The following is a 72,089-nucleotide window of genomic DNA, read 5'->3' on the forward strand; positions in this document are numbered from 1 at the left end:
ACTGCTTGATCACCAAAAACTAGAAAATAACCGTTAAGGAGCATTTGACCTACACTTAACAGATTTTCCTCTAGACCCGGTACAAGCATTACATCCTTGATGTATCTTTTTCCTTTTTTTGTATTTACAACCAAGATACCCTTTTCTTCAGATTTTACAATATTCCCATTTCCCATCTTTACACTACCAAGATAGGATGTGTCTAAGTCTATCAACAGTGACCGGTTCGCGGTCATGTGGTTACTACAACCACTGTCAATATACCAAAGACTACCATCACTATCTTTTCCTCCATGACAAGCAAAGAAAATATTACCTTCGCCGTCCTCTTCTTGGTTTGCAAAGACTTGCCTGCAGTTTTGGTTTTGATTTCCTTGAGTCCTGCACTGCTCTTTGGTATGCCCAAATCTGGAGCAGTTGGTGCACTTGGGCTTCCCCTCGAACCAGCACTTCCCTTGATGAGACTTGCCGCAAGTTCTACATGTGGATTTGCTACCTTGTTGTGAGTTGCCACTTTGTTGTTGTTGTTGAGGCTTTGGAGAAAAATTGGGCTTGCCTCCTTTCTTCTTCTTCTTTTGCTTCTGGCTCTGTTGTTGATTTGAGCTCATGTTGAAGCTTTGGAAGGCTTTCTCCATGGTAGAAGCTTCATTCCTCTTCTTAAGCTTTTGGTCAAACGCCTTGATGGATGCGATTGCCTCTTGTAATGAAAGCTTCTCCATATCTTTTATTTCTTCTATCACACTTACAATGGGGTCATATCTACTAGAGAGAGAAATAAGAATTTTTTGAACTACTCTTTGATTTGTTACATCTTCACCATATGTTTTTAATTGATTTATAACATTGGTGAATCTAGTAAGAAAATCATCGAGTCTTTCTTCTACTCTCATAGAGATTTACTCAAACTCTTTTCTAATAGTTTGAAGCGTAACCGCCCGTACCTTTTCACTTCCATGGTACTCTTCTTGGAGAATGTCCCACGCCGCCTTTGCTGTCTCCTCGTTGGAGATCCTAGGGAAGATGGAGTCGGAGACGGCATTTTGGATCAACCCGAGGGCTTTGGCATCCCTCATGTAGTTAAGCTTTAATGTCTTCTGCTCCGCCGGGGTGAGAGAGTCTTCGTCTTCTGGCACCTCGAAACCTTTCTCCACCAGCTTCCAAAGGTCATGCGCTCTGAATATCATCCTCATCTTGATCCGCCAAAAGTCGTAGTTCTCCCCGGAGAAGATCGGTGTTCGTATCTCGCCGGAGGTAGGTTTTGGGTCGGACTCAATGACTATTGGGTCAGCCACATGAATCCGAGATGAAGTTGGAGAATCGACAGTTGTATTGGTCATTTTGAGGAGGCTATTTGGAAGAGTTTTGGTAGTGGGTGTTGGTGTTTTTGTAGAGGTAGGGTTTCTTAACACTCAGTTGTCATAACGAAGCTCTGATACCATGTTGTAATTCTGAACTTTTTTTCATATATCAAATTCTCCCACTCATGGGTTTATATAGACTTATACATGACCCTTCATATTCCATATATTAACTCTACACATTTACTTGTATAGAATACAATGAGCCATCTCTTAGAATACCACCCCACTTATTATACTTTGACTCTTAGGATTCCCTTCCACCTAGGATATCACACTATGGCTCTTAGGTTGTTTAACATGCTAAACATTGATTAGTTCAACAGTAAATCTCTATGTTTGTGATTGATTTGTGTCGTTCTTTTGTGAATTGCACTTGTTAGTTGTTCTCCTCTCATTGCTCGCCGACTCGTTTGGTTTGTGTGCACGCGTCCGCCGACGCGCAATAGTTTGTTCGAGTTCTGAGTTGTATGCGATTATTTCTTGTTATATCTTGCCGCTTACTTGCATAATGGCTTGAAGATGATGAGGATGTGTGGGATGTGACCCAAACTATCTATTTGGGCTTCCATACTTACATGATTATTATCCGGCTAACGAGATAATTGAAGACCCTTAAACAGATTTTACAGGACTATTAACAAGGTCAGTGACAATAACTACTACAGCTAATTCACCCTGTTTGTGCGCGGGCCTATGTGTGCCATCTTGGTAATCATCGCTTGAAGCCCCAACTTCTCTTTGAATTCTTAAATTTAGTTACTCTAACCATTAGACCAAAACTTTAAAATTATGATGAGGATCAAGGATTATAGTTTTATATTAATTCTAATATGCCCCCGCTGGTCGAACGCCCTTTTTTATGGGTCGAAACCTGGACTCACGTAGCGGTGTTAATTTTTAGAAAATCCATATTTAATTTGTGGCTGGGGGGGGTTGAACTTGAGTTGCTCTGATACCATCTTAAATTTAGTTCCTCTAACCATTACACCTAAACTTCGAAGTTGTGATAAGGATCAAGGATTATAGTTTTATATTAATTCTAACATGAATAAACCTTCAAGCCTCAGAGAATCCAGTATTTTGATCAACCATCGGCTCTGATACCAATTCTTGTAAATTCTTATTGATTAATGCATTATGATGAACAAAAGTAGATAAGCAAACAATCATACCAAATAGTAACCGCCATAGAACACGAGATTTTACGTAGTTGCATAATCGGCCTACATAACAGACAACAGAAGATGCAGAGAGATATTCGCTCGCTCTTATTGGCTTCGATGCAAATCATAAACAGATCGCTCCAACAGAACAGGCCGATTAACGTTTTGAGGTCAGCATTCAATCATCTTGCAAGAGTCACAGTCGGAAAACTTAGGATAGGAACAATGAACTATGCTATATGGCCCCGTTTGGCAAAGGGTTAAGGAAAATGGGTTAAAGAGAAGGATTAATGTACTTAGCCCATTTGATAATCCGAAGGACTAAATTATTAACCCGTTAAATAAGTTTTATTTTAGTCCTTATGATCAGTTTTAGTGTTTGGGAATAACAATGATTTTGACTATTTTCTTTATAATTAGAAGGGTTAACTCTTATTCCATCTAAATAGGAGTATTAGTAAACCCCTCATTTTGAGGGGTTAACTCATTTTAACCCCTCTAGAGGGATTAACTTAACCCTTCTATATTTTTTATGTTTGGTAAATTATGGAAGGTTAACTCACTTTAACCCTTATATAGATTTGTTGTGTTTGACAGGTTAAGAAGGGGTTAAGTCTCATTAACCCCTCACTTAACCCTTTGCCAAACGGTACCTATAGGTCTTATCCAATTCAATTCTTAGCTAATAGCAACGGTCCGGTGCTTTCTTTAATTTCTGTACATTATTTAATTTGTGTGTTAGTCCACTTAGCTCCTAAAGGAGCACAACTGTGAAGCAAAATACCACCAATGAACATATGTATTTCACGAAATAATTAACATGTATATATTGAACGTGTACATATCTGCGTTTGCTGTTCAGAATGGCAGCTGGAATCACATCAAATTAATAGAGAGCCCAAAAGAGTTTTCATTTCATTTCATTTTTTCCCTTTTTTTTTTTTACCTTTCTTTGTTTGAGTTAAAGATCACAAAGAAAGACTGTACACATTAATCAAACCTTAACAGCACAATTAATTCTGAGAAATACTTCCCATAGCCTTTGCCTTCTCCCTCAGCACAAACTTCTGCACTTTACCTGTAGAAGTCCTGGGCAACTCCTCAAACACAACAGTTTTTGGCGCCATATAATGTGGCAAACGATCACGGCAGTACTTCACAATATCTTCACCATTTACAGAAAACCCCTCCTTCAAACTGACAAATGCGCATGGTGTCTCCCCCCAGTATTTGTCTGGCCTCCCAACCACCGCCACCTCAAGCACCGCCGGATGCTCAGATATCACTGTCTCCACCTCTATCGTGCTTATATTCTCCCCGCCGGAGATTATAATATCCTTAGACCGATCTTTCAATTGCACATATCCATCACTATGTCGAACCCCTAGGTCACCGGAATGAAACCATCCACCAGCCAAAGCTTCCTTAGTAGCCTCCTCATCATTATAATACCCGCTCATAACGGTATTTCCTCTAAACATAATCTCTCCGATAGTTTTACCGTCAAACGGCACACTCTTCATCGTAATTGGATCCTTCACATCCATCTCTATCACAGTATGTTGCAGCCCTTGTCGCGCTTTTACCTTCGCCTTCTCCTCTGGAGATAAAGAATCCCATTCAGGCTTCCATGTACATAATGTGGCAGGCCCGTAGGTCTCGGTGAGTCCATATATGTGCGTGACACTAAACCCTAGCTCCTCCATCTTGAACAAAACAGTAGGTGATGGTGCCGAACCTCCGGTCATCACTGCCACTTTATGGGGAAGTGACTTCCGATCATCGGGTTTGGAATTCACTATCGAGTTCAGAACTGTAGGTGCAGCTCCCATGTGCGTGACCTTGTGGAGAGCAATGTTCTCGAAGATTGCCCTTGCCGTGACCTGTCGAATGCAGACGTTGGTCCCGCCCTGAGCGGCAATGCCCCAGGCAAGGCACCAACCGTTGCAGTGGAACATCGGCACCGTCCATAAATATACAGGCATTGTGGTTATACCTTGCATCAAGACTGTCGCAATTGCATTAAGATATGCTCCTCGGTGAGTGTAGATGACACCTTTAGGTTTTGAAGTTGTACCTACAACAACAACAGAGTGCATGAATCATGTTCTTTCATTCAGTTCTAGTACTTATGGACCGTCTCCTCAGTTGAGTTAACTATTATCAAAGTTGTACCTGAGGTATAGTTTATCGATATTGGTTCACATTCATCAGAAGGCCATTTGATGTCGAATGTCGGGTCTGCAGTCGAGATTAGGGTTTCGTAGTCCATGGAAGATGATGGAGTTGGTGATTGAGGGTCTGGGATTGTTACCAAAAGAGGAGACTTTGTGTTGGATCCGGAGAGAAGTTTGAGAGCTCCTTGGGCTAATTCAAGTAGTTGGCCGTCAACAAAGAGGAGTTTTGCTCCGGAGTGCTTTAGGAGCACTGATATCATTGCAGAGTCATGTCGGATATTGAGAGGGCAGAGGATTGCTCCGGCCATTGGAACGGAAAAGTGGAGCTCGTACGCTGCTGGAATGTTTGGAGCAAGGACAGCAACCTGTTTCAAGAAAATCAGACAGTTTTCTATTAGGAAATCGAAGTTGATCAGGACATGACTGTACTAAGAAGAAGAAGCATAAACACCCAAAAAATATCGAATATATTGTGAAACTGAAGCTCTGTCAAGGATATAACGTAAGGATATTTGTATAGGAGTCCATACATATGACAAGTTTGGTTGAACATAATACATTTTCATGGTCGATTGTCATGCTTAGATGCTTACTTGTTTAAATAAGGTAATACTGTAGATCAGAAGGTGGGAAGTGATTATCCCTGTATGTTTTTAGTTTTGAACGAACGCGTTATATACTTATATTTCTTTAACAAGGCTCCAGATAGGTAATTGTCTGATAAAATGGGAGTGAAAAAAAAATGTTCTTCTGTACTGATTGAGGACGTACTAAAGTCTCAGAGATTAACAGCTTTTTAGAGGCTGATACCGGTGGCACTATTTTAGTGCTGCACAGCTAACACTATATTCATTTTGCATGTGTATAATTTTCTCAAGAATAGCGGTGGACTCGCTATCGAGATGCACTCAGCTAGGTTGACGAACAACATAAGAATCATATATCTGGAACCGCTGAAACTTATCAGCAGATGAGAGTACTAACCACTGGGAGATAATTGTTGCGCCCGGCGGAAGCGGACTCAAGATTCACAACAAGTCGGTAAGCAATGCACAGAGAATAACAACTAGTTCAATCCACAATAGAACGAACAAAATCTATGCAAACACAGAGAATTACGTGGTTCGGCAAATTGTCTACGTCCAGGGGGAGAGGATGGGGATATTTCTGTTGCGCGCAGCGGAAATTTCGGCAGCACAACAAGAGAGTCAGATCGCAATAAGAATTCCCGTCTCACCAAGGAGACAAGAATCTGAAGCGGATATCTCAACAAAGTGAGATATCGGCTCTTCCTCTCATCAGTTCTAGGACTGACCTGTCGAGTGATCCTAAAAGCTATTACAAATCACACAAAAGCAGTACAATCAACTTTTACGTGGTTCGGCAAATTGCCTACGTCCACGGGGCAAGGAGGGGGGAGATCTACTAATAGAGGGAGAGATTACAACTAGGGATTACAATCACTCACAAACTAAACCCTCAAACAAACTCTCAAATCCCTCACAATAACTCTCTACAAAAGGTCACAAACTAAACCCTCAAACAAACTCTCAAATCCCTCACAATAACTCTCTACAAAAGGATGCACAAAAGAACTCCTCTGTCACAAACAGCGACTGGGTTTTTCTCAAAAAAAACTTGCTTTGTTTTTCTCCGCAGCCGCCAACCAATCAAGCACCAGCCTCCTTCGCCCGCGCTCTGTTCTTGCACCCCGCAGCCGCAACCTTGCTCAAAAGAAATCTTCACGAAACCCTAGGCACATTTATAGATCTCTAAAAAACGAAATCGGGTGGGCCGCGAACACGAACGAAACGAAAAACCGCATCCTTCCTTTTTTTTTCTTTGTCCGCTGGACTATCACGTGTTCACAATTCTCCACCTCGGTGAAGTTTTCCCAAAACTGAGCCGACACCAAAGCATCCAAATGTCCCATTTGTTGTGACCAGTACGAACTCAATCCACAACAAGTCGAGAACCCGAACGAGAGTCCAAACAATCTCACCCCCATCAAAATCAACTAATCCAATCCGGCTGTATCGTAAAGACTGCCTACGTATCCTCTTGCCCAAGGAATCAAGCCGAACGTAGTTCACTCAAATGGCCGCCAACGGCCTCAACAATCACGAATATGCAATAAGTTTTGACAATGATCAAACCTGTTGCCCGGAACCACATTAGTGAGCATATCCGCCGGATTATCCTTCGTGTGGACTTTCACAATTTCCACATCGCCATCTTCAAGAACATCCCAAACGAAGTGATAACGAACGTCAATGTGCTTTGTCCGCGCATGAAAAACCTGATTCTTCGCCAAATAGATAGCACTCATGCTATCACAATGAATAGTGACAGATCTCTGCGATATACCAAGTTCCTCCAAGAGTCCTCGAAGCCAAATAGCCTCCTTCACAGCCTCCGTAACTACCATATACTCTGCCTCCGTCGTAGACAAAGCCATCGTCGACTGTAAGGTGCATCTCCAACACACCGACGCACGGGTCAAAGTAAACACATACCCCGTAGTAGACCGGCGCTTATCCAAATCCCCGGCATAATCCGAATCAACATAGTCAATGCATAACTACCCACCTGTAGTGTCCCGCTCATAAACTAAACCAACATTGAGCGTACCTCAAATGTACCTCAAAATCTATTTCACAGCGTCCCAATGACCCACTCCTGGATCGTGCATGTATCTCGATATCATGCTTACCGCCTGTGACAAATCTGGCCTCGTACATATCATCACGTACATCAAGCTCCCAACCGCACTCGCATATGGAGTCTTCAACATCAACTCTTTATCTTCAACTGACTTCGGTGAAAGACCAGCTGAAAGCTTCAAATGGGCTCCCAATGGTACACTAACTGGATTCGTATCCATGCTAATATGGAATCGCTGTAGAACCTTCTTCAAATAAGCCACCTGTGTCAAACAAATTCTGCCCTTCTTCTTGTCTCTGCCGATCTCCATCCCTAGAATGCGCTTCGCCTCACCCAAGTCTTTCATCTCAAACTCATTTGATAGCTGAACTTTCAATTCATCTATAGCCGACCTGGAAATAGAGGCAACCAACATGTCATCGACATAGAGCAACAAATAAATATACGCACCTCCTTTCAACTTGCGAAAATATACGCAAGGATCAAACTGGCTCCGAGTGTACGAATGACCAAGCATAAAACCATCGAATCGCCTATACCACTGTCGAGGAGACTGCTTCAAACCGTATAGCGATTTCTTCAGTTTGCAAACCAACTTATCTTTCCCTGCAGCTCGGAATCCCAATGGCTGAGTCATATATATTTCTTCATCAAGATCACCATGAAGAAATGCCGTCTTCACATCCAACTGATCTAACTCTAAACCATACTGTGCCACCAAAGCTAGCAAAATCCGAATCGAAGAATGCTTCACCACCGGAGAGAAAACCTCATTATAGTCAATACCTTCCTCCTGTGCATAGCCCTTCGCAACCAACCTAGCCTTGAACCTCACTGGAGTGCCCTCAATGCCCTCCTTCTTTGTGTATACCCACTTGCAACCAATTGCCTTCCGCCCCTTTGGAAGCTCAACAAGCTCCCATGTATCGTTCTTATGAAGAGATTCCATCTCCTCCTGCATAGCCACCTGCCACGAATCAGCCTCCGAACTCTGTTCGGCCTCTCTGAATGTAGTAGGCACCAACTCATCGATACTCTCCACCGGAAGTGCATACGCAACTGTGTCGCCATACCGTGCTGGCATCAGTATGTTTCTCCTCTGTCTCCGAACCGCAATAGAATCCTGATCCTGAGCCGTCGGTTCCTGATCCTGCACATTTGTACTCGTATCCTCCGTGTCACCGTCGTGCTCGCCTGGCGTCACCTCAGTCGGCACCTGCATGGATACTGTACCATCTGAACAATGTGAAGCTGCATCGATCTCCACCACCTGCGATATCTCCTCCGTCGGGTCGCTCTCCACCTGATGAGAGCTGGGAAACTTCAAGATAGAAGCTTCATCAAACGTGACGTCCCTACTCAGCATAATCTTCTTATCAACTGGATCCCAAAGCTTGTATCCCTTGACACCACGCTTGAATCCTATAAATATGGCCTTCCTAGCTCGAGGTTCCAATTTATCAGTTCTAACATGATAATATGCAGGGCACCCGAATACCTTGAGCTGATCATAGTTATGTGCTGGCTTTCCCGACCACATCTTCATAGGGGTTTTCCCCTCAATCGCAGATGAAGGCAGCCTACTAATGAGGTGGCTCGCATATGTAAGTGCCTCAACCCAAAAGATCTTCTCCAAACCACTCTGCGACAATAAGCATCGGATCTTCTCCAGTAAAGACCGATTTAATCTCTCTGCCACCCCATTCTGCTGCGGTGTATGACTAACTGTGAAGTGTCTCTCTATGCCCTCGTCTCGACATAGCTGCTGAAAGGGGTCAGAAGTATACTCATCACCGTTGTCGGATCGCAACGTCTTGATCTTTCTCCCAGTCTGCAATTCCAATCTCTTCTTCCACTCCACAAATAAATCTAGGACTTCACTCTTCTTCGTCATGGTGTACACCCAACAACGCCTAGAATAGTCATCTACAAAAATGACGAACCAATGTCGACCACCAAGTGATGCAGTCTTGGTGGGACCCCAAACGTCTGTGTGCACGTAGTCCAGGATGCCCTTCGTCTGATGAATGACAGTCACGAACTTCACCTTCGTCTTCTTGCCAAGAACACAATGCTCACAGAACTCAATCTTCCCACTCTTGGCTCCCTTCAATAGCCCCTGCTTGCACAATGCCTGCAGTGACTTTTTACCTGTGTGCCCCAACCTATAGTGCCAAAGTCTGCTCATGTCCGCTTCTGAAATAGCCGAAGCAACCTGGCCAATCTCGGTGCTTCCCTTCAGATAATACAAATTCCGATTGCGGACTCCCCTCATCACCACCAATGATCCCTTAGTAACCTTCGCTACAGCGTTTTCGAAAGTCACCTTGAATCCCTTCGCCTCCAAAGCTCCAACTGAGATAAGATTTTTCTTCAGTTGAGGAACAAATCTCACCTCCTTCAACTCACGGACTACTCCATCGTGCATCCTAATCCGCACGGTACCCATCCCACAAACGCCACAGGATTGATCATTTCCCATGACAACAACGCCCCCGTCGACCTTCTCAAAAGATGCAAATCAGTCTCGCCTAGGGGTCACATGAAAAGTAACGTCGGAATCAAGCATCCAATCTGATGCATCCACATGGTTCACCTCTGGAGTAATCAGTAGAGAAAAACACGAATCATCGGAATCATCGCCTTTCGTAATATTCACCTCATTGGCCTTCGGGCCCTTTTTCTTGCCATTCTCTTTCTCCTTGAGCTTCGGACAGTCTCTCTTCCACTAGCGCGGGAAGTCTCCTTATCCTTCCTCCTCAAATCGTAGTTCGTCAAAGCGTTAGTCACTTCACTATAGCTGATAGAAGATCTCCCGTTCAACAAAGTGAGCACGAAGGTATCATACTCCTCATCCGGTAAGGAGCCCAACAAAATAATCGCCTTGTACTCATCCGATATCTTCTCATCAACATTCGCCAAGTCCGACAACAACTTAGTATAGTTGTTCACATGAGCCGCTAGCGAGGTGCCTCTGGACATCTGAAATCTGAAAAGTCTTCGCAGCAAGTGCAACCGGTTCTCAACACTCTTCGTAAGGTACTTATTGTTGAGAATTTCCCACATCTTCATTGCAGACGTTACGCCAATCACATCATATTTCAGCTCCTGTTCCAAACAGGACCTGATCACCCCACAAGCGTTTCTATTCATCTTCTCCCATATCGCCTCATCATATTTAGGTGGCCTCTCGTGGACCATGATGGTCTCTTCCAAATTCTGAGCATTGAGCGCATCATGTACGTCGCTCATCCACAAACCAAAGTTGATTTTACCGTCATATTTCACCACACTAATCTTAGTGTTCTGAAAACCAACTTGTATTACTCACCATCGATTTACTGCTTTCACCTTGTTCTCCCATTGCAAACTAACTCCAAATTATAGAGAAAGAACAAATTTGATAGAAATTAGGAACCACCCAACTGAACCCTAGATCGGATTCCAAATAGATTTCCTAACCACACGAGGAAAGCGAAATCTCCAACGGCAACTCCTAATGCTATCTCCACCGAAGCCGAGAACTCCAAGAACTAAGCTTCACACAAGAATCTTCCTCCACCAAAAAACCCTAGATCTGAAATATGGGCTCTGATACCACTTGTTGCGCACAGCGGAAATTTCGGCAGCACTTCGGCAGCACAACAAGAGAGTCAGATTGCAATAAGAATTCTCGTCTCATCAAGAAGAAAAGAATCTGAAGCGGATATCTCAACAAAGTGAGATATTGGCTCTTCCTCTCATCAGTTCTAGGACTGACCTGTCGAGGGATCCTAAAAGCTATTACAAATCATACAAAAGCAGTACAACCAATTTTTACGTGGTTCGACAAATTGCCTACGTCCACGGGGCAAGGAGGGGGGAGATCTACTAATAGAAGGAGAGATTACAACTAGGGTTTACAATCACTCACAAACTAAACCCTCAAACAAAGTCTCAAATCCCTCATAATAACTCTCTACAAAAGGATGCACAAAAGAACTCCTTTGTCACAAACAGCGACTGGGTTTTTCTCAAAAAAAACTTGCTTTGTTTTTCTCCGCAGCCGCCAACCAATCAAGCACCAGCCTCCTTCGCCCGCGCTCTGTTCTTGCACCCCCGCAGCCGCAACCTTGCTCAAAAGAAATCTTCACGAAACCCTAGGCACATTTATAGATCTCTAAAAAACGAAATCGGGTGGGCCGCGAACACGAACGAAACGAAAAACCGCATCCTTCCTTTTTTTCTTTGTCCGCTGGACTATCACGTGTTCACAATTTCACTATATAGAGGAGAAATTAATAGGTTACAACTCTCAAACAATCACAATAACCCTAACTAACAAGATCTCACTCCCTTTCAATAATCTCCCTCTCAAAGTGTTCAAACAACTCTCTTTTCTCTGATAAAAAAACCCTAACAAGACGTGTTTCTATTTATAAACAACCCAAATTCAAAACTGGCTAGGAAACAGTTTTCCGTTTCTAGCCCGTTATCGATCGACTGATGACTTCCCATCAGTCGACCGGTAGGTATTAATCGGTCGACTGATAGGGGTGTATCGGTCGACTGATAGGGTTGTAATAGTCGATTGTCCAGTGCAGGGTTTTTTCGTTCCTGCAGTGTGCACGTTATCGGTCGACTGATCACACCCATCAGACGACCGACCAGAGTGTTTCCTGTAGCTGGTTTTTATGTGATTTTCAAACAATTCTCCAACAACTCTCCACCTCGGCGAAGTGTTCCCAAAACTGAGCCGACACCAACAAGAGCACAAATGCGTCGTCTCTTAAAATATAGCTGCACCAATATGGTTACCTACGTACCCCCTCTCCCAAGGTATCAAACCACTCATAGTTCCTCCAAATGGCCTCGACAGGCCTCAACAAGCACAAACCCGCAACAAGTTTTTACAATGATCGAATTTTCTCCTAGGGACCACATTCGTGAGCATATCTGCTGGATTATCTTTTGTGTGGATCTTCACAAGCTCCACATCCCCATCTTCAAGAACATCTCAGATGAAGTGATAGCGAACATCGATGTGCTTCGTCCTCGTATGAAAAACTTGATTCTTCGTCAAATAAATAGCACTCATGCTATCACAATGAATGGTGACAAATTGCTACAAAACAACAAGATCCTCTAAAAGTCCTAGAAGCCAAATTGCCTCCTTAACAACCTCTGTAATCGTCATATACTCTGCCTCTGTCGTCGACAAAGCAACTGTAGAATTCAATGTGTATCTTTAACACACCAACGCATGGGTCAAAGTGAATACATACCCCATCGTCGACCGACGCTTGTCCAAATCTCCAGCATAGTCTGAATCAATGTATCCAATGTACAATTGCCCACTACTAGTGTCCCGCTCAAACATCATACCAATGTTGAGAGTATCTCGAATGTACCTCAAAATCCACCTTACGACATCCTAATGATCCAAACCTGGGTCATGCATGTATCATGAAACCATGCTAACTGCCTGTGATAGATCCGGCCTCATACATACCATTGCGTATATTAAACTTCTCACTACGCTCGCATAAGGAGTCTTCGACATCAACTCTCTATTTTTAACTGACTTTGGTGAGAGATCGGCTGAAAGCTTCAAATGGACTTCCAAAGGTATACTGACTGGCTTCGTCCCCATACTAACATTAAATCTTTATAACACCTTCTTCAAATAAGCTACCTGTGTTAAACAAAATCTACCCATATCTTTGTCTCTGTCGATCTCCATCCCCAAAATGTGTTTTGGTTCACCCAAATCATTCATCTTAAATTCGCTAGAAAGCTGTATCTTCAATTTATCTATCGCAGATTTGGAAATAGAAGCAACTAACATGTCATCAACATAAAACAATAAATATATGTACACACCTTCATAAAGCTTGCGATAGTACACACAAGGATCAAACTGGCTCCTAATATACGACTTGTCGAGCATAAACCCATCGAATCACATATACCATTGTTTCGGAGATTGTTTCAACCCGTATAGCGACTTCTTAAATCTACACACTAATTTTTCTTTCCCTGCAGCTCGAAACCCTAATGGTTGAGTTATATAAATTGTTTCATCAAGATCACCATGAAGAAATATTGTTTTCACATCCAATTGATCCAATTCCAATCCATATTATGCTACCAAAGCTAGTAAGATCCGAATCGAAGATTGTTCTACCACCAGAGAGAAAACCTCATTATAGTCAATACCTTCTTCCTGTGCATATCCCTTCGCTACCAACCTAGATTTAAATCTCATGGGAGTGCCTTGAATGTCCTCCTTCTTGGTATACACCCATTTGCAACCGATTTTCTTCCGCCCTTTTGGAAGCTCGACAAGCTCCCATATGTCATTCTTCTGAAGAGACTCCATCTCTTCCTGCATAGCACATTGCCACATATCAGCCTCTAAACTCTGTTCAGACTCTCTGAAAGTAGTAGGAATCATCTCGTCGATACTCTCCACCAGAAGTGCATAAGCAACCACAGTATCTCTATATCGTGTTGATAATTGTATGTCTCTCATCGGTCTTTGAACTATAATAGAATCTTGAACCTGAGCCATCGGTCCCTGATCCTACTTTGTTGTACCTGTATCCTCCAAATCATCACTATGCTCACCTGGCGTCACCTCAGTCGGTACTCTAATAGATACGGTCCCATCTAGACACTGTGGAGCTACATCAATCTCCATCATTTGCGATGTCTCTACTGTCGGGGTTCTCTTTTCCTTAATGAGAGCTGGGAGGCTTCAAGAGGGAAGCCTCATCAAAAGTGACGTCTCTGCTTAGCACAATCTTCTTATCAACTAGATCTCAAAACTTGTAACTTTTCACATCACGCTTGAAACCCACAAACATGGCCTTCCTAGCTCGAGATTCCAATTTATCAGTTTTGACATGATAAAATGCAGGGCACCTAAAAATCTTGAGCTGATCATAGTCATGTGGTGGTTCTTCTGACCATATCTATATAGGGGTCTTCCCCTCTATCGCAGATGAAGGCAACCTATTAATGAGGTGACTCGCATATGTAAGTGCCTCAGCCTAAAAGATATTCTCTAAACCACTATACGATAAAAAAAACATCGAATCTTCTCCAGTAAAGACCGATTCAACCTCTCTGCCACCCTATTTTGCTATGGCGTATGACTAACTGTGAAGTGTCTCACTATGCCCTCGTCTTGACATAGCTGCTGAAAGAGGTTTGATGTGTACTCACCACCGTTATCGGATCTTAACATCTTGATCTTTCTCCCTATCTGGAGTTCTAATCTTTTCTTCCACTCTATAAATATCTTTACGACTTCACTTTTCTATTTCATGGTGTACACCCAACAACACCTAGAATAGTCATCCACAAAAGTGACAAACTAATATCGACTACCAAGTAATGCTATCTTGGTGGGATCCTATACATCCATGTGCACGAAGCCTAAGATGCTGGTTGTCCCGAACTTCACTTTAGTCTTCCTGTCAAGAATACAATACTCACAGAATTCAATTTTTTTACTCTTGACTTCTTTCAATAATCCCTGCTTGCATAATATCTGCAGTGATTTTCCTCTGCGTGCCCAAGTCTGAAGTGCCAAAGTCTGCTAGCATCCACCTCTAAAACTGCTGAAGCTACCTGGCCAATCTCAGTATTTTCCTTCAGATAATAAATATTTCTATTGCGGATACCTTTCATCACTACCAATGATCCTTTAGTAACTTTAGCTATAGCGTTCTCAAAAGTCACATTGAATTCCTTTCCCTCCAAAGCTCCGACAGAAATAAGATTATTCTTCAGTTAAGGAACAAAGCTTACTTCATTCAAGTCTCTCACAACTCCATCGTGCATCCGAATCCTGACGGTACCAATTCCACAAATAACACAAGACTGATTGTTTCCCATGATCACCACACCTCCATCGAGTTTCTCAAAAGATGCAAACCAATCTCTCCGGGGAGTCACATGATAAGTAGCACCAGAATTCTGAAAGTCCCCTAATGCCACTAGGAAGGAACCCTAGAGGGGTGAATAGGGTTTATGCTAATCTAATCTGATTTATGCTAAATTAAAACTTACTAACAAATATATCCTAGCAAGAATTATATATTACAAATATATGTGCAAGGATATACAAGTAACACAAGGGTAAACAATCTAAACTAGATAGTGGGCAATATAAACAACAAGCAACATACAAAGGCGATATAAAATATGAACATAAAAATAAGTGTGCCAATGCAATTACAAACAAACGATATATTTACGGAGTTTGGTCCCAATGACCTACGTCTCCGCTCCTCACCTCAAGGATATCTCCATTATCACACCGTATTTTCTATGCTTACCCGAAAAACGTTTACACCTCACAATGTCGGTTTTTAACGCTCACCGATCAACGTTCACAATCACGAAAAACGTTTACACCTCACAATGTCGGTTTTTAACGCTCACCGATCAACGTTCACAATCACTCACAATGTAACTACACTAACTACAATGTCGGTTTTTAACGCTCACCGATCAACGTTCACAATCACTCACAATGTAACTACACTAACTACCACATCAAGTGTTGGTCTCTAGCCCGTGTCTCCCTCACGTGTTAGGAATTACAACCTCTCTAGGTATTATCACCTACCCCTACTCCTCTTGGGACGACCCCGTCTCTCACCACACACTCCTCTTGGTGTACTAGTGTATTATAAAGTGAACCTCACAATTATAGCTCAATACAACAATCGGTTTTCTAGTTCACCGAAAACTTTACAACTTACACACTTGCAATTACACTTCACACCATCTAAGTGTTGGCCTAGCTCATATCACCTTCCTCAAGTGTTCAAAATTACCAATTCTCACTAGGCTTTACTGTCGACCCTACTCCTCTTGGAACCGACCTCGTCTCTCACCCACTTCTCTCGGTGTCCAAGTGTAATATAATGTGCAACTCACAATGAAGCTCACAAATATAAATTTGTTCTCTACAATAGATGAGAACACAATGTAAGCTCAGACTCAATGTCACACAAACCCTACAAACCAAATTATACAATGTATAAAAATACAATAAGCTCAATGGTTGTGTGTGTAAACAATGAGTAAATAAAATTAACTAACTCAATATAAACACTAGCTTAATGAATTAAAATCAAACAATATAAATGTAAAGCTAGATTGAGTTTAGAAAACTTCTCTATGGATAACAAGAGAGAGGGAGAAGAGTGAATGCTCAAACACCAAAGGATGATCTCCTCTTTGCTCTTGTGAATAACAAGAGAGAGGGAGAAGAGTGAATGCTCAAACACCAAAGGATGATCTCCTCTTTGCTCTTGTGAAAGTTTCTTTACAAACTTGTAAACATAATAAACAAACTTTGAAACCTTTAAACTAAACTTGTAAACACTTTTTAAAAAACTTTTCTCTTGTTCAATTGAACTGAGGATATGTGGGGGTATTTATAGGAAACCCTAAAGCCAAGAGAAAACCACAAAACCCAGCAAAAAGACTAAAACAGAAAAGCTGAAAAAAACTAGTCGTTGGGCCGTCAGTCGACTGATACTGTTCATCAGTCGACTAATGAGCTGACCGTTACAGGCCAGCAACACATCATCAGTCAACTGATGAACTCGTCAGTCGATCAATGACCTCATTAGTCGACTAAAATAAAACAAAAACTTTTTGATGATTCCAGGCACTTTCTTCAGTCGACTGAACACATTCATCAGTCGACTAATAACACTGTATCAGCCTGATTAAAACAGAAAATCTAATTTTTGAAGTGTCTTTAAAAATAGCAAATAAATTCCAAAAAATATAAAACTTTAGGAAATATTTATAAACATGTTAATGAACATGTTACAATTTTTTTTTTTTTGAAATTACACTTCATATTTGTGAAAACTCATTATTTTTTCAAAAGTACTAGTCCAAAACATAAAAATACAAAACACATGTTTTTGATATTTTAGCTAAACCATGTTTTGAAACTTTATAAACTGATTTTATAGAGTTAATAAAATATGTATAAACTGATATTAAAGTCTATAAAATAATAAAATAATATTTTATCAAAAACACCTATAGTTTGATAAAATTAACAAATATGTGTGTGTGAATAATATGAGCTTAAAGTATCTACACACAAGTATAAACTTAAAACTAAATTACCCAAGCTTGTGATCTTCAATGAAGCTCTTCTTGATAAACTTGTATATGAAGCTTGAACTTGGATCTTCAACTTGAATTGTATTGCTTCATACCATAATTCCGCAAACCTCTATTGGATATGATCCTGAATGCTCGATTGCATCCATCCTCTAACATATTATTTACCTAGAATAAATACAAAATACAAATACTAGATAAATAACATTAGATATAAATTGTTTGTAAATCATCATCAAAACAAAAGGACCTAACAAATTCAACATCCAATCTGATACTTCCACATGGTTAATCTCTGGAGTAATCATAAGAGAAAAGCATAAATCATCGAAATCATCACCAATTCTAGCAACATTCACCTCACTGGCCTTCGGGCCCTTCTTCTTGCTATTCTCCTTCTCTCTCAGCTTCGGACAATCTTTCTTCCAATGTCCTTATTCTCTACAAAAAGCACACTAATTTTTCACAATTTGATAGTGGCCTCTTGACTTTGCCCTACCTCGATTACCACCTCTAGAATAGGGACTCTTTCCTCTTGTCGATAAGGCTTCTCCTGAAGTACTAGCTCTGGAAGATTCTTTATCATTTCTCCTCAAATCAAAATTTATCAATGCATTAGTCACTTCACTATAGATGATGGAAGATCTACCATTCAACAATATAAGCACAAAGGTGTCAAAATCCTCATCAGGTAATGAGCCTAATAAAATGATCGCATTATACTCATCTGATATCTTCTCATCAACATTGGCCAATTCTGACAACAACTTTCTATACTTGTTCACATGATCTGTAAGTGAGGTACCCCTGGACATCTGGAATCTAAATAATCTTTGCAACAAGTATAACCGATTCTCAACACTCTTCGTAAGATATTTGTTGTTAAGAATCTCCCACATCTTCATCGCAGACATCACGCCAATAACATCATACTTTAATTCATGTTCTAAACAAGATCTAATCACCCCACAAGCATTTCGATTTATCTTATCCTATATCGCCTTATCATATTTAGGTGGCCTCTCATGAGTCATTATCGTCTCTTTCAAGTGCCTCTCATGAGTCATTATCGTCTCTTTCAAGTTTTGAGCATTCAAAGCATCCTACACATCACTAATCCACAATCCAAAGTTGAATTTATCGTCATACTTCACAACATTATCTTCGTATTCTGAAGTGCAACCTGGACTGTACTCGATGTAGCCTTGCTACTTTCGCCACTTTCTCCTGCCATTGCTTACTGAATTGAACCCTAGATTAGATTCCAAAACGATTTCCCAACCACACGAGGAAGGTGAGATCTCCAATGGCAACTCCGCAATGCTATCTCTACTGAAACCTAGATCTTCAAAATCCAAACTTCCAACACCGAATTTTCCTCCACCCAAATCAAACCCTAGATCTGAAACCCTAGGCTCCGATACCGATTGTTGCGCCCGATGGAAGCGGACTCAAAATTCACAATGAGATGGTAAGTAATGTACGGAGAATCACAACTAGTGCAATCCATAATAGAACGACCAAAATCAACGCAAACACAGAGAATTATGTGGTTCGGTAAATTGCCTACGTCCACGGGGAGAGGATGGGGAGATTTCACTATACGGAGGAGAAATACAATGGGTTACAACTCTCAAACAATCACAATAACCCTAACCAACAAGATCTCACTCCCTCTCAATAATCTCCCTCTCAAAATGCTCAAACAACTCACTTTTCTCTGATAAAATACCCTAGCAAGACATGCTTCTATTTATAAACAACTCAAATCCAAAACAGGCTAGGAAACAAATATCCGCTCCTGGCCTGCTATCGGTCGACTGATGACTTCCCATCAGTTGACCGGTAGGTCTTCATCGATCCACTGATAGAGGTGTATCAGTCGACTATCCAATGTAGGGTTTTTCCATTCCTGCAGTGTGTACGTTATCGGTCGACTGATCACACCCATCAGTTGACCAACCAGAGTGTTTCCTGTAACTGTTTTTTCATGCGATTTTCAACAATTCTCCAACAATAAAATGACAGGGAAAGAAACATGAAAGTATTGCAGCCGTGTATACAGCCTGGAAGGCAAATTAAATAATTGGTCTCACAAATCAGCCGGCTGAAAACCAATTGGCTCCATAATCATGATATGTGCATAAATGATAGCTACAAGAGTTGAAGTCAAGTGAAAGGGACGAGAATTGGAGTCAAATACTGACCATGTTTTTGGGGATGAAAACCAAATGGCTGCACAATTATGAGCATCAAATGACAGGTACGAGTGCAAGAAAGAAAATATCAGTCCATCGAGGAACCAAATATTAGCTGTGGGTACATATTGTTTTCTCCCTAGCTCAATACTTTCTATTAAACGTCATACATTTAAACAGAAAAGACAATATTGAGAGAGAGTGAACTTACAACATCGCCATGAGAAACAGCCAACCTGTTGAGGGCAGAAGCAAGGCGGAGGCATCGCTGATGGGTCTCCATCCATGTATATATGTGAGACCCATAGATTACCGAAGGGCGATTGGAATAGACGAGTGCAGAACGCTCAAGTAAGCTGAGGGGAGTGAGAGGAATGTAGTTTGCAGGGTTACGGATGGTATGTCCTCGATCTCTCTGAGTTTCAGTGCACCAAATGAAGGGATACATTATTAGAATCAGAGAGATTTCAAGGGAGCGAAGAGATTCTAGCAAATATGAAGGCTACAAGAAGCATTCAGTAGATATACGCAAAAAAAAAAAAAAAAAAATGACCAAAAGTAAAAAAAAAATTATGAAAACTGCGAGCTGAAGAAGACATTGTTACAATACCATTTCTATTGATAGCCTAACAAACGCATAGCAAAGAATGGGACAAAGTTTATCCTAAAAGTATCTCAGTGCTAAAAATAGAGACTTTATCCACCATGATCTTAAATTGTCCACCCAATTCAAAATCTTTAACCATACGCTTAGTCATGTCCTTACTTGAACTAGCCATTGAAGATCCTCATTGTGCCTAATAGTTTTTCCTTGCCTAGTTTTTTTTTTCACGGGTAATTGTACACCGCAAAATTTTAATACTGATATAGCCTACAATTATCATAATTTACAAGATACAGAAGCTACTTGTGTTTAGAGGTTTATTTTAGTCATATGTTTATGGTATCCACCATCAATATTCTGGTAAATTGCATTTATTCCTGCTTTCTGGGCAATCACAATCATTCTAAGTGCCATAGCTTTCCAAAGATTATCTTCCAAATCTCAAACTAGAGGAAGAATAGAGGATAAAATTATTTCATAAGTTTATATAGAAATTATCAAGGAATCCCTGTCCACATCACTAATTCTATGCACTAGTTAAAGAAGACACACAAGTCACAGTCTAGGCCCAGATAAATAGCATAAGTGTTTCAATGCCTGATAATTAAAAAGTGAGGATAGACATGCCACAGACACGGGTCGAACATTGGCCTTTTCATCCATCCTTAGCCTTTTAAGCCAACGCCCCAATCCCCAACAGCTATGCCGCTTGCAAGGGGGGTTACGAAGGGACAATTTATCTACTCTAAAGTGTATCACAATTTTCAAGATGCACAAAAACATTTGTGTGTTTCGAAGCTCAGTTTCCTCATATTCATGCCCGTACAAATTGCACAGAATCCTAACCTATGATCAGAAAGAATCACAATCATTCTATAAGCAGAGAACCATACAGTTCTCAAAGTAAAGGAAGAGGACCAAAATCTTTCATAACTTTGAACATTGATCAATAATTCTCTACAAACAGAGCGCAAACCAATCAGAATTAAAAGAGTATATAACTTGAAAACATAAGCAAAAAAAATTAGAAAATAACCAGAAATTGCTCTTTATCTTGAGAAAATGAACGAGACAGAGAATTGAACGGTCCAAGGGAAAGCAAAGGAGCTGGGATCCGTGGGCTAAGCTTATTGGTTCTCAGCAAGCTGTTGAGGAAGAGGAGTGATGGTTTGTGGAAGAGCATTCTCAACGGTGATGACTTTTGTGAAACAAGTTAAGCTAGTAAAATGACAACAAGTCTCTGTGCGCTTAAGGGAGTTGTTGGTCTTTCGATGGACCCCGTCGTAGGAGCTGTTAGCTAAAGAAGAAAAAAAACAAGGGGAAATTCAATTTCCTTACAAGTAATCCCACCCCCCACCCCCACCAAGACTTCTTAACGCTCCCAAAACCCCCAAAAACAAAGCCATAATTCCCTGAGCCCAAAAACACCAAACACAAGATTTTAATATGCTTTGGTTTTTCATCCTATAAATATCAATATGTCAAAAATATTTTAATATGCTTTGGACTATATAAACATTATAAACATCTTTTATTAAGTCTATAAAAACATTATACAAGTTTTCAAAACTTGATTTTAGCAAAATGTCAAAATTAACATGTTTAAATACACATGTATTTTAGTGTTTTTGAATATTTCTGAGATTTCACAAATGGTAAGTACAAATTAAAAAAGTCCTTTTCCAACATGTTCATATTTATGTATATAAACTTTTCCCAAAGTTTTATATTTTTTATAATTTATTTGCTATTTTTAAGAGAGGTTTGAAATTTGTTTTTACTATTCATAACAAACTATAAACCTTATATTAGTCGACTGATGGTCCTTATTAGTCGACTGATGAAAACACTTAGAATTGTTAAAACTATCTGTTCTAACGACTGATAAACTATTAGTCGACTGATTACTCATAGTTGACTGATGAGGTCTTCAGTCGACCGATGAGCTGCCAGTTGCCTGTAACAATCAGCTCATCAGTCGACTGATGAACAATATCAGTTGACTGATGCCTGTAACGGCTAGTTTTTCTAGCTTTCTATTTTTTTTGTCTTTTTGCTGGTTTTTCTTGGTTTTTGGGCTTTGGTTTTTCATCCTATAAATACCCTTACTGTTTCACTTCTAAAATTATCTAAGTGGGTTTTAACAAGAGTTTCAAAGGGTTTAAAACATCGTTTAAGTTTCTTTTCAAGTTCGGGTTTGTTTACAAAGAGGAGGCTTACATTGTCGATTGAGGAATTCATCATTAATCACTCCCATCCTCTCTTTGTGTTTATAGAGAGGTTTTCCTAACTCATTTATCTAGCATTTTATTCTTGATTTTCATATCTATATCATTGCTAGTTTATTATTTGAGTCAGATTTTATTGAACTTATTTTATCACACATATCCCTATTTGAGCTTTTAGTATTTTATACATTATATATTGGGTTGTGCGATTGTGGTATTGTGAGAATGAGCTTACATTGTATTCTCATCCATTATAGAGAACAAATCATTTGTATTTGAGCCTTAATTGTGAATTACACATTGTAATATACTTATAAACCGAGAGGAGTGATTGGGGAGAGACGGGGTTGATTCCAAGAAGAGTGGCATAGGTTGTAAAGCCTAGAGAGAGGTTATAAATCCGAGCACTTGAGAAAGAGGACACGGACTAGGCCAAACACTTAAAGGATGTAGAGTGTGTTTATTTTGTGTGTGTTGTAAACGTTTATTGATAAGCATTGAAAACCGACTGTGAACGTTTTGGGTGAATGTCGAAAACCCGTCGTGATAATGGATTCTCCCCGAGAGTGGGATCGGAGGCGTAGGTCGGAAGGACCAAACTCTATGATCATATTATTGTGTTTGGATTGCTCATTGTGTCTACTATTTGTTTATATCGTTTCTTGTTTACTTTCACTTTGCATATATATCCTTGATTTAATTCAATAGAATATCTATCTTGCTAGGGTATATTTGTTAATAAGTTTTAATTGACATTAATATCAAATTAAATTAGTATTTACTCTATTCACCCCCCTCTAGGGTGCTAACAACATCCCTCTCTACTCATTCAAATGGTTGCACATCATCATGCACTCATCAACCCATGTGAATGTGGTCCCCAATTTGAATGAGTGGAGGGGATGTGCCACCTCACTACCAAGCACAAAATTTGTGCTTACCAAGCATACCCATATATATATATATATATATATATTAATATATATATATATATATATATATATATATATATATATATATATATATATATATATATATATATATATATATATATATATATATATATATAGTTGACATATTGATAACATTTAGAGGTTTATTTGTAAGATTGTGTTTGTAGGGGCCTATATAAGGCCCAAGAGGTATCATAATAAATCTAGGGTTTTCTCCATTCATCTTTTATGGCTATCAGAGCTCTAGCCATCAAAAACCTTTAGTCGTCGCCCCACCACTACCCCCCCCCTCCTCCTCTTGCCCCGCCGCCAACACCCTGTGCTCCCCTTCACTACAAACCCTTAGATACACCACAACACCCACCTCCCGCTTCCGCTGCAAACAGCACCCCGAACACCACCCGACTATTCAGCCACTCGAGCTATCTAGCCATCCGAACATCACCCGAACATCCACACACCTGAACTCCACCAGCGATCCAACCACCATGAACACCAGCAGCACCCGAACACCCATCCAGTAGCCCCATGAACACCTGAACACCACGAACACCCATCCAGCAGCCCCACGATCTGTCCTTTAGTCCATCCAAACCATAACCCTACCGCTACGAATAGAGAACCCCACCAAACTCTCCATTGCCCAAGTTCGTGTCAGATGAGATGACTGTGTAGTTTGTTGGATTCCCTTGACATATAAATCATAGAACTGATGAGAGGATGTGTAGTTTGTTCGATTCCCTCGATATGTCAGTCCTAGAACTGATGAGAGGAAAAGTGTATATCTCACGGTGTTGAGATATATCACTTTTGATTCTTGTTTCCTTTGAGAAACAAGAATTTGGTTGAGATCTTATTCTTGTTGTGCAGCAGAAGTGCTGCTGAAATTTTCACTGCGCACAACAAGGGTTCGAAGAGAAGGAAAACAGGTTTGATCCAGAACCTGATCGATGGAGGAGATCATTAAGAAGTTGAACCCCACGGAGGTCTCAACTTTGATACAGTTGATGAAGTTATCGGCTGGTGAGAGCACAACACAGCCACAGGCGAAGTTAGAACTTCCACCCATCGATCTGAAGCTTGATGGACCGATGACTTACCTGAGCTGGTCATGGCGAGTGAGATACACCCTTGCAGGGAGGAACCTAGAGGGGTACTTAACAGGAGAGAAGATAGAGCCGGCTGAGGGGTCGGCAGGAAGAGATGAGTGGAAGTCCACTCATATGTTGGTGTACATCTGGCTCCTCAACTCATTGGTCCAATCGATCGCCGCCATAGTGGATGGCATTGAGAAGGTGAAGGATGTCTAGGAGAAGTTGAGAAGGACCTATGATGGGGTGGGGAATAACCTGAGGGTGTTCCAGATCAAAGGGGAAATCAACGCCACAGTTCAGGGAGAAAGGACTGTATAGGAGTATGCCACAGCTGGAGCGCCTGTGGTTAGATTATGATCACTTCTCACCTCGGGCCAGCGACAATGACCCGGAGTGTAAGGAGCGAGAGGCCTTTCTACAGGAGAGGACTATGGTGTTTCTCAAGGGGCTGGCATCAGAGTTTGCTCAGAGGATTGCATTACTGCTAGCTCAGTCGAAGATTCCCACACTTGAGGAGGCAGTCTCGGCCATGATCCAGGAGGAGACTCGTATTAGGCTGCAGGCGGGGGCAAGTGGACTTCCTGTGGTGAAGTCAGCACTGACGGCCTCTAACAACACTGGATCCAAGCGGGAGACTCGGCAGTGCTATAACTATGGTGAAGTGGGTCATCTAAGACATGCTTGTACCAAGACACCCAAGGAAGAAGAATCGGGTAGACGTGGACAGTTCATAGGTCGTGGCCGTGGCCGTGGGGGTCGACAAGGTGGAAGAGAAGCTGACAACCGGGCGAATCTGATGGTAGCAGAGGGAGAAGAAGCAGCTGAGGTGATCTTTACTGAGGAGGATCATGTGCTCTTGGAGATACTCAGGAGAAAGCAGAAAGTAGCAGGAGATGGAGACATGAGGAGTGGGACTGAGGAGGCATCCACTTCGTTCTTCGCCAGAGGCGACATTGCTACTTATGCTCATCCGACCAAAGGTACTGATGACATACATGCTCTTGCTTCTGTCTCCCGATAGATCATCAAAATGGATAGTCAACTCCGGTGCATCTTGACATGTGACAGGTAATGCTAGTGAGTTCTCATCATATACTCACCTAGCATCGGCTGATAGTATCCAATTAGCTGATGGTACATCTCAGCCAGTGATTGGTAAGGGTACAGTCAATTGTACATGTTTCATAACTTTGTCCAATGTTTTGCATACTCCTTCCTTTCCAGTCAATCTTTTATCCATTAATGCTATCATACTCCAACTAAAATGCATTGTTTCTTTTGACATTCCCAAGGTGATCTTCCAGGAAAAGAGGACAGGATAGAGACTTGGGACTAGCACATGGAGTGGTGGACTGTGGTACTTGGATCATGAAGGGCTAGATTCAGCATTGGTATCAATCGTAGAGAGAGCAGGAGTAGGATCTGAGATGAGTGCTAAGAGTGTGTTAATGCTTCATCACCAGCGTTTAGGACACTCATCCTTTAGTGTTTTAAGTAGGTTGTATCCATTTTTATTTGAGAAAGCAAATAAACAGAAACTTGTGTGCGATACATGTGAGTTTGGTAAGCTTACTAGAAGCTCTTATGTTAGTTCTGGTCATAGGAGTTCTCATGCATTTGACCTGATACATTCAGATGTTTGGGGGCCTTGTTCCACAAGTTCTATGAATGGATACAGGTATTTTGTTACCTTCATTGATTTCTTCTCTCGTGTTACTTGGTTATACTTGATGAAAAATAAAAATGAAGTGTTTGGTTGCTTCTAAAACTTTCATATGTATGTTCAGACTCAATACGGAGCAGTGGTGAAGGTTTTGAGGTCTGATAATGGGACAGAGTATACCAACAGAGCGCTTGAAGAATACTTGTCAGCTTAGGAAATACAGTACTAGACTACATGTCTATACACACTAGCTCAGAATAGGATAGCGGAAAGGAAGAACAGACATCTTTTAGAGGTTACTAGAAGCATGATGATCTCTATGACTGTCCTAAAAACATTATGGGGGCAAGCAGTGTTGACCGCAACAGCGCTGATCAACAGAATGCCCTCGAGAGTGCTGGATTAGAAGTCTTCGTGTGAGACATTGAAGGGAGATAATGGTGGGATTCTTCCACTGAAAGTGTTTGTCTGTGTGTGCTTTGTGAAGGACAACAGGTCATCCGTCGGGAAGCTTGTTCCTAGAGTGGTGAAGTGCATCTTTGTGGGATATTCTGCTACTCAGAAGGGATATGTTTGCTGGAGCCCGGTGGAGAAAAGGCTATTTGTGAGCATGGATGTGCACTTTCAAGAACTCGAGCCATATTATATCTGGAAGGTATCTTCATCCGTTGGTAACTCGCCCAATACTAGAAGTATGAGGTGAGAGGGGGAGAATGGTGAGAGGCCGGTGAACAATGTGGAGAAATCAATTTTTGTATCGATTCCTTGGGAGGGAGAATTGGTTGAGGAGGAGCAGGATAATGAATAAGAAGAGGAGAATGAGACAAAAGGTGTTAGGCCCACGGCTCTGGGAGAGCTACTTACCTATAGTAGGAAGGGGAAGCAAATTACGGGAATAATACCTACAGTGCCACTCGTGCGAAGTCTCATGCCAACGCCTGTCCTGACTCCTGATACACCTACACCACCACCAGATTCCTCCTAAGATGATATCATTCCTCTACTTACTCCTCCTACACCAATGTCAGTACGGAGGACTACTCGCAACAACACGAGAAATCCTCCCAATAGATATGGTTGAGAACTTGCTCAGTTTGTATCATATTCTAACATCCACCATACACATGAAACATTCATTGTATCATTGGACTCTGTTACTGTACCTAATAACTGGAAGGTTGCTAAGAAGGACCCAAAGTGGAAAGTGGCTATGCATGAGGAGCTAGGGGCTCTTGAGAAAAACCGTACTTGGGAGTTAGTAAAACTACCAGAAGGGAAGAGAGCAGTTGGATGCAAGTGGGTCTTCACTGTAAAGCAGAATCCAGATGGCCAGGTTGAGCACTACAAGGCTCGTCTGGTGGCAAAAGAGTACAACCTGACATATGACATCGACTAGGATGAGACCTTTGCACCGGTGGCGAAGATGAACACTGTTAGGACCTTAATCTCTCTGGCAGTAAATGGTGGATAGAAGCTACACTAACTAGATGCGAAGAATGCATTTCTTCATAGAGATCTAGTAGAAGAGGTATACATGGAGATACCATCAGGATTCGACACAGATCAGACAGTGGGCAAGATCTGCAGATTGAAGAAGTCTCTCTATGGGCTAAAGCAGTCTCCTCGTGCTTGGTTCGACAGATTTAGGAGGGCTATGATAGGTATGGGGTACCAGCAGATTAACACCGATTATATCATGTTCTTTAGACGGAGTGGAGGCCACATTACCATGCTTGCGGTATATGTGGATGATATGATTATTATAGGGGATGATGAAAAGGAGATTGCCCAACTCAAAGTAAGACTAGGAAAAGAATTCGAGGTAAAAGATCTTGGTTTGCTTCGACACTTTCTTGGAATAGAGATAGCTCGAGAAGCGGAAAGGATTGTCCTCTCCCAAAAGAAGTATGCACTGGATCTTCTCAATGAGACAGGGATGTTAGGATGCAAATCTGCAATTACACCGATCGATCAGAAGTTCAAGCTGGGTGCTGAGGCTAGAGAACCAGTTTATCGTGACAGATACCAGAGGATAGTGGGCAGGTTGATCTATTTGAGTCATACACGTCCCGATATCTCTTTTGCAGTGAGCGTGGTGAGCCGCTACATACATGATCCGAGGAAGGGTCATATGCAGTGTACCAAATTCTAAGGTATTTGAAGAGTGCTCCCGGAAAAGGGTTGATATTCAGGAAGAATGAACATGTGAGCATTGAGGGTTACTGTGACTCTGATTGGGCTAGCTGTGATGATGACAGGAGGTCCACCGCAGGATACTGCATCTTTATAGGAGGCAACTTGGTCTCGTAGAAGAGCAAAAAACAGTCAGTGGTGGTAAGATCAACAGCTAAAGCAGAGTATAGAGATATGGCCTTAGGAGTTGCAAAATTGTTGTGGTTGAAGAATATGCTGGTCGATTTGATGATGGATCAAGGAGCCAAGATGAAGCTGTGGTGCGATAACAAGTCAGCCATCAGTATCGCCAACAACCCAGTGCAGCATGATAGAACCAAACACATCGAGATCGATAGGTTCTTCATCAAAGAGAAGTTGGACAGTGGACTACTAGAGTTAAATCATGTTCCAACTAAGCACCAGGCAGCAGACTATCTGACTAAGAGACTTATCTCAGTAGATATGATTAGAGGATGTGACAAGATGTACTTAGTAGATATATTTCGCCCATCTTGAGGAGGAGTGTTGACATATTGATAACATTTAGAGGTTTATTTGTAAGTTGTGTTTGTAGGGGTCTATATAAGCCCAAGAGGTATCATAATAAATCTAGGGTTTTCTCCATCATCATTTATTATATAGTATATATATATATATAAATAATATATATATATATATAATATATATTATATACTATAGCAAAACTTCGATATCAAATTAACGTGCGATCAGCAAAAAGTTATCACTAACTTTTTAGCCCACTCATATTACATTAGGGATCCTTCGCATGGATATGATAAAGATTTTTTAATATAGTAAATGAGTGGTAGCGAAGTTTGAGTGACATCAATTTTAAGTAATGAGTCTTAATATAATAGCTATATATATTATATATAATATATATAATATATATATTTTATATATATATACTATATTAATATATATAATATTATATATATATATAATATGAGATAGTACAAGCGTAACCAGAGGAGGAGGGCTCACTCTCGCCAGGATCAAAGAGAGGTTCTTTGACGTCATTTGAAACCATGAGTCACCCTGCTCATAAGAATATCTACAAACTTGTATTGTGACCATACCCACTTTTACCAGGACAAGATACAGAAAATGTGACAAAGCCTAGGAGTATCTGCATAGAAAGTTTTATATACACAACTGAGATCATATTCCTCTTCAGAAATTGTCCCGCACCAGTTCAGTGTTAGTCCCATGGAGTTCCTAAAGTCCAGACTGGGTTGCAGTCACATGAGCAGGACGTGCCTTATTCTTTCCTGTGTTACCTTTTTGAATTATTTGATAATTTTGTAGTTACATGTATATAATGATTCATGTTATACTAGACATCAAGTTCCTCTCATCTTCTTTATAAATTTTTACTGGGATTCCTCTACAGGCTTTTCTTTGCTTTTCGTGCCATAAAATGACAAAAGAGTGTCGCTGGCATTAGCCAAAAAGGAGGAAAGGACGGAACAGACACGTCATGGTCTCTGTTGCGTAGAGAGAGAATATGCGCGCTAGTCTATCAAGATTTCCAGATATTCCTTTTTCTTTTCTTTTCTTTTCTTTTTTGCCCCCCTCAATTTTCAGTTTGAAAAAATTATCAAAACTGGGCTGCAACGGCATGGTTTCACCGGTGCAATTTCGGGCGGGCAGATTAGAGGTTAAATTAAGGGTGAATGTTACAAAATCACCAAAAAGTTTACCTTAGTTTGATATAATCCAAAAAGTTTGAAAATATCACTTAATCCTCTTGAAAATGTCACTTAATTCAAAATGTTTCCAGAAAACTCCGAAAAAGTTAAAAGCAATCTATAAATGCATATCAATTAATTCGGCATGATTTTATTTGTTGATACACGGAAACTAAAGTATGAACAAATGAACACAATCTAACAGACACAATTATTAAGAGAAAAATTATAGATATAAACCTACACAATTAATTCTAAAAATAAAAGCTAAAGTCTACCGATGATAAATATTTACATAAAATAGTCCGAATGAATTTGAATTATTGAAATATTCTTGATATAATCTCATCAGATGGAATTTGTTAGACTGTTTTGTGTGTTATTTAACTAAGTACTTAAAAATATGCATTCCTTTTAGTTATAATCAATTACTTGGCTGTTTGGAGAGTGTGATGTCAACAATACAAAGATATAATAGACTTTGGACAGTTGTTGGATAATTTTTCTGGAGTACAAAATGTTATCTTTTTTAATGTCGGTCTGCCTTAATTTGGTAATCTTTATTCTTGATCATCAATCTTTAGCATAATGCTTGGACAATTCTACTTGATGCTCTATTTACTAGAGAAAATATATAGGCTTGCATTTAAGTACCACAAAATTTCTTCGTTTTGTCACTTATGTAATTCACTTATATAACACAAGTTATATTTTACGGTAGAAAAATAACATAAATTGTTCAAAAAATTGGTATGTTAGTACCCTTAATTATGCAAACATAAAAAATTTAGCTTCAACATTCTCTAACATGTTAATTTTATAGTTTTCTAACTATTAATATTTTGTTAAATATCATTACACTTATCTTCACTCTATTTTAAAGTAAAATTAAGATAAGTTTGAAAAGAAAATTTGGTTGATTTAGTAACAAATTTAACAAATACTAATAGTTAAAAAAACTCTAAAATTAATATGTAGCTATCATAGAGAAAATTTTGGGTGAGAGCTTTCACATTTGCAAGATCGATAATACTAACGTGCCAATTTTTTTTACAACTTATGGTAATTTTCTGCCACAAAATACAACTTGTAAAAAATCTAGCAAATATTTTTTTTCTTCAACATCACCTTGCACTAGATCAGAGAACAAAGCCTTGGTTGGCTCTTGGTGTCAGAGATGTGACTTTTTTTTCGCTTGTAACTAGTAGAAAATCAAATATTCTAGACGGAATATTCTAGACGGAATTTTTTCCGTCTAGAATGTATTAAACTAGACGGAAATTTTCCGTCTAGAATATTCCGTCTAGAATAATCATTCTAGACGAAAAAATTCCGTCTAGAGTAATCATTCTAGACGGTTTTTTTATTTTTTTTATTTTTTTAAAATAACCAGGTATTCTAGACGGAACAGGTATTCTAGACGAAAATTTCCGTCCAGAATACATAGACCAATTTTTTAAAAAAAATTCAGCCAGTAAACCCGTGAATGCCCTCCTTTCCACCCCTAAAACGAATAATTCATCCCCAAATTTGTTTTCATTTCAGGAACCCCCCTCCTACTCCTCCCTCCACTGCGTCCCCCTCCTCTCCCTCTCCCTCCTCAACCTCACCTCCTACCCCTCTCTCCTCCTCTACTCCCTCTCCATCCATGGCCTCCACCACCTCTCCCTTCTCCACCTCTCCCGCCTCCTCTTATTGGGAAGTGACGTCATTGTCGAAGGAGGAGATCAGGATCGTGGGGACCTGCTGCGGGCGTCGGCGGAGATCCTCGAGGAGGGGACAACGGTGGTCGTCAATAGGCTGAAGGACGTGGCGGCGAGCAAGAGGGAGTTCGAGGAGCAGATTTAACAGTTAAGTTTCTTTTTGTCTGTGAGTCGGGTTTTCTGAACTAGCTATGGGTGATTTGAAGTATTTGGGTATGTATGCAGGGATCGTGGGTGGGAAGAATTTTGAGGAAAGATCAAATTTTGATGGGGATTCGACAAGCTTGGAGTTGCAAGAATCAGGGTGGGAAGAACTGAGGAAAGAGGCGCGAAAGATCGAAGGGGATCTCGACGTCAAGCTCTCCTCCTACGCCAAACTAGGCACTCGATTCACTCAATCTCCGGGTAATTCATTTGCTCGGGTCCCAGATCTGAATCCATTTGATGCAAAAACTTTGCCACTTTCTTGATTTTTGTCAAATAGTTTACTCCAATTCGATTAAGATCTGCAGGTGATATGAACTCGTGATTTTGTTTTCGAAAATTTTAGGGGTAATGTAAGTGAAGGATGTTGTAAAGACATTATGCCAGCTGAATGCACTGAATGTGCTCTTATTGATGCACTTGAAATCTCAAAATTTAGACTAGCTAGTCTTATGAACAACAGTAATATTCAGGGATTTCAGTTCTGTAAGAAGCCTTTGATTGCTGGTTATTTTGTTGCCTGGAAGATAGAAGTAAAACATTGTTTTCTTTTACAATATTCTCCCTGTTCGACTATATTAAGGAGTCCCTAACTCTCTTACTGCTTATTAGATAAGATCGAGTTGTTATCTGAAAACAGTTACTATTATTGGGATTGTTCATTGGTAACTTATCTTGGTAGCTATTTTGTTTCTTTGATATTGATTTGTTCTATCTTAACCATATTCCTATCAGGCCATCACTACTGTTACCTCTTTATAACTGGAGGCATTTATACTATTAGAGATTTTTGTCTAGGTTTTGCTTGCACCAGGGACATCAATTCTTATTTTCAAGTCTTTTGTGTAAGTGGAACGTAGAGAAACACTGCATCTTAGAAACCAATTTCTAGTTCCTCTGTTTATTTGCTTTTCTGCATTTGCTTATTTCTAAGTATCTGCCCATAAATTTATTGCTGTGCAATTTCACAAAAAAAAATACTATTTTTGAGTAATATGATCTGCATGTGTGAACAGAAAACGTGGTGGACGTGCACGGTCTAACACTCAACTGCCTTCTTCGGTGTCTGAGACCCAAACAGTTGGTCCTTCAAAGAGGTATGCACTATTTCTTCATTATGAATGCTCTCAAATTCTTTCAATCTTATACAGAAAAGTTACTCTAACTACTATCTCATAAAAGTTTTACCAAAATGTTTTTTTTTCAAACTTTCATCTCTCAGTTAAGAGTGCTAACTCGTTAGTGGAAGCATATAACTTTTTTTTTCTTTTTTTTTCAAATACTCCTGCGTATTAAAAGTTCCTTAGCTCTCTATTTTGGAGCATTTTGGTTGTAAGATGGTTACATGAAAATCTTAACATTTTCCGTAAGATAATGATGTTGGATTCTATTTATTAAGAGTAACTAAGGCACCAAGACAAATCTAGTAGTTTAATTAAGCTTTCACGGAGTTATTTATTTTCATTCTTCTATGCATGTAAAGGGTAAGTCATTCTCCCTACATAATATTGTTCTTTGCTGAAGCACAATAGCATCATGAGATTTAGAGTACTATTGCTGTATACGTGATCCCGAGCATATAAGAATTTGCAAAAGGGTCTTGGGTGTCAGGTGGGAGTGAAATCAAAGAATGTATGAATCTTGTTATCTATGGAGAAATGGAAGGTGGATATGATTTGGGATTCCATTTCTTTCTCTCTGCTAGTGAGTGGATCATAGTATTTTCTGTCAGAAAAATATGCTATCGGGTTGTATTTACAAGTGATGAATCAAGTCATATACAAGTGACACTCACTAGCTCTTGATATCATGTTGTATTTTTTTTGCAACTATAGTTAGCTTTTTATTTTATTATCTGCTGTAGGCTTTGATTATTCTTTTTCATTCTAATTGACTGCATGATGTTTGGCAAGGAACTCAGCTCTTAGCCATAGATGTTGCTGCAGCGATAGGATTAATCAAAAGGGCTCGTACTAGTGATGAACTCACGGAGAAGGAAATTTTGTGTGTGTATGCTAAATGCTTGGCAAGGAACTCTGTATATAACAATAGCTAGGATAATTAGTATTCGCAGAATCAATAGCGATTTTGAAAACTTGTTATTTCTTTGTTGGGTATGTGACAATATTACCTTTGATTTTTTGTGTATGCTAAATTTTTTTATTTAAAGTATGTTCCAATTTTGTATAATGAATGCCCACTTTATACTCAATTTACAAAGTATGCCCCCCATCAATTTACAAAGTATGCTCCAATTTTTTTGAGATATAGGTGGATGATGCAGTCACTGAAGATGAACCAGAGTAGATTTTTTGCAAAAAAAAAACTACTATAACATAGCATCCTAGACGGAAATTCCGTCTAGGATGCTCAAATTCCGTCCAGGATACCTTTTTTAAAATAAAAATAAAAAAAAATTAAAAAACATGAATTTCCGTCTAGAATGAGTATTCTAGACGGAAATTTCCATCTAGGATACTCATCCTAGACGGAAATTTTTTCCGTCTAGGATAGAGTATTCTAGACGAAATATCCGTCTAGAATATTCTGTCTAGGATGTATTGTAGACGGTTTTGAATATTCGTCTAGAATATTCCGTCTAGGATGTATTTTAGACGGTTTTGAATTCCGTCTAGAATATTCTGTCTAGAATGTATTCTAGACGGAAATTCCGTCTAGAATACTACATCCTAGACGGAAACTTTCTAGACGCGTATTTTAGACGGAATTCCGTCTAGAATACATATCCTAGACGGAATTCTGAGTATCCTAGACGGAATTTTCCGTCTAGGATACCTTATTTTTCTCAACAAACTGAATACGAATGGTTAACTCTTCACAATCCTAGAGCTTATGGCGAAGGTACAATAACAAGGAATAGCCAGGGGTCTTTGGTGGTGGTCGGTTCCTTCATTTTCAGCAATGGTACAAATTTTTGGACAAAACTGATGGCGCTTAAAGAAGGATTACATCTTTGTAGAGACAATGGTATAATGCTTGTTAGGATTAAATCCTATTCTCATATTCTCGAATAAATTCTAAAAAAGAATTTTACGAAGCACTAGAAGTATGGAGCAATCTGGATAGAAATTATGTTGATTTTGGAAGATACGTACTACTCGATCTTGCATGTGTTTAGAGAAGCAAACTATGTTGCGGATAGATTGGTGGCTCATGGCTTGAGAAATGAAGTTCACTTTAATAATGATGCTTTAAATTTAGCCCAAGATGTTAAATTGACTCTCTTGAAAGATTCTTGGAGTTTGCATCACATTAAAAAAAGCACAAGTAGTCAGTTCAAGGAGCATATGTTATACTTCAGCTAGTTTTGTTAACATGTGTTTCCTTTTCTTTTGGGATCTCGGGAATATTTGGACATGTTGTAGGTTTTTCGTTACAAGATAAGTGTTATAATATCTTGCCTTTTAACATGTTGAAAATTTTTCGAGACCCCCTTTCGGGTTATTTTTATATTATAATTATTTCAGATTACAATAGAAAGAATAAATAAAACAAAAGAAAAAAAATTATATTTCCAGGGGGTTATTTTCTGTGTTCCGATGGAACGTCGATTTTTTACTCCGTTGACGCACCGATTAAGACTTAGGGTCTTTTGCTATGGGTGCAAACTTACTAGTTTGGAAGATACCTCAATCTTCTCTTGACACTTTTACTTGATTGAATCTCAAATGCGATGATAAGAATCTCTCTCTACGTGTGAGTTGATCTCTCTGAGATTCAGTTTGATCTCTTAGATGGATAGACCATCTTAGATTTTTTTTTTCCCAATTCTCTGATCCTCTTTGAATAAATGATCTCCCCTCCTCTTATAGGCTAAAAGAGAGAGTTAATGTCCCCTAAATTGTGGATTAAGTGTACGTGTTGATGACTACGACCAAACAGTCAATCGGATCCGGGCTGGGATCAGTTCTGATCCGGAACTAGATCGGTCACCCCTAGGTCCTCGTCAAGACGAGATAGGGGAGAATGATAAAGGGGTCGCTTTCTTTTCCGACTTTATATCTGGTTCTTGAATAGGGGGTTGAAGTCCACGCTGCACAGACAAGAAGAACAACCATGAGAGGGCGAGGACCAGTTCACCCGTGGTTCCTCCGACGGTCAAGTTAGTAAAACTCGAGCGGGAAAGGGGAAGGTCAGGAACTGAGGTGGTTCTTAAGATGGCAATGTGCCGTTTCAGAGGGTCTATGTGAGCTCCTCCGTGTAAACGAAAAACTATGTGTTCTTTTCCTTTAGAGAGAGAGAGAGAGAGAGAGAGAGAGAGAGAGAGAGAGCTTTTTTCTTAGATTCAGCTCCGCCTCCCCTCCAGCTTCTGCCCCCCTTGAGGTTAGAAGTTTGCATGTATATATCTCTGCCCTGAGGATAAATGGATCCTCCTAGCCAAGCATAGGGAGACGGTGGTGAAGTGTGGGCTAAGATTTGAGTCATCCATCGCTTTACAGCTGTCGGCTGACGACTGGAGGGGAAGTCACTTCGGTACGGGAGAGGGTGTCTCCACATTTTTCAGGAAGTGATTAAGAGCGTGGCAGAAGTCATGCTGACATGCTGAGTCATCCTCGTTCTACAGGTGTCGGCTGGCGACTGGAGGGGAAGTCACTTCGGCACGGAAGAGGGTGTCTTCGTATTTTCTAAAATGTGATTGAGAGCATGGCAGAAGGCACGTGGGTAGCTGACAAGCCAGATACCGTCAGGCCAGAATCTGGATAAGGCTTGTTCGAGGTGGATTGGGATGCTGACATATGCTCTAGGGAAGAGGCTTGAGGTGGGGGTCGAGTCTTCAACTTAGTCGACAGCAGGGAATGTCCATCAAGTCGTCTTTGTGAGTTGCCAAGTGAGTGGTCGAGTGCCCTAGGTGGGTCATCCTCGATGATGAGGTCGACTGATCCCACTTTTTGTATCGGCATGAAAGAATGTCGAATTGACGAGTCGGTGAGGTCAAGGCCTCTATTGGGCTTGGGCCACTAAGTTGGTTGAGGCCGGTTTGCCAGGGCTATGATTGTATCATCTTGCAAATACACGTATCTTGGGTGAGTAAACACCATAACAGTTAGCCCTTTTCGCTTGGAGTCAACTTTTAGTCGGGTCTGAGTGAAATAAGATAGGTTTTGATCAATACAAGCACGGTGGGGATGAGAAACTGAGAAGTCTTCGTCTATCGATGTGGTTGACATCATCAAGCATCCTTCTTTACCCATCATGACTCCGCTTTTCATGGCTGACGTCATCAAAGATCTGAACCGTCATCTGAAAAAATGAAGCATCATGAACATAATGAAGGGTCTTTCGCTTTTCGGTTATTAGGGTGTGGGGCATTAAATAAGGGCGGCGTTTCGTGCTTCGAATGAACTGCTTTAGATTCCGAAGTGGATCTGACCTGGTTGCTTCGAAAATCATCGCGTCCTTTGAAATCCTTCCAGCACTTCCTTGAAAGCTTATAAATAGCCTCTTGATGTTATGATAATTCTTTTACAAACTTTTGCTCTGACAAATTTCTGATATTCCTCCAATCGTTTTAAGAAAAAATTTTCTGTAGCCGCTCAAGTTTCAACTTCTGGCCGTAGTGGGGAGGGACTTGTTATTCTTCTACTTATCTGCTCAAAGGTCCATATGGATAATTTGGTAGGGTTGTATGATCAATACAATATCCCCTAGACTCTCACGTTGGCAGCGTCGGAGATGAGTGAGCCAATGTATCTCCATGGCAAGGGTCGAGTGCCGCTGTACCTGGCCCACTTGGAGCATGGCTTACAGTTGCCTTTACACCCTTTTATAAGAGAGGTGCATGCCTCTCTAGGAGTCTCCCCTTCCCAGTTCTATCAGAACACAGTGGAGATTTTGGTGGCTTTCATCATTATTTACCACCATGTTGGAGTCCAACCAAGCTTAAGGTTGCTTGGATATTTGATCAGTGTGGGTCAGCTGAGAAGGACCCGCATTATTCTACCACTATCATGGTGACTTACAGCTTGTCTCAGATTCTTTGGAGTTGGATGAGGACTGGAAGAGGAGATTCGTGTAGGTTTATGGTGGTGACTGTGTCTTCACCTGCTCGGGCTGGCCAGAGGAGAATGAGGACGCTTTGAGGCCAGTCACCCTTAGTGATTCTGAGAAGATGGACCTGGAAAAGGTTCATTCTTATGCGGCGGGTATCTCCATGATCTTGTCCTCCACTAGCTTCCAGGCAAGGGTGAGCCATGTTCCTTTGTTGGAAAAAAAACACAAGAGGAATGTAGGGATCGAGGGGTCAAGTTCCACTGCCAGTCCTCATAAGAAGCTGAGGGAGGCCCTCAGCGCTGAGGAGGTGGTTGTCTTGATACCTCAAGCAGCCAAAATTGCCTCTGAATTTAGGGGAGGATAAGGATCGAGAGGCGGTGCCTAATCCCGCCGGTTGTGGGGCCTCAACCAGCTGGGATGGGTCTGCTGGTTACTCAGCTTAACCGCTTGGAAAATGTTGGGCTGGTGAATGAGTATTCTCCTGGAAGAGAGACAATGGCCCTAGCGATCGAGGATGATGCTGTCAGCCCTAGTTCTATGCCTAAGTCATCTCGCCACCCAGGAAAGGAGCCAATTAGGGTGGATGACGACATCGAAGGGAGAGCTAGAACTCCATCAGACCAGATGAAGAATGGTGCTGGCGGGAGGATTTTGGAGGATATGCCAAGTGTTGACATACATCAGGCCCTCCAAGCTTGTTTTGCTCAGGGGAGTTTGCTGGAGTAAGCTCTGTTCAATTGACTTGAGCGTTCCCTGGTGCCAAGCAGAGATGACAATGGAGAAGTCGGCCAAGGAGGAGACAGAAAAGAGGGTCACTGCCTTGGAGGCGAAGTTAGCTCATAAAGAAGGCACTTGGCGCCGGAGTCTGGATGAGAAGGAAGAGCTCCTTAAGAGCTTTTGAATCCAGTTCTCCAAGCAAGTGGGAACCATCAAGGTCTTCAAAGGGAGATGGTTCATCTACAGGTGAAGGTTGAGTCCGACAAGCATTGCAAGGCGGTGGCTGAGGTGAAAGTTCGATCAAGTCGTCTATCTCTCAATAGGTCGAGGAGGGACTTCGAGGAGCTGTAGTCACAGCTTCAGGTGTCCGCGGCTCTTGTCAAGGAACTAAAGGACAAACTCACTCGTCTGGATTCAGAACAGTATAAAAAGAGGGTGGTCAACGACTGGCATCATGGCCTCTTGGGAAGGGTCGAAGTGGATTTGGCATGTATGGCCGGAGTCGAGTACTTCACTTCTCTAGTGCCTCACAGCTCTCATCCTTCTATAGACCGCTTTTATCCTTCCCGCGTCTCCTGCTGTCTCAATCTATTGAAAGATATTGAGAAGAGTGGAGGTGGGGTTGGATTTATCAGCGAGTGACGATGAGATCGAGCCTGTTGCTAAGGCCCCTGGGGAATTTTCTACAGTTGTTACCGCCAAGAAACCTCCAAGTCTAACTCCCGGATCTGGTCAAGAGCTTTGAAGATCTGCATGTCTTTCTTCTTCTTTTTTTTTGTAGAGAAATTTGTAATGAAGTTTCCTCTTATTGAATAAAAATCAACTTTTGTTTCCATTCTTGAGTTTGCCTTCATTGTTTATATTTCTTTAGCTTTGTAGTTTTGTTCTTATTAATATCTAAAATGTTGGCTAAAGTGAATTAGTTATAATGTGTTGACCCATGCCAGAGACTTATGAAATCTAGTTCACTTGATGTCTTATTTTGGTTGAACGTTTAATTGACCAGAACTTGACAAATGACTGCTTAAAGTTTTTAGGTCAATTAAGTATCGGCTGAATACTTAATACTCATACCTTAGGCTTATGTGAAATGATATAAATACCTTTCCGATAGAATGACAACCCTGAGGTTGGGTGCCTAGGTCTTACGTATGTGCCTAGGTATTCATAATCCCGTATGGTCAAATGGTGACTGTGGGAGTCGACCATAGGGTTGTGCCTTGGGTTTATCCTGAAGAGGTACCAAGGGCTTGTTGACATACTAACCCTGAGGTTAGGTTGCATAGGACTTATTTGGATGCCTAGGTTTTTAAGTAACCATGATGATCGAGTTGTTCTGGAGGATTCGACCATATATTGGGCCTTGGGTTTACCCTAAAAAGGTACCAAGGGCTTGTAATTCGACTGACGAATTGAATACCTAGAAGTCTCAAAAGTTGACTAGGTCTTCAACAACCATGAGGCTGAATGACAACCCTAAGGTTGGGTGCTAGGTCTTACGTAGGTGCCTAGGTTTTTGAAATCCCCGTATGGTCGAGTGGCGACTGTGAGAGTAGACCATAGCGTTGTGCCTTGGGTTTACCCTGAAGAGGTACCAAGGACTTGTTGACATGCCAACCCTGATGTTAGGTCGCCCAGAACTTATTTGGATGCCTGGTTCTTTAAGTAACCATGATGGTCGAGTTGCACTGGAGGATTCGACCATATGTTGTGCCTTGGGTTTACCCTGAAGAGGTACAAAGGGCTTGTAATTTGACTAAGGAATCGAATACCTAGAACTCTCAAGAGTTGACTAGGTCTTCGACAACCATGAGATTGAATGACAACCCTAAGGTTGGGTGCCTAAGTCTTATGTAGGTGCCTAGGTCTTTGAATCCCCGTATGGTCAAGTGGCGACTATGGGAGTCGATTATAGGGTTGTGCCTTGGGTTTACCCTGAAGAGGTACATGTTTGCATTGAAAGTTAGTTCATTTGTAGAATCCATTACACATTTATCGATTATAATAAATTCAAAAGAGTTAGTCTTTTTATAAGACTACTCGCTTACACAAATAAAATAAAAATTACAACTCTCTTCAAACACACCCAGAGAACGTTTATCACCCGCTGCTTGCGTGAGATCTTTACCTGTATTAGGGACGCTTTAGTTCATAGACCACCACAGATCAGATCTGGTTGACAAAACAAAAATTTAATGTTCTTGCTTCATAAAGGAAACAATCGCAGAAGTGATAATCTCAACCAAGTGAGATTATGATTCTTCTCGAGATCAAAACCAAGTTTGATCTGGCGGAAAGGGGAATGGGCCTTAGATCTCTCAAACTCTCCCTCTTTATGCTGAAGAACTTTGCCAAGATCTGCTAGCCTCTCTGAAATTCATGATTCACTCTTCACAGGGACAACACCCCACCTAAATTTTAGATCTCTTTCATATAGGACCCCAGGCTTGTATTTATAGGCGCCGATTGCAGCGTTTTAGGATAGGAATTAATGACTTGACCTTATCCTCAGTTAATAACCACTTGACCATATTTAGGGATAGTATCAAAGTAGTTGGGGAGGCTCTGGAATGAAAGAATCCCGAGAAAACTATCAAAAAATGTGTTGTTAGCACTTCTGGGCGTGAGCCACCCTACGGTGGCTCGGCCTTGGCCGAACCACCTTGAAGTGGCTCGGTGAGCCACCATAGGGGCTCTGCCTTGGCCGAGCCACCTGGCCTTGTCCGAGTTATTTTGATATGACTCGGTCTCCATGAGCTTTTCCTGTTTGGTCTTGTTCCGCCGTTTTGTGTATTTCATCGTTTTGTTAACTCGTACGCTTTATTGACTTGCTTCGTACACTCGTTAGCTCTTTTACAGCATCGGATAATCTTGTTTGACTCAAGTGATGGAGTTCGTTGCATTCTCTTTATTTGGAGTTGTGTGCGGGAACCTATAGGCAAATTTTAACGCCTACAGATACCCCCTCCAAAGTATTTCAGTTTTATTTTTTTATAGAGGAGCCTAGAATACTTTGGATATGATACGTCTAACATTTAAATCATCAACTTCTTTATCTTTCAGTCTATTCAGTATTTTATCGAATAGCTAAAATTCTTCCGATGCTGCATTTATCGTCTGACCGTTGTTGAAATCTTAAATTGGAGCTGGAGTGTTGGTTTCTGAATTAGCTCGTGTAATTGGATCGATGTTGAACTAATTATCTTCGTCAGGAATTCATATTTGAATCACGATTGATCTCCCGGGGATTATCCTTTGACCTGGAATTTTTCTGAGCCTTATTTCGGCGAATCTATCGCTGCGTTGATCAACATTGACCTTCATTATAGTACATTAACTGGTGTTGACTTGCGTCGATCGGTGTTGACTCGTGTTGACCGGCTTTGACTGTGGTCGCCAGCATGAACACAGTTTATACTCATATGTTAACTGGAGTCTACACAGTTTAAGCTCTTAAGATGTTAGAGCGGGGAGGACCAGATTATATTCGAATACTCCTGGGAGTTCGAGTCACGTGACTGACTGGTAAAGTTGGTGCATCAGTGACTTTTGTACCTTATTATGATTACTCATTCTGTTTAGAATAAATAACCATAATATTGATAGGATTTTTAGCAAACCCTCAGCCATAAACGGGTTTGACGAGCCTTTACCGACTACCGATTGAGTCGGGCTAGCATGCAGATTATTTAAGTCCGTTCTGCAAGTGACGTTATGCTTAAAGAATGAACTCTCTTTTTCTAGATAAGGCTTGTCCGTCGGACCAGTCGACTGATCTGCTCTTTTTCTAGTTATGGCTAGTTTTGGCTGATTTGTTTCGTTTTGGTTGAGAGGCAAGAATTTTTTAAGAAATGACTATGGAAGTATAACAGAGTTTTTACTAGTTTGTTTCAAAAGTTTTGAGAAAGTTTAAATTTGTTTATTTATGTGAAAAGTGTTTCACAAAGAGAAAGATCTTAATTTTATACTTGAGGCGTTCATCCTCAATTCTCTAACTCTCTTTGTTTTAGAGAAGTTTTCTAAACTTTTCCTCTAGCTAATTAATATTTTGATTCTCATATAATTATGCTAGATTATTTTGAGTTTGGTTTTTGTTTTACTCATTGATTATACACACCCACCCACTTGAGCTTCAGTATTCCACATCTAGTATAATTGGGTAGTGAGAGTAATTCGTTGAAGAGATATTTATATTTCGTTCTCACTTGTTTAGAGAACTAAACTCTTATCCGCACTTATTGTTAAACACATTATAATATACAAAAATACTTAGAGGAGTGGGTGGGAGAGACCGGTGTTAATTCCAAGAGGAGTGTGTTGGTTGTAAATCCTAGAAAGAGGTTGTAATTCCAAACACTTGAGGAAATTAACATGGGTAGTCCAACACTTAGAGGAGTATGGCTTGTGTGGTTGACATCGTGTGCATTGTAAAAGTTATCGGTGATTTTTGAAAACCATTTGTGTAGATTTTGAGATGTAATGGAGATCTCCTCGAGGTGAGGAGCAGAGATGTAGGTCGAGGGTTTGACCGAACTCCGTGATCATATCATGTGTTTGTGATTGTTTTTGGCGCATTATTAGTCTTTACATTTTGTGCTTGTGTTTATATTGCATATTGTATCATTGTTTATCCTTGAATATCATATTACTAGGATATGGCTTTATAAGTTTTAATTTGGTATCAGAATCGGATTAGATTAGCAATTGCCCTATTCAACCTCCTTCCCTCCCTCCCCCCTCAAGGGTACTTTCAATGTTAACATTAATAACATCTTTGCTAGGGAGAGTGATACTGGGATCAAACTAGTAGAGGTGTAGTGTTAACATAACGATTGATCAATCTAACATTGTTCAGAGGTATACTGTTAACATGAAACTATAAGAATATTTGACAGAGGTGTGTGTTAACTAGTCAAATAGAATGATCGATAGAGATGTAATGTTAACCAGCCGGTTCGAAAGAGTCCAAAGGATGACTACTGTTTGGAAGTATAGTGTTAACTTAATGATAGAAAATCGATGAAAGTGTAATGTGAAATGATCAATTTCTAATAAGAGTGAATTGACAAAGGTGTAGTGTTAATTAGGCAAATTTGTTAAGATAGGTTGATAGAGGTGTAATGTTAACAGGTCGATGAAATTGTCTGACAGAGGTGTAATGTTAACCAGTCAGATGGTGAGAAACCATTCAGAGGTGTAATGTTAACATGACGGTTTGATCAAATTGACACTGTCCAGAGGTGTAATGTTAACATAAAAGTGATGATGTATTTAGAGTCAAGCAGAGGTATGATGTTAACTTGATGACTCGTTGGGGATTTTGATTGGACTTTGGATTAAGAAGATCAACATCTTCGGTTAGAGGTGGAAATTTAAACATGACCATTTTTTTTTTTGTGGGGACATAATATTGACTAGAATCACGAGTAGTATTTTTTTTTTGTAGGGAGATAATATTGACTGGAATCACGAGTAGTATTTCTTGAGAAACCTCCCGTTGATTGGTGCCATAAGCATATTGCTATTTTGGTCAATTAGGCGATATGCTTCATTTGAGTAGACTGTTTCTACTACAAATGGATCTTCACATTTAGCTTGTAATTTTTCTTTAGCCTTATGAGTCATGATCATGGGTCAACGAACGGCTAAGACCAAGTCGCCTTCTTTGAAGGATCGTTCTCTGACTCTCCTATTGAAGGCTCTTGAAATCCATGACTAGTAGATCTTGACTCTTTACTAAAATTGAAGTCTCAGCTCATCTAGCACTTATAGTTCTTGAAGGCACTTGTGATGATGTTCTTATGTTTTCATCTTCTCGACGATGGTGATTCCGAGTGATGTTACTTGAATTTTTAGTGGGATCACGGCTTCACATTTGTAGACCAAGAAAAATGGCGTCGAGCATGTAGAAGTGTGCACTGTTGTTTGATAAGCCCATATAGACTCCCCAAGTTTCTCATCCCAATCTCATTTGTTGGTAGAGATAAAATTCTTTAAAAGTTTGATGATGGTTTTATAAAAAGCTTTAGCTAGACTATTAGCAGCTGGATTATATGACGTGGAAGCCACATCTTGAATTCTAAACTTGTTATAGAGTTTGAAGAACGATCGATTGGTAAATTAAGAACCATTGTCATGAATGATTCATCTAGGAACGCTGAATCGATAGATCATGTGATGTCTCAAGAATTTGATCACTTTAGATGTCTAGATTCTCTGAGGGGAACGGTTTCAGCCCATTTTTGGAAAGTAATTTGTAATGGCCAAGACGAATCGATGGCCTTTGGCGGATGGCGAGCTGATTGGCCCGATGATGTCCATGCCCTATTGCTTTGAATGGTCACGAAGCAACGGTCAGATGTAACTCTTTCGGAGGTTGGTATAGGAAATCAGCATGGACTTGACGTACATGACATCATTTAGCATATGTTACTATATCTGCTATCATTGTCAACCGGTAGTAACCTAGATGATGAAGTCCATCCTTACGTTTGGGACCTAGTTGATAAGCACCATATTCACCATCGTGGGCTTTCTTTAATAATTCTCAAGCTTCACTTGGTGATAAACATCAGAGCAACACACCATCAAAAGAATGGCAATATAACGTCTACATAGTAGCATCATAGAAGAAGCGCGAAGCTTTTCTTTGAATAGAGACTGATTGCTTTAGACTATCAGGTAGTATCCCGTGTAAGATTTAGTCGATAATCGGGAACCGTCAAACATTATCTTCAAAATGAGTTGGCATGATGTGCATTTCGTTAGCTTCTAGAATTTGCTTTGGGAAGCATAATTGATGGCTAACCACTGTGATGCGCCTAGTAGATTTGAGAGCCAAAGCAAGTGGGGCTACAAAGGATGCCAAAGCATGTGCGTAGGTGTTCTCGTGACGGGCTACATAGTTGACGTAGAAACCTTCAAAGGACTGAGCAAGCTTCATTGCTGCTTTGTGGTAGGGTATGAGATCGTCATGGCGGACCTCATATTCTCCTTTGATCTGATTCATGATAAGCTTGGAATCACCATGGGCCTCAAGGTATTTGAGACCCATATCTTAAGCAAGTCGCAGGCTGATTACAAGGGCATTATATTCAGCTATGTTGTTGGAATATGGATCAATCAATGAATAGGCCTGAAGAAGGACATGTCCAAGGGGATCTATTAGCACTATCTCCACTCCTACGACAATTGCACCCTTGTGGTTGCGTCTTAATCACTATCAATGTACAGTTACCATATCTGATGGTCTGAATTAGTATTTAAGTCAAAGACTTTATCCGGAATATCTTCGTAGAGTTTAGAAGACTTGGGGATGGGATGTTCCACCAAAAAGCCGTCTATTACTTGACCTTTGACTGCTTTCTGGGGTACAAATGTTATGTCGTACTGTAAGAGCAATATTGCCCATTTTGCTAACCTAGAATTTAGGGACCCTAGTTTTGATATGAGTATTTATGAAGGATTAACTCTTAAAATGATGTGGATGGACTGGCCAATGAGGTAGTGTTACATCTTCTAAATTGTGAAGAGTAATGCTAAACATTCCTTTTCGACTAGATTGTAGTGATGTACGGCACCAATCATAGTCCGACTAAGAAAATAAATAGCTTGTTCGTGGCCATTATCATTCATATGAGAAAAGAGTGCTCCAATAGAATGGTTCATTGCCCTAACATAGACCAAGAATAGTTTACCTGATACTGGTGCGGCTAGAACTGGCGTCTTTGTGAGATATCCCATGATCTCATTGAAAACTTCTTAGCAAGGTCCTTCCAAATTAACGAAACACTTTTCTTCATAAGTCTTTAGAATGGTTGACATTTTCCAGACAAGTTGGGGACAAACCTATGAATATAGGCTAATCGTCCTTGTAGACCTCTAAGTTCTTTGAGATTTCTCGAAGGTGACATCTCTTAGAGGGCTTTTACTTTTTTTGGGTTGACATGTATTCATTTGGATGTTACAATAAATCTAAAAAATTACCTAGTGATACCCCTAGGAAGGATTTGGATGGATTCATCTTGAGCTGGTGTCTTCGCATAATTTCAAACACCATTCTCAAATCACTGACATAGTCTTGTTTGTGATGACTTTTGATTGCGAGGTTGTCGATGTAACACTATACTGTTTTGCACAAATGTTCATGAAAGATTGTGTTCATAGCATGTTGATAAGTTGCCCTAGTATTTTTTAAACCAAAGGGCATTACTACATAACAAAATACCCCTAAATGTGTTCTGAAGGCTATGTGCTTTTGATCGTCTGAATACATTTTGATTTGAATGTATCTAGAGAACCCATCCATGAATGACATACTCTAAAACCTGCACATATTGTCAACCATAACATCCATAATAGGGAGAGGAAATTTATCTTTTGGGAAAGTGAGATTGAGATCCCGGTGATCAATGCAGATTCGGATCTTGTCGGTCTTTTTCCATCACCACACGATGTTGGATAACCAATCAAGATGTTCTTCTTCCCGGATGAACCCGTATCCAATGAGTTTGCAAATTTCCTCTCTAGTTTGCTCCATCAACTCAGGACGGAAGCATCATTACTGTTGCTTGACCGGCTTAATGCTAGGATTGATGTTAAGGTAATGTACATCCACGTTGGGATCTAGACCCGGCATGTCTTCATAGCTCTAGGCAAAGACATCAATGTACTCTTGTAGGAGAACTATGAGTTCTTTCCTTTCAGTGGATGATAAACTTTCACTGATGAAGATGAGTTTAGGGTTGATTTCATCGACTATGTTGATTTGAACCACTTTATCCTCGATGAGTGGTTCGCTGACCTGAAAATGTGACTCCTGTTGCTTCTCAAGTTGCTTTGCTCATGAATCATCTTCAGGATCTTTAAACACTTCAGATTTATTAAGATCTATGGTTAGGTCATATGAGACCATATTGGCTATGAATTTATTATGTAAGACTCCAAGGCTAATGTCAGAATCCAAATTGGACGTGTCTGAAGAACTTCTTAGAAAGTAATCAGATGCTAGTCCTATTTGTGGTTTAGCTTCATTAGAAATATAACTGACTCCTCACTTGGTTCGATTTTAATAATTAAAAACTTCACCACCTTTCGGTGTAAAGGGGATCTAAATGACTCTTAGTCCTCTATTAAAATTCAACCCTTATTTTGCAGTTAAGTTGTATCTCATTTTAATCATAATATACTGAGACTGCTGGCTATATTGAGAGAATTACAATGCTCCTTTAGCTTCTCATTGGAGTGTGATAAGTGAGGTTGTACCTTAACTTTTTTGAAGATGATTGGATTCAGAATGTTCCCTTTGGGTAAGACCGTGAAAGTGACATCCCCCGAGATGTCTAGTTGCTTGTGAGTGGAGAACGACTCTTTATTGGCACATACAATGCTGGTTCTAAAGCTAGCCTAGCCATCAAGTTTTCAACTCCTGAGTTTTCAGACTCAGAGTCTAAAGAGTAGTCACAAGAAAACTCTTCTTTATTAAAAATCTAATCACTCTGATCTTTGACTGACTGATCGGTACAGAGATCTTCTAGGGTAATTATAAGTGGATTTATCTCCCAAATTGAATCATCAATGGGATCTAGCTTGACATCTGCTTCATTACCACTATCCTCTTTATTAGGATAGACAATCTCGATTGTATGATTTTCATCATACAAGAGGGAGTCAGTGAAGTAATTATCTCCCCTTTAAAGTATGCTTTTCAACTTCGACTCTTTGTTGAACTCCCATCCATCAGTGTATTTGAAATATTGATGAAGTGTTGAAGAGACGAGCATATTGGAATGGATCCAAGGTCATCCGAGGAGAAGGTTGTAAGGTGTCTTGACGTCGATGACATAGTCTTCTATTAAAATTTAACCCTACCCTTATTTTGTAGTTAGGTTGTATCCCATTTCTACCATAATCTGCTAAGATTGCTGGCTATATTAGGAGAAATTTGTTGCTCCATTAGCTTCTTCATCGGAGTGTGATAAGTGAGGTTATCTCTTAACTTTTTAAAATATGTTTAGATTCAGGATGTTCTCTTTTGGTAAGACCATGAAAGTAGCGTCCTCCAAGTTGTCTAGTTGCTTGTGAGTGGAGAATGACTCGCTTATCGATATATGTAATGTCGATTCTAAAGCTAGCATGGTCATTAGATTTTTGACTCCTGAGTTTTTAGACTCAAAGTCTAAAGAGTAGTCATAAGTAAACTCTTCTTCATAAAAGATCTAATCGCCCTGATCCTCGGCGGACTGATTGATACAAAGATCTTTTAGGGCAATTACAAGTAGATCTATCTCCAAGATTAATTCATCAATGGGATCTAGCTCGACATCTGCTTTATTACCACTATCGTCTTCATTGGGAAGGACAATCTCGATTTGTATGATTTTCATCATACAAGAGGGAGTCGGTGAAGTAATTCTTCACACCATTGAAAGGATACTTTTCAAATATATTAGAAACATTGATGATGTGTTAAAGTGACAAGCATGTTGGAATGGATCCAAGGTCGTTCGAGGAGAAGGTTGTAAGGTGTCTTGACGTCGATGACATATCAAGTCACCTCCATCTTTAAATTTTCGATTTGACACTTGGGTCGAATCTTTTCAAGAGACCGGCTATTGCTAGAGTTGAAACTAAGTAGTATTGCAGAAGTCTTTGAGAATTTGTGAAGGGAGATTCCCAAAAAACTTAAGAGCCTTCGCGATATTATGCTCAATGCGAAGCCTGAATTGATGTGAATTATCTCAACCCTTGACAATCCTATATACCCAGTATAGTAAAGGGGTCGATTTTGATGATGATCTTTGACAAGCATATCCTTTAGAGTGAAGGTGATGCAAGGCATCTACTGTTGGCATTGATAGCATTGCTCGTGTCCTTCACCTTGAGGAGGTTCGATCATGCGAGTAGGAAATGCCTCATTGTTATTTAGAGCTTATTTTAAAGCTTCTTTCGTGCCCTCAGACAAATGTAAAAGTTTGAATAATGTTATACGAGCTAGAATGTTGGAAAGTTAAGCCATGATGTCATATCTAAAAGAGCCTTAGGATTACTTGGAGGATGCTTTAAGGCCTTATCGAACGAAGTCTCCTTTTGCTTGTCCGGTTCCAGTTGTTTGGATGTTCCAGATTTGATTGTAATCCCTTAAGTAATCTTTTCCGGACTTTGTTCCACTGTCTCTCCCTCTAAATCAATGAGTGAAGTGATATGCAGATATTCATTTTTGAAGATTGCAGATATGGTATTACAAGTCTTTATATTACGTTTATTTTTGAACTTCTGAAGAGTCCAATTCTCATCTTAGAGAAGGTCGGGATGTATCCATATTATTTCGCCTCTCGTCGTAGTGAAAGGGATCAAGCCTTGACTATGCTAGCTCTAGTGACCATAATTTACCACCTCTATTCAAGCAGTAAGAATGGGAACAATATCATTTGAGCTTGGATTTCTATCATGGAGCCAAATTGGAGAGTCACCATGTTAGCGGTGAACTTTCTTTTACTCTAGTTTGAGCTTGAGAATTCCTGATTCTATGAATGTCTAGATCTTATCCTTAAGGATGTAGTAGTTCTCTATCAGATGTCCCAAAATTTTGTGATAAAGGCAATAGTTAGGGTCATCGTTCTTCCCGACTTATTTGGGGCATCAAGCTTCTGGGAGCTTTAGACAATTTCTTTATTAAGCACATGGAAAATGACAATTATATGTTCATCTTTGAATGAATAACTATACTAAAAGTTCTTCATTAGATCTTTTTGTTGGTTGTTATTAGGATTCTAAACCCCAACTATGAAAGTCTCTCTACCCTTCGGCTGTGAAGTCTGCCTTTATTTGCCTTTTCCCTTGAAGTTAGTGCGAGGCTCGAACTTGTTAAAATATTATGATGATTTTTCTGCTATCTTAGCTTGTTCCATCAAATCCTTTTATGTGTGGGCAATGATGGCACCATGTGAGCTTCAATTCATGCCACAAAATTGTACTGGAAAGTTTAAAGTAATATTGAAAGAGGCATATCTCAACATCGTAATGTCAAATTACGGTATCTTTTGATATATTCTCTGATCCTCTTGTTTTCCCTTTGCTTCTCTGAAAGGAGTTTACCCATAGTAACGTCGGATTCTGAACCCTAAGACTTTTGCTTTCTTGTTTGACTTTGAAGGCAGCATTGCTTCAGATCTTGTGTGTCCAGAATCTACGTCATCTTTGAAAGTACCCTAATGCCACTAGGAAAGAACCCTAGAGGAGGGGGGTGAATAGGGTTTATGCTAATCTAATCTGATTTAATGCTAATTAAAAAACTTATTAACAAATATCCTAGCAAATAAGATATGCAACGAGATATATGCAAGGATAAGTAATATAAACAAGGGTAAACAAATAGTGTAAACAATATAGTGGACAAACTAAATAATGAGACAATGGCGATATGAGCAATGAGCACAAGTATAAATGAACGCCAATGCAAACTCAAACACAATCAAATGATCATGGAGTTCAGACCTTCCATCCTACATCTCTGCTCCCCACTCCCGGTGAGAAATCCACTATCACACCGGGTTTTCAACGATCACCCGAAAATGTTTACACCACACAATATCGGTTTTCAACGCTTACCGATCAACGTCCACAATCTCACAATGTAACTACACTAACTACCACCTCAAGTGTTGGTCTCTAGCCCGTGTCTCCCTCAAGTATTAGGAATTACAACCTCTCTAGGCATTACCACCTACCCCACTCCTCTTGGGACGACCCCGTCTCTCACCACACACTCCTCTTGGTGTACTAGTGCAATACAAAGTAATTCCTCACAATTAGGCACAAATACAACAAAGTTTATCCTCTATAATGGATGAGAACTCTATGTAGGCTCACACTCAATTGTTACAACTCTCACAACCCAAATTATACTATATATGAAAATACAATAAGCTCAAGTGTGTGTGTGTAAACAATGAGTGAAATCAAACAAATCCAAACTCAATTGTAAATCTAGCTTTAATAAAAATGATAAACAAACAAATAAATAGCTAGATATGAGTTTAGAAAAAAATTTCTAGATGACAAGAGAGAGAGGGAGAAGAGTTGAATGCTCAAACACTAATGGTTGATCTCCTCAAGCTCTTGTGAAAATTTCTTCACAAACAAACTCTTTTAAAACAAAACTTAAACCAAACTTAAATCCCTTAAACTTGTTTTAAACACTTCTAAAAATTATCCTTAGAAGTTAGAGGGTATGGGGTATATATAGGATGAAGAAACATCCCCAAAAACCAAGAGAAAACATCACAAAAAGACAAAATAACAGAAACTAAAAAAGTCTGGAAACTAGTCGTTATCATGCTGTCAGTCGACTGACGGGTTTCATCAGTCGACTGATGAGCTGACCGTTGTAGGCATTTTTCAGCTCATCAGTCGACTGACGACCTTATTAGTCGACTGATGATCTCATCAGTCGACTGGTCAGTCGACCAAAACAGAACGGAAACTTTTTGTTGATTCTAAGCATATTCTTCAGTCGACACATCAGTCGACTAATCTCATCAGTCGACTTACCAGTCGACTGATAACAAGTTATTAGCCTGAATCAAAACAGAAATTTGATTTTAAAATAGCTTTTAAAAATAGCAAACAAATTCCAAAAATTATAAAACTTTGGGAAATGTTTATAAACATGTAAATGAACATGTCACAAAAAGAATTTTTGGAATTGCACTTCATATTTGTGAAAACTCTTTATTTTACAAAACTAGTCCAAAACATGAAAATGAAAAACACTTGTTTTTGACATTGGACATAAACCATGTTTTGAAACTTTATAAATTGATTTTATAGAATTAATACAAGATGTATGTTATGATTGTTAAGTCTATAAACAAATAACTCAATATTATGCAAAAATATATATATTTTGATAAAATCATCAAATACGTGTGTGTGTGAATAATATGAGCTTAAAGTATTAACACACAAGTATAAACCTATACTATAAACACTATAAACTATTATACCCAAGCTTGTGATCTTCAACGAAGCTCTTCTTGGTACACTTACAGATGAAGCTTGAACTTGGATTTTCAACTTGAATTGCATTGCTTCACTCCACTATTCCGCCAACCTTCATAGGATATGATCGTTGAGGCTCGATTCCATCCATCCTCCAACATCGTTGTTTGTCTAGAATACCTAATAAAAAATACAAATACAAGACAAACAACATTAGGAATTGTTTGTAATCATCAAAACAAGATTAGAAGATGTAGGCTCATAACATGAGACCTAACAATCTTGGTGATCTTGATCTTCTTCTGAGGGATCTTCACCGATTAGCCTTTTCCCTTTAGAAGAACTTGGTTGAGGTTGAGATGCTAACAAGAGTTGTCTAACGATCTCTTCTAGATGTTCGATTCGCTCATCTGAGTCTTCCTTTTGAGCTACCATTTGAGTAAGAATATCTACCCAATCTATCATATCTACTTCCCACCTTCATTCTTGACTTAAACTAGGGGTTACGTTTGATGCTATAGTAGAGTTGATATCGGTAGAGGTAGGTTGGTTCACCCGAGATGAAGTTTGTGATGTCCACATTAGGACGGAAGAGTAGTCGAAAGGAATCGCTGTCCTTCTTCTTAACCTGGTGATGTGATACACGCCATCACCTTCTAATAGTATGTTCCAATGTCAGGAGAATATACTAGATTAGGTGAACTATCTAGCTTTCTTCCTCATCTTTAGAAGTTACATTTGTCATTTTGATAGTGAATACTTATGCTCTACTTTTGAGCACGTCATCGTATGTTTAGTCCAAACCTTTGAAGATTCAGGACCCTGACTAAGATGGTTGAAGACTAATTCCTTTTCAGGAATAACTTTACATTAGTAACTCTTTTGAATTGCAAAGACCATTTCTTTGAGAGTCACGTAATGGTGATATTGACAAGCTCTCTTTAGGGATATGAATTCTCTTAGATCAATATTGGTCTAAATGCCAACTTCACTGGTTTTGGTCTTAGAGTGTGAATATCGCTTATTATGACGCTGGCTAGATTTTTACCTAGCGGAATCATCAGTGATGGTATTATTCCCTTGAGGAAATTTAGATGAGGGGTTATCCCCATTCTTAGCTTCAATCATGGAAGCATAGTGAACTTCGAGAGATGCTTTAAATCGAACTACTGAAGGAGTTGTGGGCTTATGTCCGAAATCAATAGATAAAACAAGTCCTTGACCTTCACTTGAGGCGAGGGTTGAGATTTATTCACTCTTGGCAAAGTTCGTTTGGCTTCTAGCTAAGCTCAGACTGTTTTCGGCGAAGGTCGCCTTTACACACGTAGGAGTCGATTTAGACCTAAGAGTCGCACTACGATGAATCTTATGACAACTACGAATAGTTGTCATGCATGGATGAAGTTTGGTTTGTGAAAATGAATTCCTCAAATTTCGCTTGGTCAAATTCATAACGATCAAATTCATAGAGAAGTAGGACATTCACGAGTCAAATGCAGATACGCATGAATTATTGACTGACTACAAAGAAATAACCATATCTCCCAATCCGAAAGGAGGATTCTAACATATTATATATAAAATTACCTATCTCGACGAGACGAAGTCAACTTCACAGAATCCGACAATCCCATCAGTAACACTCGTTTTTTACAATATTTTAGAGATAATTAACTTTTAGTTTATATTTAGTAATAAAGTTAGAGTCAATTTAGATTAGAAAATAAATTTAGTATTGGAGCCAAATTAGATTAGGAAACAAATTTAATTTTGATTCATGAAGTGTTTCCTCTATTACAGGGAGTCTTTTTAGTATAGAATTTGATAGTTTTATCTCTTTATAATTCTAGTCTTATTATGAGTCTATTTTATTTTTTTCTATTTAAAAAGAGTCATGCAACCCCAAAGAGGCAGATCACTTTTATCAAGAAAATTCTCTTTCACATTACTTCATGGATTCGAATTTGTCTATTCGTGGATTTGAAGATTATTCTTTGTAGATTCAGAGAATACCCATTGGTAGATTCTGAGGTTTATCACTTTCGCACTTCATTAATTGGTATCAAAGCCATGTTTCTCCGATCTAATAGTAGGTGATGAAGCCCGAATCGAGTTCAATGAGTTAAAGACGGGAGTTACTCACATGAAGACTTCCATAGACCAACTTGCTTTGGCAGTGGACCATCTGAATCCGGGAAAAGTTTGGGATCGCATTGATGGTCACCAAAAATAAGATCCGACTCTGTAAGATAAATCCTATAGCGATAATTGTAGAGGCTATCGAAGAAAGGAAAATTATGATACTAGAGGATTAAAGATACTATCTTTCAATGGAAAGCTTCATGCTGATGATTTCCTTAATTGGATTGGTGAAGTGGATAGATATTTTGAGTATGAGATAATCCCAGAAGATTGAAAAAATTAAATTGGTGGTTTACAAACTTAAAGGAAAAGTATCTGCATGGTGGGATAAAGTAATGATAAATTGATACCATCAAGGAAAGGATCCGGTTCGAACATGAGCAAAGATGAAGAAATGATTGAGAGCATGTTTCTTCCCTTCTAACTATGAACAATATCAGGTGTCTTTGAAAGATTCATTTACCTTAGCCGAGACGGTCCATCTAGCGAAGAAGGTTGAGCGAGGACTCAAGTAGAATGGCAGAGGACCTTCATCATGGATATTTTTGGAGAGTTATCAAACTAGTTATGATTATGGCAAAACTAAGAAATCTTAATACATCTTTGAGAAAGAGTTTAGATTTGTGAAAATCACCAAAGAAGCAACAACAAAGACTTCATCAATTATATCAATTATAGAATCAGAGGCATTTAAGATAGAGATTGCTAAGGAGAAGGTTTTCTAGTGGCAGACAATGAGACACGCACCACTCGAAAAGGAAGATTCTGCCATTATCAAGATTCATCCTGAGGTTCCTGATATTGGTGGTGATATATTAATCAAGACGGACATTATGCATGATATTCTCAAAGACGTCGTGAGTGATGTTACACATATTGATGTTGTCCTAATGGAGGAGAAGGATAAATTAGAGAGTGAGACAATTAATGATATGTGTGAGTTATTTAGTGGAGGGCTCGAAGCAAAGGAGAAGGAAGAATTGTGTATGGAGTATGAGGAATAATTTTCTTCTCTGGAAGCAAAGATTGTGAATAATTTCAAGAAGGTTTTGATGATACTTCCAACACTAGAATATGAGAAGCAATATGGAGCATATTTTAAGAAGTTTTTCAATTCATCTATAGATCCACATGCTGTTAGTCACATTAAACTAATATGGAAAAATTTCATTTAAAAGTTTAATTCTAAAGAAGCCCTAACTGAGGAGGTAAAAGAACAGATGGAGAAAATAAATGCAAAGTATAAGGTAGATGCTGATCGATGCAGGAGAAGAAAAGTATTTATTAAGAAAGCTGCTATTTGAACAAACATAAGCTCCGAGTCGAGCTTCTTTCAATGAGGGGAGATTGATATAGGACGCATAACAATCAAATTCATGGAGAAGTGGTATATTCATGAGTCAAATGCAGATACGGATGAATTATTGACTAACCGTAAAGAAACAACTATATCTTTCAATCCGAAAGGCGGATTTTGACATATTATATGTAAAAATCACCTATCTCGATGAGACGGAGTCAATCAGCTTGGCAGAATCCCACAATCCCATCAGTAACATTCATTTTTTGTTGGAAATAAATTTAATATTGGAGTCAAATTAGATTAGGAAACAAATTCGATTTTGATTCATGATTTGTTTTCTCTATTATAGGGAGTCATTTTAGGATAGGATTTCATACTTTCTATTTCTTTGTAATTCTAGTCTTATTAGAAGTTTTTATCAATAAAATTATCTTTTATATTACTTCATGGATTCGAGGTTGTCTCTTCGTGAATTCGAAGATTGTTCTTTGTGGATTCAGAGAACACTGCTTGGTAGATTTTAAGGTTTATCACTTCTAGCTTTTAATAGCTATTCTTGGTATTAATAAATAAAATTGATAGGTTTGGCAGGCATCGGCAAAAATTGTTAGAATGCTGAAAGCAACATCCCTGACAGGACATTGTCGTCAGTGTTGTTCACATGCCTAATAGCAAATGCCCTTAGGGATGATCCCGTCGCTGTTGTCAAGTGTCCGTCAGCAATGTGAACGTCGCTGACGAGCAGATGTCTCACATTGCTAATGGGGGAGCCGTCAGTAATGTTGAAAATTTTTGCTCCAAAAGTTATCTTATCTTTAGGAATTTTTTTTACCAGCACCCCTTTCACCTCTACCCTAAAACTTCTGCGCCCCTCCGTTGTTATTGTTAGACCCTAGAGGGGGGTTGATTAGGGTCTTATGCTAATCTAATCTGATTTTATGCAAATTAAAACTAATTAATAAATTGTTCTTGCAAGATAGATATACAATATGTTACAAGCAAGAATAAGCAATATGAACAAATGAATATATCCTAGCAATGAGATATTACAAATATATGAGCAAGGATATATAAACTAACACAAGGGTAAAATAAACAATCTACAAAAGAGATAGGGCAATATGAAGAGCAATACACAAAGGCGATATAAGATATGAATACAAGAATAAGAACGCCAATGCAATCACAAACAAAACGATATGATCACGGAGTTCGGTCTAACCACTTGACCTATGTCTCCGCTCCTCACCTCGAGGAGATCTCCACTATCATAACAACCAGGTTTTCTACGCTTACCCGAACAATGTTTACACCACACAATACGGTTTTCTAGTTTACCAAAAACTCTACAACTAACACACTCTTGCAATCTCACTCTACACCCTCTCAAGTGTTGAACTAGACATGTCTCCCTCAAGTGCTCAGATACAACCTCTTCCTAGGTTCGTCAACCGACGCCACTCCTCTTGGGACGATCCCCGACTCTCGCCACACACTTCTCTCGGTGTACAAGTGTATTACAAAATGATCTCACAATTAAGCACAATACAAAGTGTTTGTTCTCTATAATGGATGAGAACGAATTATAAGCTCTCTCTCTAAGTTATATAATCCCACAACCCAATTATACTATGAATGTAAATACAATAAGCTCAATGGTTGTGTATGTGTAAACAAAGAGAAAATAAAATTAACTAAACTCAATATGAACACTAGCTTAATAAAATAACAATCAAACAATATAAAATATAAAGCTAGATTGAGTTTAGAAAACTTCTCAATAGGTCAAGAGTGGAAGGAGAAGAGTTGGATGCTCAAATACCAAATAGATGATCTCCTCAAGCTCTTGTGGAATTGATTCACAAAACCGAAACACTCAAATGCTTAAAAGCTTATAAACACATTTTAAACAAACTTAAACCATTGATTAAAACTTTATTAAACCTCTTGGATTACTTATGAAAACTGAGGTATAAGGGGGTATTTATATGAAACCCCAAAGCCAAGAGAAAGCCAAGAAAAGACCAAAAAACCAGCTCAACAACGGCTCTAGAAACTAACCGTTGGAGCAGATTTGATAGTGCGGCGGTCGACCGCTGTGGTCGACCGCGAAGGTCATCAAAGCAGAGAAAACTTCCAGAGAGTTCGACGGTCGACCATGGCGATCGACCGTGGGAATTTTCAACTTGACGGTCGACCACCACGGTCGACCGTGAAAGTTTTTGCTGCCCACTCAGAAAAAAACATAGGTGCGGTCGACCATGACGATCGATCGCAAAATGATACAAAATATTTCAGGTTTAAAAGTGAAATGTTGATTTTAAAACCCTGTTTAAAAATAACAAATAAATTCCAAAAATTATGAAACTTTGGGAAATGATTGTAGGCATGATAATAAACATGTTACAGAAACTGGTTTTTAAAAATGACTTCCCAAATGAAAAATATCATCATTTTGCAAAATAGTCCAAAACATAAAAATGTAAACATATGAATTTTGACATTTTGGCTAAACCATATTTTGAAACAATACAAAATGATTTAACAGACTTAATAGAAGATGTAAACTAATTGTTATGAAGTCTATAAATAATGAATATAGTATTTTATCAAAATACACATATAATACACTAAAACATGATTTCATGGAAGTAAATAAAATTGATATTGATTGTAGGCGTCAAAAAATGCTAATAGATATCCCAAACATAGAGAAGATCACTCAAAAAATCACGAGAAAGGATTTCATACTGTTTTTGGGAAAAATCAAAACAAGTATGAACTGTCTCGCCAGCGAGACAGGCTTTGCTGTCTCGCCAGCGAGACAGTATTTGCTGTCTCGCCAGCGAGACAGACTTTGCTGTCTCGCCAGCGAGACAGACTTTGCTGTCTCGCCAGCGAGATAGTATTTGCTGTCTCGCCAGCGAGACAGTGTTGAAATGGTTAAAACCACCTTTGTAACTGCCCTACACGTGTCCATTAACTGCCAAGAGACGTGGGAAACATTGTGGGCGAAAATCACGTGGATAACTGCCAAAATAACGGAGTTTGAAACGTGGGAGAGCGGTTACAGCGAGAAACTGTCATTTTCCAAGACAGTATTTACTGTCTCGCTGGGCGAGACAGCAAATTTACTGTCTCGCGGGTCGAGACAGCAAACACTGAATGGTTAAAACCACCTTTGTAACTGCCCTACACGTGTCCATTAACTGCCAAGAGACGTGGGAAACATTGTGGGCGAAAATCACGTGGATAACTGCCAAAATAACGGAGTTTGAAACGTGGGAGAGCGGTTACAGCGAGAAACTGTCATTTTCCAAGACAGTATTTACTGTCTCGCTGGGCGAGACAGCAAATTTACTGTCTCGCGGGTCGAGACAGCAAACACTGTCTCGCCCCAGCGAGACAGCAAACACTGTCTCGCCGTACTGATTTCTATGATTGCTGAGTCTTTGCAGTTACAGACCCTTGAGGCTATAAATACCCCCCTAGGGTCACTTCTGACGAGGATCGAGTATTTGTTAGAGCATTCCAGAGCAGAGAGAGCAGAGATTTGAGTTCTTTTCTTGCAACGCCTTGAAATTAAGCTTCGACTTGATTTTAAGAAGAACGACTATCTTACTTCGATAAGATATCGTTTCAATTTCTACTTCGATAACGAAGTTAGAATCATAAGCCCCCTCTTCACGATCTGTGAATCGGCGGTCCACGAACCAAAGCGTTCCCGGCACAGGCAAAGTCCCACGAAAACGAGAATTGATAGACGATTTTCGTGTTTGTTTCTCAAGAGTTGTAATTTTTGATTTGTTGTGTAGAAAAAGTCTTATAAAAAGATTATTCTTTCGAATTTGTTGTAATCGAACAAAGTTATAATGAATTCCACAGCAGCGACTTTTGAACCAAACATTGATGAAATCATATAAATGCATATAAGTATGAAACAAAAATATATTTTCCAATTGTATTCAATTGTTTCATAATAAAACTTGAAAACTATCAAACCAAAACATATGTATATATATAACTATATATATACATGGAAACCAATAAACGTGTATGTGTATATTATATTGAGCTTAAGGTACTAACACACATAATATAAACTCCTAAACAAAGCCAAAATCCCCTCTCGATTCGTTCCATGAACGAGAGGTCCACAAATTGAGCGATCAAACCTTCCTACAGTTAGGATCGTCTCAAAATTCCCACTTGGTCAAACCTTACTACAGTTAGGACCACAACCAAAATCTCCTTTCGATTCATTTTTGCGAACGAAAGGTTTACTTTTGAATTGAGTAATCAAACCTTATGACAGTTAGGGTTATTCAAACCAACCTATTTTCTCTAAGTGGAGATTCCACTGTGAGTTTCCTTTTCATCAGGAGATAGAATATAAAATTCTCCCTCTCCGATTCTGGGTTTATCTCTACCAACAAACAAGAGACCAGGAGATAGAATATAAAATTCTTCCTCTCCGATTCTGGGTTCATCTCTACCAACAAACAAGAGACCAGGAGATAGAATATAAAATTCTTCCTCTCCGAGTATGGGTTTATCTCTACCAACAAACAAGAGATTGAGAAATGGAATATACAATTCTTTTTCTCTCCGATTTTGGGTTCGTTGTCCTATATAGGAAATGCAACCTATTCACACTTTGAAATCCATGTTGTTCACACATGGGGGATGTTATCTCTATCCCTTATTAGAGATAAGCCTACATCTAACACATGTAGCCTACATATTCAACAGTGTAGTTCAAAGTCTAAAAGAGTTTAATTCTTTTAGCGCAACGTTATATGTGAAACGGACTTAGATAATTCACATACTAGCCCGATTCAAACGGTAATCGGTAAAGGTATATCAAATCCGTTGATGGCTGAGGATTTGCCAAAAATCCTATAAGTATTATGGTTATTTATTCTAAATAAGAATGAGTAATCATAATAAAAAACCTCAATGAGCAAAAAGATTCAATATAATGAGCAAAAAGGTTCACTATATTGACCAAGAATTTTCAAACAAAGCTACAAACAAAAATATAATGTTCTCCGATTACAAGAGTTTATATTGACTAATTTGATTTTCAAGTTTTGACAGCTCTAACGCATAAGTCTGTTCAAGCTCAGCCGTCAATTTAATTTTGAAAGCTTCTTCATCAACACTTTGAAGCGCGGCGACCTCTTGTTCCTTCTCAGCAATTATTTTATCTTGAAAGTTCAGTTGCTGTAACAGGTCTTCCTCAACATGAATTTCCTGCGTCAACTCAGACTCCAAGACATCAAGAGCATCCTTGGCCATTGCAAGTTCCTCCTCTAAGCGAGCTATTTCCGCTCGACTCGATTTTATATCTCGGCGTAGGTTGACCTTGGCTTGTGTCCTTTTGCCAATATTCACCCTAAGCTGGTGACTATGGGCTCTTAATTGTTGGAGTTCAGAGTTGGCAGATTCTTGAGAATTACGCCACGCTTGCAGCCTGGATTCCATATGAGAAGCGATGTAAAAAGGTACGCCTTTGGTGCGAAGAGTTTGCAGAAGTTCAATATGTTGCCTCAAATCAACCAAATAAGCGGTGACTGAATCGGCTAAGTCGTTATACCCTTCCTCTCTGAACCCTGATATAAAACGCTCAAAAGATTTTTTATAATTCTCAAAATACGATCTTTTGAAGAGAATGCGATCGACCATAGAGTTCAAAAAGGAGATGAAGCCTTGGAGATTAGAGCAGATAACAGACTTGTCCGGATCGTCATCAACCAATAACGCTTGGATTTGAGTTGATAATGATGAAGGAACTGCGAGAAAGTCAAATAAGTCAGTACAGTATATATATATGCATACAAGACAACAAACTAAAGCATACCAAATTCGACGGAAGAACCTTCAGCATGACTTGGTTCGCTCAAGGATGATAATCTGGATTCCTGAACAGTCAAGATTGGTTCAGGAATGGTAGCTGTTGATGCACCCGCTACATCAGGGACTTTTTCAACTAAAGTCTCAGAGGACGGCGGGTCCAAACTAAGAGACTCTTTAAGAGGAGATTCTACAAACAGGAGGATTACAATGAGCATAATGATAATCCGAGCTTGAAACAAACGATAAATGAAACTCACCAATTCTAGTCACAACATCGGCCGATGTACCAACTTCTTCAGTTGGTCTCGCTTTTGTTGCAACTGGACTAATCTGGGGAGTGACAGTGACTTCTATCATCATGGGGTCCATAGGAGTAGAAGGTTGAGGTTCAAGAACTGATGATTGCAAATCAACTTCGGTTCTTGTCCACGGCACAAGTTCACTACTCTCCAGTCGATCAGACGTACCAATGATTATAGTAGTATCAGTTCCAGCAACTGGTCCTATAATTCAAATACTTATATGGTTAATCAAGTTAAAATATATATGTATGCATATATGGAGTTTACAGAATAAAGGTCTTACTTTCAGAAGGACCTGCTTCTGTTGGACCGACTCCAACGTTGGATTCCGTGGCTGCACCAGGAGTTTTCCCCGATAGTAAGTCGGAGATATACTCATGGTCGCCTTCAGAGAGATTGAAATCGAGGTGATGTTCATTGAATTCCTCGACCTCTGTTGTATGCGTGGTCTCTCCTCCAACAGATTCGTGCATTGTGACATCTACAAAATGTGTTGAGTCGTAAATGACACATAAATTTAGACGAATTTGCTCAAAAAGACAATTAATTTTACCTTCGTTGGTCGGGGCTGATTCGAGAGCTCCACTACTGGTACCTGCTTCTTTTAATTTGACTAAAAGGAGAGAAAGCGCACAGGTCATTAGAGGAGGCACACGGTCCGACTCATTCATTTCTCGGATTTCTCTTCCGAGAGGAGAAAGATCAGTACCTGTGTCCGCAGCTGATGGATCAACGTCAGGAGTGGGTGGAACGTCAGCTGGTCCTTCTTTCAGAACATCTTGCATTTGCTGGACGAAGCTGGTCTCCTCAGTCTCCATACCTCCAGGAGAAGCAGCTCCAACTCGATATTCTCCCTCTTCTTGACTCTCTACAGAAATTGGAAATGAAATGAGTTCGAGCATTAAAAAAAAATGTAAGAGAGATAAAAATAAATAATTACCTAGTTCATCAGAAGAAACATTACGACCAGAGATATCTTCTACGGCAGAAAGATGAACGCGCGGTTTAGAAGCAGCTTTCTTTTGTTTCTTCGGTGGATGTGCTTCAGGACCTTCGTGACGACGTTTGGTGCGTAATTCAGTTCGAGGAGGAATTTGGGTTTGAGCTTGAGTGGGAGGTCGTGATCTTTGTCGACGAGCAAGAGGCACTTCATCCTCTTCATCCTCTTCGTCCCCACTGAGAATGTCTACCGTCATCCGATTAGGATAGGTCATGACGACCCTCTCTCCCCGTTTTCTCGAAGTAGCTTGTGATTGAGTAGGAGCAACAGATGGGCACACAAGTCCTCTTTCAAAGAAAGAATCAGAAAGACCCGCTCTTTCATCAGAACTTGAGCTAGTCTCACCCGCCTCCTCGGAAGTCTCCGTCTCCTCAGAGTCAAATTCTTCTTCACTACCGACTGAGCGAGCCGGTTCCTTTCCTTTCCTTGATGATTCAGCAGCCTCTTTTCCTCGAGGCGACATCACAGCTTCGCGAGGCAGTTCTGCTGCTTGCCGTGGAGCTATTTCTTCCTCTGAGTCTGATATCCTCCTACGTCGAGTGACAATATTGGTGGCTATCAGCCATTTACAAAAGAGGAAAGTCATCCGTAGAGGCGGCGTCTCTAAGGGGAGATCAAATTCAACATTGGTGCAGCCGGCAATGCTCCAAAACCAAGCTCTCGCCCCGTCGATAAGTCCACCTCGAAAGCTGAGGTGACGATTCGGGTTGCCGATGTATATCTGATCATACCCGAACTGACGGGCGAATCGACATGGAAGATAGGGTTCGATGTGGCAAACATCCCTTATCCTGAACAACAGATATCCAGGTCGAATATTCATCAACCATCTGAAGCACCCGACATCCAAGATGGTACGATTCTGCCTTGGGTCTTCAGCATCCACTAAGGTAGTGTTGTAAGTACCGGAGAACTGAGGGAAGCAAGGAAAAAATTCCCAACATTTGTGAATTTTAAACTGCCTCGTTATGTCCGGCTCTCGATGTTTGCTCCATTTGCAATTCTCGAGATTTTGCAACAGAGGGACACTGAGATCTACCGTATCAGGAGCCTCCATTAAATCTGGTCGATGAAGTACCAACCAGGCCATTAAGTAAGTATAGGGCAGCTCCAGCTTCGGAACGGACAGGCTGGCGGAAGGTTTCTTTTTCTCCTGGGTAAATGCGGAGATTAGTTGCCGCAATCCACTATGAATATCGGCCACCATAGCGGGAAGCAAAGATAATTTGCGACCTGTAGCCAGCTGGACGGCCGGATACAACACTTCCATTGGCATCGCATCTGCGGATTGATGGGGAACTACACATCTCTTTAACCATAAGGCTAGAAAACCCGCCAGCAGAGCAGTAGGGCTAATCGGAACACCAGCTTGCCACAGATAAGAGCGGAACTTAGTGCCGTGCAAAAATCCATCTTCTGAGCGCGAAGTATAAGAATGCGCGTTGGTTTTCTCTAACAAACGGTTAATTTCATCCGTACTCAAGGGAGACAATCCGCACACATCTGCCGAACGGACATCCAGGTTCTTGAAGAGATAATCAGCGAATTGTTTTAAACTGACTTGAGGAGACTTCTTTCTGGCTTTGGGCTCCATCTCGGCCATGGCTATATGATAATGACAGGTCAATTCCCATAGAGTGTCATAGGTCGCAGTCGAGCTATCTTTCATCTTAATCAGCTGATTGGTGGTCGGAAAGAACTCTTGATATGGGACATCGCCCATAGGCAAAGCAGACACTTGCATCATTTCATGCAGTGGTAGTCCAAGTTCCCCGTTCTTGGTAAAGAATGTATTGGTGTCCGGGTTGTAGATCTCGAACAAACAAAGGAAATGACTTACACTGCTCTGCAAGCCATGCATGGTGGCACGAATCGGGACATCCAACCCTAATCCTGCTAATTCTCGCCCAAAACGTTTCAACACATATTGGGTCATCCTGGTCCACCACCACTTGTTCCCAGAATAATGGACCCATCCATAACACCTGAAAGTCTCTCTGGGCAATCTTTTTCCTGCTGCCGCTAACCGGTTCTTCACAGTGTTGGCTTGCACTATCTTTTCGTTCTGAGGAATATTGTCTTGTCCTAAGACACCCGGATGAAGTCCTCTCACATGAGCTCTTTCACTGGAACCTGGAGTTGCTTCCTTTCCAATGAAACCACAATGAATGTGCTCGTGGTTTTCGGTTAATTTCCAGAACATCTCTCGTCCAACTGATAGGTTCCTGAACATTAACAGTGAATGATCCCGAGGGATAAAAGGCAGATATAAGAATGATGATCCACTCTGGTGCAACCATTGCGCAGGCTGGCAGAAAGCAATCTTCGGATCTTTTACCGAGTCACCAAATAAGAAATCTGGCTTCCTTATGCATTGATTCGAGTCTTGCTCCGAGATCAAGGGCGCATCTGTGATTAATCGTCGTAGAACACGACAACTACCTCGCTGGATTAATTCACTATCACTTCCGTTATAATCAGATTTAAACTGGGGAGAGAATTCAATTAACGGGATCCCCTCGTAATAAGAGTGGGTCACGCTACTCCGGCCAGTAATCACATCAGCAGTAAATGTGGTAGAAGGAAATCGGACTGATAAAAGAGGCATACACATAAATGGTGTAAGTGTCATCCTAAAATTTTAGAGAAAAAACGGTATATCTCATTCTATAAGATATAGTCGTTATCTCATAACAGGTGTGACGATTTTCTATCCACCATATGTATAAAGGAGGTATGCGGGCATTATAACGGCATACCAAAACCTTTCAATACATATGGGATGATGTAAAATCGCCCCTGTGTATTATGAAGTGTGTTTTGTCAAAGCAAAACAAACACTTTTAAGCGTCGATCCCCTCAAAGGAGGATACCGGCTCTTCTCGAAGGTACCTCAAAGGATACAAACGAGGATCTGCAAGCAAATACAGGTGCATATATATATGGAATGGACGAAATACAATATTTAAATTCGTGAAAAGGTGAAAGAAATATACCTCCACGTGAGGGTGCAGCAGGGGCAGCCTCCTCAGGGCTCTGAACAGTCGGTCGGATTCCCTTCCCTCGAGCTCTACGTGGCGACATGATGAGTATGTGATCTACATTGAAATCCAAGAGGAAGGTTAAGATTTTGAACATGAAATCGACAAAAAATAGGACAAATACAACTGAAATGCTGCATGCACAGTCACAGGTTGCCAAAAGTCAAGATTTTGAAGAAAAGAGGGGAAACAGACCTTTCAAATCCAAATGAAATCTCTTCAAATCGAAGCACCACCCAAGTCAGAAACGAAGAGAAGAAGAAGAGGTGAAGAACTGGTCGAAAATCGCTCGAAAATCGCCCAAGAATCGCCTGAAAATCGCCAGAAAATCGACGTGAAAAACCCTAAAAACCCTAAGTCCCGACTTATATAGCAGCCGGGCGAGACAGGAAACTCTGTCTCGCTGAGCGAGACAGACAACTCTGTCTCGCCGAGCGAGACAGAAAACACTGTCTCGCCCAGCGAGACAGAAAACTCTGTCTCGCCGAGCGAGACAGTAAACTTTTCTGTTTTGCACTATGGAACAGTGGAATACTCCAATGGGTACACGAGTCTAAACTGTATTCCCACCCTCAACAGGAAGTTTCTGGAGAATATTAATCTGAATATTCTTAAGGATAACCTGAGGAATTCTCAATGGATATACCAATTCAATGGTAAACGCTGAATTCACAAGAGCAAGTATCAACTTCAATTCAAGATCTCGACAACGGTCAAGCGATAAACGCGACGCCGGGAGAACGTTAGCTATTCTACGAAGAACTGGATAGACTAACAGCAGAAGAGGTTAAACATTGAAGCCATTTACAAGTCCTTTCATACGATCTATTCAGCCAAGCATTGAAGGGATCGTAAGTAAAATCTATCTTATCCAAAGTATCCCATGCTCCTCTATAAAAGAATGAGTCTGGAATACTTTGGAGGGGGTATCTGTAGGCGTCAAAAAATGCTAATAGATATCCCAAGCATAGAGAAGATCACTCAAAAATTCACAAGAAAGGATTTCATACTGTTTTGGAAAAATCAAAACAAGTATGAACTGTCTCGCCAGCGAGACAGTCTTTGCTGTCTCGCCAGCGAGACAGTGTTGAAATAGTCAAAACTACATTTGTAACTGCCCTACACGTGTCCATTAACTGCCAAGGGACGTGGGAAACATCATGGGCGAAAATCACGTGGATAACTGCCAAAATAACGGAGTTTGAAACGTGGGAGAGCGGTTACAGCGAGAAACTGTCATTTTCCGAGACAGTATTTACTGTCTCGCTGGGCGAGACAGCAAAATTACTGTCTCGCGGAAACAGTTACAGCGAGAAACTGCCATTTTTTTCGAGACGGCATTTACTGTCTCGCTGAGCGAGACAGCAAATTTACTGTCTCGCGGGTCGAGACAGCAAACGCTGTCTCGCCCAGCGAGACAGTAAACACTGTCTCGCCGTACTGACTTCTTCGATTGTTAAGTTTTTGCAGTTACAGACCCTTGAGGCTATAAATACCCCCCTAGGGTCACTTCTGACGAGGATCGAGCATTTGTTAGAGCATTCCAGAGCAGAGAGAGCAGAGATTTGAGTTCTTTTCTTGCAACGCCTTGAAATTAAGCTTCGACTTGATTTTAAGAAGAACGACTATCTTACTTCGATAAGATATCGTTTCAATTTCTACTTCGATAACGAAGTTAGAATCATAAGCCCCCTCTTCACGATCTGTGAATCGGCGGTCCACGAACCAAAGCGTTCCCGGCACAGGCAAAGTCCCACGAAAACGAGAATTGATAGACGATTTTCGTGTTTGTTTCTCAAGAGTTGTAATTTTTGATTTGTTGTGTAGAAAAAGTCTTATAAAAAGATTATTCTTTCGAATTTGTTGTAATCGAACAAAGTTATAATGAATTCCACAGCAGCGACTTTTGAACCAAACATTGATGAAATCATATAAATGCATATAAGTATGAAACAAAAATATATTTTCCAATTGTATTCAATTGTTTCATAATAAAACTTGAAAACTATCAAACCAAAACATATGTATATATATAACTATATATATACATGGAAACCAATAAATGTGTGTGTGTATATTATATTGAGCTTAAGGTATTAACACACATAATATAAACTCCTAAACTAAATTATCCAAGCTTGATTGATCTTCGATGTAGCTCAACTTGGTACACTTGTGGATGAAGCTTGAACTTGAATCTTTAACTTTGAATTGCGTAAGCTTCACTCCACAATTCTGCCAACCTCCATTTGATATGATCGTGAATGTTCGATTTCATCCATCCTCCAACTCATTGTTTGCCTAGAATAAATACAAAAACACAAATACTAGACAAACAACATTAGAAGTAAATTGTTTGTTAAACATCATCAAAACAAGAAGGCTAACAGTCATCACATGTTATCCCATCGTCATCATCTAGTCAACTACGGTCACCCTACAGACCATCTCTCCACCGCTAGCACATTGCGCGCAACCTGTTATCCGCCTCTTTGTCGCTAACGATCCCCTCTCCGTCATCCGCCTCTCCGTCGGCAACGCGCCTATCTCCACCATCCGTCTCTTTGCCGCCAGCATGCCACCGTTGCCCCTAATGTTTTCAAGGTATTATCTTTTGCTAATTTCTAATTTTTATTATAATTTTATGGGTTATGCTTTGCTCCTATATGAAAATTTCAAAATAAAAAAACTTAATCTTACCCTAATTAGAATGATCTACCCAAATTGATCCTCATCATAACCCAATAGCATTATCTTAAGCATATAAGCCTGATTAAGCTCACTTTAAGTTAACCCTAACCCAAGCTTATCTAACTAATTAAACTTATCTAGCCAAGTGTATAAACCTAATGCAACTAACTTTAACCCAAAACTTTGCATTTTTCTATCTATACTTAACTAGTTTAACTTTAATAACTTTAAACCTAACTTTAGTAACTCAATTAAATTAATCTACCGAAAATAATCCTAATACTAACCCTAATCACATTACCTTATGTATAGAACCCTAATTAAACTAACTTTATCCTTTTTCCTACCCTACTTCCATATATAATAGTATTAATTAAACTTTAGTTAGCCTATTTCTAATCTAATAACCCTAATTGAACAAATCTAATCAAAATAGTCCTAATTATTACCTTTAATTTATTACCCAAGTCAATGACTCACCTAATTAACTAACTTTTACCCAAATTTGATCTTAACTAAATCTAATTAATTAATTTAAATATATATTACTCTAATCCTAACACTATGAACTAACTTCTAAAAATAATCCTAATACTAAACCTAATTACATTACCTTAGGTCTAGAATCCTAATTAACTAACTTTAAACTTAATATGATCAACAAAGTAACTTAACTTTAAGTACCCTCATCATTTTAAATGTAAAAACTCTTGATAACTTAATTTAACCATAATATTTATAATCCTAACCCAAAGAACATCACCCTAAGTGTGGAACCCTAAATAAACTAACGTTAACCATTAATCCTAAATTTAATTAAAATAATTTTACTTTAAATCAGCTTTAGCCATTAGTCCTAACTAACCATATTAAATATTGCTATAATGATATTCAATAAAAATAAGCCTAATGTTAATAATATTATATGACTCTGGTCTATCATCTTAACTAAACTCACCTTAGTCATATTATCATTTTAATCCAATTCAAAGTAAACTGGACTTTATCCTTAAATAACACTAATACAACTAGGATTATATTATCATAAGTCTAAGACTCTAATTAAACTAAGTTTAACATCTATTTGTAATCTACCCTACCCTAATCAAACTAATTAAATAGTGATTGTTATGATAAATCATTCTGTTGTTATTGATGTATTCAATTTGTTAGATATATAACATCGTATTGTGTTATATATCATGATTATATTAATCAAAGTCGTTAACCCTAGTTTCCCGTCTAATAATGTTGGATGTCAATTTCTTCTAACATAAACGCACGCGATTCTAATTGGATGTATACTTTTTATATCTAAAGAGAATAACGTGATTTATGTTAGGAGCATAATCTACATACAATAAATATTAGATCTGTCCGAGGAGGATTCCCCTTCTCATACAAGTTAGAAATACAGTAGTGTATCATCTATCTTTGTATACTTTATGTATTTTTGTTCTTTAAAAATTTCAATAACATATACTGCAATGTTCTCCATGTACAATAAGTGTATGTTGTTTTGTATATCGATCTATTATCGATCATTAATACGCATTATAATATCTGCATAGTGTAGTCGGAGAACAGTGAGTATGTGCTACTGAAATTTTCTAGAAATAAAAATGCATAACGTATGCAAAGGTAGATGTGTGCAATACTATATTCCTATGGATAAACTCATTTCCTACGATAGCCATTAAAGTGTCTTATTCAAAATATGGGTGTTTGATTTTAGAAAAACATAATTTATGTTCTGGTAATTCCCCCTCTGAGATTATTATGATTTGTATTTCCTCGATGTTGTAAAAAAGTTAACATTACCCAACCATTAATTTAATGCCTAAATTATTAATTTCACATTACCTAATTATGCTCCATTTTATTAATTAAAAATTATATATAACATATAGATGATGATAGTTCCCGATAAATCATAGGTCGATATTCCTCGTATTGAGAGATAGAGGAACAGTCGATATAAAGACAGAAAAAAATTCTTTCATATAGTATGCCCTGGTAGATCCAAGAAAGTTACATAGTAATATCATGTATTGTCCTTGTTGTTAGTGTAAAAATTTAGTATTGGTGTTTAAAAGTGATTTACATAGACCCTTAATATCAAGATTTTATGAGTACAAATATTAGACATTCATGGGGAAGAATGTCTTGAAGAAATGGAACTGATGGTGGAAACCAATACGTCCGAAGGATAGATGATACACAGACGATGCTTGCTAATATGATAATGGTACCTAATATAGATGAAATTGAGATGTTGAGGATGTTGAAATTGCAGGAATTATTGAAGGTGTGAATGATCCTGAGGAGCTGGCACAGATTGGGAAATGAATAGAGGATAATAAAAATGATATGTATGAGGGTTGCACCAAGTTCACCAGATTACAATTTATGTTGCGACTTTTGCATATAAAGTCCCTTAGCAGAATGGCAAATAAATATTTCAATATGTTGCTTGTGTAGCTGAGAAAAGTGATTCCAAATAGAAAAGAGACCATACCAAAAAACTATAATAATGCAAAGAAGATTGTTTCTGTTATAAGACTTGATTACAAAAAGATTGACGCATGCCCTAATGATTGCACCCTCTACTATAAGGATAACAAAGACCTTTAGGAGTGGGATTGTCACGGTGGGTACAATACAAAAATTATTCAACAAATGGGACATTAAAGTCTGTGCTTAAGCAAAGGAAGATTCCAACAAAGGCCCTTCGTCCTTTTGACCCTTGATACATAGACTTAAACAGTTGTATATGAATAAAGAAACCACTAAGCAAATAAGATGGCACATGGAAGAATTTATAGATGATCGTAAAATCAGACATCCGGCTGATGCATAAGCATGAAAACATGTAGATTGAACTTTTTCTTGGTTTTCCAATGAGGTGCAGGAATGTTAGACTAAGTTTGTCTAGCGACAATTTTAATCCATTGGGGCTTATGACTTCCGGTTGGT

The 72,089-nt window shown here is 39.5% G+C and overlaps 2 protein-coding genes across 6 annotated transcripts; both read right to left on the reverse strand.

Moving 5' to 3' along the window:
- LOC109849479 (probable acyl-activating enzyme 1, peroxisomal) lies at positions 3,325-21,581 on the reverse strand. 2 transcript variants are annotated; one of them, XM_020419316.1, is made up of 4 exons: positions 21,350-21,580; positions 19,921-20,124; positions 4,700-5,066; positions 3,325-4,601 (listed from the first exon to the last, which is right to left on the reverse strand). In XM_020419316.1, exons 1-4 carry the CDS (start codon positions 21,494-21,496, stop codon positions 3,538-3,540), a joined length of 1,782 nt encoding a protein of 593 aa, XP_020274905.1. In that variant the 5' UTR covers positions 21,497-21,580; the 3' UTR covers positions 3,325-3,537. The 2 variants fall into 2 exon arrangements, with proteins under 2 accessions (XP_020274905.1, XP_020274907.1); XM_020419318.1 differs by lacking the exon at positions 19,921-20,124 and having other exon boundaries at positions 21,350-21,581.
- On the reverse strand, positions 61,154-66,726 carry LOC109850750 (golgin subfamily A member 5-like). 4 transcript variants are annotated; one of them, XM_020420821.1, is made up of 7 exons: positions 66,378-66,726; positions 63,091-63,249; positions 62,935-62,994; positions 62,665-62,862; positions 62,337-62,582; positions 62,084-62,266; positions 61,154-62,015 (listed from the first exon to the last, which is right to left on the reverse strand). In XM_020420821.1, the coding sequence occupies exons 1-7, from the start codon at positions 66,517-66,519 to the stop codon at positions 61,276-61,278; spliced, it is 1,728 nt and encodes a 575-aa protein (XP_020276410.1). In that variant the 5' UTR covers positions 66,520-66,726; the 3' UTR covers positions 61,154-61,275. The 4 variants fall into 4 exon arrangements, with proteins under 4 accessions (XP_020276410.1, XP_020276408.1, XP_020276407.1 ...); XM_020420819.1 differs by having other exon boundaries at positions 62,665-62,994; XM_020420818.1 differs by having other exon boundaries at positions 62,935-63,249.

The sequence above is a fragment of the Asparagus officinalis genome, chromosome 7 (genome assembly GCF_001876935.1).
Source record: "Asparagus officinalis chromosome 7, Aspof.V1, whole genome shotgun sequence".
Taxonomy (NCBI): domain Eukaryota; kingdom Viridiplantae; phylum Streptophyta; class Magnoliopsida; order Asparagales; family Asparagaceae; genus Asparagus; species Asparagus officinalis.

Bases quoted from the DNA above. Each gene is read 5' to 3' on its own strand.
- LOC109850750 (XM_020420817.1), bottom strand. From the start codon at position 66,519: ATGTTCAAAATCTTAACCTTCCTCTTGGATTTCAATGTAGATCACATA. The intron at 63,250-66,377 runs GTATATTTCTTT...CAATTTCTGTAG, and splicing joins TGCTGCACCCTCACGTGGAG to AGAGTCAAGAAGAGGGAGAA. The intron at 62,583-62,664 runs GTAAGACCTTTA...TTTGAATTATAG, and splicing joins AGAAGCAGGTCCTTCTGAAA to GACCAGTTGCTGGAACTGAT.
- LOC109849479 (XM_020419316.1), bottom strand. From the start codon at position 21,496: ATGCTCTTCCACAAACCATCACTCCTCTTCCTCAACAGCTTGCTGAGA. The intron at 20,125-21,349 runs GTTATTTTCTAA...ACTGAAACTCAG, and splicing joins AAGATAAAGAGCAATTTCTG to AGAGATCGAGGACATACCAT. The intron at 5,067-19,920 runs GTAAGTTCACTC...TTCTTGAAACAG, and splicing joins CTGTTTCTCATGGCGATGTT to GTTGCTGTCCTTGCTCCAAA.